Raw genomic sequence first — 72,089 nt, 5'->3', positions numbered from 1 at the left:
CCCCCAAGTATAAATCCCCAAACAAAAATCATCAAAAACTCCCCCAAATATAAATCCCAAAACACTCCCCCAAATATAAATATCCAAATATTACCCCAAATATAAATCCCCAAACATTCCCCCAAATGTAATTCCCTAAACACTCCCCCAAATATAAATCCCCAAACTATCCCCCAAATATAAATTCTCAAACACACACCAAAATATAAATCCCCAAACACAACCGCAAATATAAATCCCCAAACACTCCCCCAAATATAAATCCCCAAACTATCCCCCAAATATAAATTCTCAAACACACACCAAAATATAAATCCCCAAACACACCCCCAAATATATATACCCAAACACTCCCCCAAATATAAATCCTCAAATATTACCCCTGATATAAATCCCTAAACACTCAACCAAATATAAATCCCCAAACACGCCACCAAATATTAATCCCCAAACATTACCCCAAATATAAATCCCCAAACACTCCCGCAAATATAATTGCCCAAACACTCCCCCAAATATAAATCCCTAAATATAAACCCCAAGCATTCCCCAAAATGTAAATCACTAAACACTCCCCAAATATAAATCCCCAAACACTCCCCCAAATATAAATCCCCAAAAGTTACCCTAAATATAAAACCTCAAAGCTTACCACAAATTTAAATCCCCAAACCTTACCCCAAATATAAATCCCAAATACTCCCCCAATATAAATCCCCAAACACTCCCCCAAATATAAATCCCCAAACACTCCCCCAAATATAAATCCCCAAAAGTTACCCTAAATATAAAACCTCAAAGATTACCACAAATTTAAATCCCCAAACCTTACCCCAAATATAAATCCCAAATACTTCCCCAATATAAATCCCCAAACATAACCCCAAATATAAATCCCCAAACACTCACCCAAATATAAATCCCCAAACAATCCCCAAATATAAATCCCCAAACACTCCCCCAAATATAAATCCCCAAACACTCACCCAAATATAAATCCCCAAACAATCCCCAAATATAAATCCCCAAACACTCCCCCAAATATAAATCCCCAAACAATCCCCCAAGTATAAATCTCCAAACAGTCCCCCAAATATAAAAGCCCAAACACTCACACAAAAATAAATCCCCAGACATTACCCACAAATATAAAACCCCAAACACTCCCCTAAATATAAATCCCCGAACAGTCCCGCCAATATAAATCCCCAAACAATCCCCAAATATAAATCACCAAACAGTCCCCCAAATATAAATCACCTAACACTCCCCGAAATATGAATCACAAACATTACCCCAAATATAAATCCCCAAATACTCCCCAAATATAAATCCCCAATCACTCGCCCAAATATAAATCCCCAAACACTCCCCCAAATATAAATCCTCAAACACACACCCAAATATAAATCCCCAAACACGCCCCCAAATATAAATCCTCAAACACACCTCCAAATATATATCCCCAATCCTTGACCAAATATAAATCCCCAAACACTCCCCCAATTATCAATCCCCAAACATTCTCCAAATATAAATCCCCAAACACATCCGCAAATATAAATCTCCAAACACTCCCCCAAATATAAATCCCCAATCACTCGCCCAAATATAAATCCCCAAACACTCCCCCAAATATAAATCCTCAAACACACACCCAAATATAAATCCCCAAACATTGCCCCAAATATAAATCCCCAGCACTCCCCCAATTATAAATCCCCCATCATTACCCCATTTATAAATCCTGAAACACTCCCGCAAATATAAACACCAAAACACTCCCCCAAATATAAACCCCAAAACACTCCCCCAAATATAAATCCCGAAACACGCCATCAAATATTAATCCCCAAATATTACACCAAATATAAATCACAAAACACTGCCCCAAATATAAACACCGAACCACTACCCCAAATATAAATCCACAGACACTGCTCTAAATATAAATCCCCAAACATACACTCAAATATAAATTCCCCAACACTCCCACAAGTATAAATCCCTAACATTCCCCCAAATATTAATCAGCAAAAAAACCCCAAATATAAATCCCCAAACACTCCCGCAAATATAATTCCCCAAACACTCCCCCAAATATAAATCCCCAAATATAAACCCCAAGCATTCCCCAAAATGTAAATCACCAAACACTCCCCAAATATAAATCCCCAAACACTCTCCCAAATATAAATCGCCAAAAGTTTACCTAAATATAAATCCTCAAAGCTTACCACAAATTTAAATCCCCAAACCTTACCCCAAATATAAATCCCAAATACTCCCCCAATATAAATCCCCAAACACTCCCCCAAATATAAATCCCCAAACACTCACCCAAATATAAATCCCCAAACAATCCCCAAATATAAATCCCCAAACACTCCCCCAAATATAAATCCCCAAAACAATCCACCAAGTATAAATCTCCAAACACTCCCCCAAATATAATTGCCCAAACACTCACAAAAAAATAAATGCCCAGACATTACCCCCAAACATAAAACCCCAAACACTCCCCAAATATAAATCCCCAAACACTCCCCTAAATATAAATCCCCAAACAGTCCCACCAATATAAATCCCCAAACAATCCCCAAATGTATATCACCAAACAATCCCCCAAATATAAATTCCCAAACAGTCCCCCAAGTATAAATACCCAAACATTCCCCCAAATATTAATCAGCACAAACTCCCCCAATTATAAATCCCCAAACACTCAACCAAACATAGATCCCCAAACACGCCATCAAATATTAATCCCCAAATATTACCCCAAATATAAATCACAAAACACTCCCTCAAATATAAACACAAAACCACTACCCCAGATATAAATCCACAGACTCTACTCCAAATATAAATCTCCAAACACTCCCCCAAATATAAATCCTCAATCACACTCCCAAATATAAATTCCCAAACACTCCCACAAGTATAAATCCCCAAACATTCCCCCAAATATTAAGCAGCAAAAACACCCCAAATATAAATCCCCAAATATAAACCCCAAACATTCCCCGAAATGTAAATCACCAAACACTCCCCAAATATAAATCCCCAAACATTCCCCCAAAAATAAATCCCCAAAAGTTACCCTAAATATAAATCCTCAAAGCTTACCACAAATTTAAATTTCCAAACCTTACCCCAAATATCAATCCCAAACACTCCCCCAAATAAAAATCCCCAAACACTCCTCCAAATATAAATCCCCAAACAATCCCCAAATATAAATCCCCAAACACTCCCCCAAATATAAATCTCCAAACAATCGACAAATATAAATCCCCAAACACTCCCCCAAATATAAATCCCCAAACATCACCCCAAATATATATCCCCAAACTCTCCCCCTAATATAAATCCCCAAACAATCCCCCAAATATAGATACCCAAACTCTCCCCCAAGTATAAATCCCCAAACAAAAATCATCAAAAACTCCCCCAAATATAAATCCCAAAACACTCCCCCAAATATAAATATCCAAATATTACCCCAAATATAAATCCCCAAACATTCCCCCAAATGTAATTCCCTAAACACTCCCCCAAATATAAATCCCCAAACACTACCCCAAATATAAATACCCAAACAATCCCCAAATATAAATCCCCAAACACTCCCCCAAATATAAATCTCCAAACAATCCCCCAAGTATAAATCTCCAAACACTCCCCCAAATATAAATGCCCAAACACTCACACAAAGATAAATCCCCAGACATTTCCCCCAAATATAAAACCCCAAACAATCCCCTAAATATAAATCCCCAAACAGTCCCGCCAATATAAATCCCCAAACAATCCCCAAATATAAATCACCAAACACTCCCCCAAATATAAATCCCCAAACAATCCCCCAAGTATAAATCTCCAAACACTCACCCAAATATAAATCCCCAAAAGTTACCCTAAATATAAATCCTCAAAGCTTACCACAAATTTAAATCTCCAAACATTTCCCCAAATATAAATCCTCAAGCACTCCTCCTAATATATATACCCAAACATTGCCCAAATATAAATCCCCAAATATAAATCACCAAACACTCCCCCAAATATAAATCCCCAAACAATCCCCCAAATATAAATCTCCAAACACTCACCCAAATATAAATCCCCAAAAGTTACCCTAAATATAAATCCTCAAACCTTACCACAAATTTAAATCTTCAAACATTTCCCCAAATATAAATCCCCAAACACTCCCCCAATATAAATCCCCAAACACTCCCCCAAATATAAATCCCCAAACACACCCGAAAATATAAATCTCCAAACAATCCCCAAATATAAATCCCCAAACAATCCCCCAAATATAAATCTCCAAACTCTCCCCGAAATATAAATGCCCAAACACTCACACAAATATAAATCGCCGGACATTCCCCCAAATATAAAACCCCAAATACTCCACTAAATATAAATCCCCAAACACTCCCGCAAATATAAATCCCCAAACAATCCCCAAATATAAATCCCCAAACAATCCCCCAAATATAAATCCCCAAACACTCCCCCAAATATAAATCACCAAATATTACCCCAAATTTAAATTCACAAACACTCACCCAAATATAAATCCACAAACATTACCCCAAATATAAATCCCCAAACACTCCCCAAATATAAATCCCGAAACACAAACCCAAATATAAATCCACAAACACTCCCCCAGATATAAATCCTCAAACACTCCTCCAAATACATATCCCCAAACATTGCCCAAATATAAATCCCCAAATATAAATCCCCAAACACTCACCCAAATATAAATCCCCAAACATTACCCCAAATATAAATAATCAATCACACACTGAAATATAAATCCCCAAACACTCACCCAAATATAAATTCCCACACATTACCCCAAATATAAATCCCCAAACACTCCCCCACATATAAATCCTCAAACACACCCCCAAATATATATACCCAAAAGCTCCCCCAACTATAAATCCTCAAACACTCCCCCAAATATAAATCCTCAAAGATTACCCCGAATATAAATCCTCAAACACTCACCCAAATATAAACCCCCAAACACTCCTCCAAATATAAATCCACAAACACTCCCACAAATATAAATCCTCATACACACACCCAAATATAAATCCCCAAACACTCCCCCAAGTATAAGTCCCCAAACATTCCCCCAAATATTAATCAGCAAAAACTCCACCAAATGTAAATCCCCAAACACTCCCACAAATATAATTCCCCAAACACTCCCCCAATATAAAGCCCCAGATATTACCCCAAAAATAAATCCCCAAACATTCCCCCAAATGTAAATCACCAAACACTCCCCAAATATAAATCCCCAAACACTCCCCAAATATAAATCACCAAACACTCCCCAAATATAAATCCCCAAACACTCCCCAAATATATATCCCCAAACTCTCCCCCAAATATAAATCCCCAAACACTCCCCCAAATATAGATCCGCAAACACTCCCCCAAATATAAATCCCCAAACACTCCCCCAAATATAAATCCCCAAACATTACCCCAAATATATATCCCCAAACTCTCCCCCTAATATAAATCCCCAAACAATCCCCCAAATATAGATCCCCAAACTCTCCCCCACGTATAAATCCCCAAACAAAAATCATCAAAAACTCCCCCAAACATAAATCCCAAAACACTCCCCCAAATATAAATATCCAAATATTACCCCAAATATAAATCCCCAAACATTCCCCCAAATGTAATTCCCTAAACACTCCCCCAAATATAAATCCCCAAACAATCCCCCAAATTTAATTCCCCAAACACTCCCCCAAATATAAAGCCCCAAATATTACCCCAAAAATAAATCCCCAAACATTCCCCCAAATGTAAATCACCAAACACTCCCCAAATATAAATCCCCAAACACTCATCCAAATATAAATCCCCAAACATTAACCCAAATATAAATAATCAAACACACACTGAAATATAAATCCCCAAACACTCACCCAAGTATAAATCCCCATACATTACCCCAAATATAAATCCCCAAACACTCCCCCAAATATAAATCCTCAAACACACCCCCAAATATATATACCCAAAAGCTCCCCCAACTATAAATCCTCAAACACTCCCACAAATATAATTCCCCAAACACTCCCCCAAATATAAAGCCCCAGATATTACCCGAAAAATAAATCCCCAAACATTCCCCCAAATGTAAATCACCAAACACTCCCCAAATATAAATCCCCAAACACTCCCCAAATATAAATCCCCAAACACTCCCCCAAATATAAATCCCCAAACATTACCCCAAATATATATCCCCAAACTCTCCCCCAAATATTAATCAGCAAAAACTCCCCCAAATGTAAATCCCCAAATACTCCCCCAACTATAAATCCTCAAACACTCCCCCAAATATAAATCCTCAAATATTACCCCAAATATAAATCCACAAACACTCCCCCAAATATAAATCCACAAACACTCCCCCAAATATAAATCCCCAAATATTACCCCAAATATAAATCCCCAAACATTCCCCCAAATGTAAATCACCAAACACTCCCCCAAAAATAAACTCTGAACCACTACCCCAAATATAAATCCACAAACTCTCCTCCAAATATAAATCCCCAAACACTCACCCAAATATAAATCCCCAATCATTACCCCAAATATATATCCCCAAACTCTCCCCCTAATATAAATCCCCAAACACTCTCCCAAATATAGATCCCCAAATACTCCCCCAAGTATAAATCCCCAAACATTCCCCCAAACAAATATCATCAAAAAATCCCCCAAATATAAATCCCAAAAACACTCCCCCAAATATAAATATCCAAATATTACCCCAAATATAAATCCCCAAACATTCCCCCAAATGTAATTCCCTAAACACTCCCCCAAATATATATCCCCGAACACTCCCACCTCCCCCCCGTCTCTTTCCCCCACTGTCTCTTCTCCCCCCCAGTCTCTTCCCCCCAAGTCTCTTTCCCCCCCTCGCAATATTCCCCCTCCCCCAGTCTCTTTCCTCCCCCCAGTCTTTCTCCTCCCCGTCTCTTTCCTCCCCCGTCTCTTTCCTTCTCCCAGCCTCTTCCGACCCCCCCCCCCGCCAGTATCTTTCCCCCTTCCCAATCTCTTCCCCCTGCAGTCTCTTCCGCCCCCCGCTGCAATATACCACCGCCCCCCCCGGCAATATTCTCCCCCCCGTAATTTTTCCACGCTTCATGAAAATTTGGCACCATGCAAATTCCCCACCTCAAATTTTACCCCTTCAATTCTCCCAGCCCCCACCAACCCCCCACTCAATTTAGCCCCCCCACCCCACTCTCAATTTCCTCTGCCAAACATTTTACCCCCCACCAAAATTGTTCTTCCTGGCAAATTTGTCCTCTCCCCAAATATTTCCTCTGCAACCACCCCCTCTAGCAAATTCCCCAAAATATTACCCACCTGTAAATGTTGACCCCTAGCAAAATTCCTCCCCTCCCCCAACAAATTTCTCTATCTCTCTGTATCCCTCCCATCTCTCATGTGACCCTACTGCCCCTCTCTGCCTATCTCTCACTCTCTCCCTGTCTAACTCCTCCAACTCTCTCCTCCTCTGACTGCCTCGTCTCTCTCCCCCACCCTCTGTCTATCTGCCCCCTCTCTATCTGCCTGACTCTTACTCCCTCTCTATAATCCCCTCACCATGATTCCCCCTCTCACTTTCTAATTCCTCCCTCTCTCTGTCTACTTTCCCCTCTTCTCTCTGTCTAATTCCCTCCCTCTGTTTAAATTCCCCTCCTCTCTCTGTCTAATTTCCCCTCCTCTCACTGTCTAATTTCCCCTCCTCTCTGTCTAATTCCCCTCCTCTCTGTCTAAATCCCTCCCTCTGTTTAATTTCCCCTTCTCTCTCTCTGTTTAATTTTCCCCTCCTCTCTCTGTCTAATTCCCCTCCTCTCTGTCTAATTCCCCTCCTCTCTCTGTCTAATTCCCCTCCTCTCTCTATCTAATTCCCTCCCTCTGTCTTATTTCCCCTCATCTCTCTGTCTAATTTCCCCTCCTCTCTTTGTCTAATTTCCCCTCCCCTCACTGTCTAATTTCCCCTCCTCTCTCTGTCTAATTTCCCCACCTTTCTCTGTCTCATTTCCATTCCTCTCTTGTCTAATTCATCCATCTCTACTCTCGCTCTCTCTTCCAGTCCTTCTCCCCCTCCTCTCTGTCTAATTCCCGCACTCTAATTTCCAATGTCTAATTTCCTCTTTAATTACTCTTCACTCTTTCTAATTTCAACCCTCTCTAATTACCCCTCTCTCTCTAATCCCCCTCTCTCTAATTTCCCCCTCTGTCCAATTAACCTGACTCTCTAATTCCGCCTCTCTCTAATAGCTGCTTTGTCTCTGTCATTTCCCCCTCTCTGTCTAATTCCCCCCTCTCTTTAATTCCCCCTTTCTAATCTCCTCTCTCTCTCTCTCTCTAATTCCCCCTCTCTCCAATTCCCACTCTGTAATTCCCTCTGTCTGTCTAATAGCCACCCTCCCCTTCCCCAGAGCAGTACCCTGTATTTTAATGGCCTCTCTATCAAAACCCCACCCTCCAGTGAGGGAGAGATGGTGCTGGGCTGGAATTAGACTCAGTGTCATGGTGCAAACTGGGTGCTTGGCCATGGCTGCTCCCTTTACACATCCCTCCACACAGAGAGAGAGAGAGAGAGAGAGACGTGCCGAGACAGAAAGAGGCTGAGAGACAAAGTGAGATGTGGCGAGCAATAGAGGAGCTGACAGTGAGGGTGGGGGGCGCGGGTGCGGAGTTTGGAAAGAACAGAGTGACAAAGTTTTAGAGAGAAAGATACAGAGAGAGTTGTAGGAAGAGATAAAAAGGGAAACTTGTCACTATTCAGAGAGGCTGAGATACAAAGGACACGGAGAGATGGGGATGGAAAGAAAGATGTGGGGAATCAGTGAGGAACATGGAGGGAGGATCTGAGATAAGAGTCGCAGGAAGAGGTGGAGGGATTGAACTCGATGGGATTATATTGGACTCTCTGCAGCACCGTGTCTCAACCTGGATCCCCTGAGTAACACCCCCATTCCCCAACCCCCAGCCCCCACTGACCCCAATCGTCAGTGTGAAAATTCCACACGCTCTTCCTCTGGGTGTGAGAATGAGTGACAAAGACACAGATACATTTATTATTGTTTTTCTCTCTGGTTATAGCTCCTGTCCGAGGATTCCTGGCAGCAAATTGATTCTCTCTCTGCATCGTCAATGCTGCAGCTTCCAAATCCATTCTCCTTGGGAGAGAGAGAGAGATACAGAAATGGAAATTGATTAAAAATAAAGCACAGAATTTTGAAACACAAGACACAGCAAGATCCCAGGACTCTTCTCACTCACTCACAACCACAATCTCAATCAAAAGGGGGAGGTGGGCATGTGGGGCCTTTACTCTGAGGCTGGGCTGTGACTGAACACTGGAGACCACCCCAGTGCCTCCCCTGTCCCCCAACTCCCAAAGGCTGCTTCTCTCCCTCTGTGTTTAACCTGCCAGCTCCAGCTGTTTTACTGCCTAATTGTGAAAAGCCACACAAACACTGATCATTCCCCCCTCACCGTTCCTCTCCCATTCACTGCCCCCACCCCCCCCCACTACCTGCTCACTCCAGGGCTGCACAAGATATTCACATTGCGCTTTCCACTTCTAACACTGTCACCTCTCTCCCTCTCTCTCCCCCTCTCCCTGTACCTATCTAAACCCCCCTCTATCTCTGTTCATCTTTCCCTCTCTCTACCGCTCGATAATCTGTCGCTATCTCTGTTCCTTCTCTTTACCTCAGGATCAATCTTGATCGAAAGGCTCTCTGAAAAGTTCCTGCCTTCCCTGTTTAAATAATGATTCACTGTGGCCATGTTTTATATTTATCCATGATTTGCTGAGAGAAATGTTGGTGGGGGGTGGGGGGGAGGGCGGGGGGGGGCGGGTGGGGGTGGGGTGGGGGGGGGTGGTGAAATGGGAGAAATCCTCAACCAGCCCGTCAGTGAACTGAATCCAGGGGGAGGACAGCCACAGGGTTGCAGTGCAGACAGGCTTCAGGTTGGATACGCACAGCAAGATCCCACAAGCAAGGTGATGTTAGCCAGGTATCCTTCCCCCCACCCCCCCCCACCCCCCATTCCCAGAAAAAGCTAATCTCCCTCTTCAAAACTGGGCCCAGGTGGGGTGCTGGTTGGGATCTGATTGTTTTGCAAAATATATGAACACTTCAGAGAAACCAGTGATTGGAAGTCAACACCCCTCCCTCCCCCAGTCCAATTCGTCATCTGACCTTCAACACAGGAAATAGAACAATAAATAAACAACATGAAAATAGCCTTATATTTAGAAATTCAATTCCAGGACTTCAGAAACATTGGAAAGTCAACACATCAATGCTTACAATTGCAGCGCACAGCAGGATCCCACAAACAGCCCAACGAGGGAAGTGAACTGGACAAACCCCAGATCCTGTCTGTCTGTCTCTCTCTCTCTCTCTCTCTCATAACCATCCCCTCCCACCATCTGTTGACCTCCCCACTCAATAGTTCCCTCAATCTCTCCTCTTTCCCACCTCTCTCTCTCCCTCCCTCTGTCTCTCTCTCTTTCTCTCTCTGTTTCTCCCATGCCAGCATATAGAGGCAAAGAGAGAGGGAGAGAGAGAGAAAACCACAGTCAGGACCTCAATAAACTCAATTCAGAATGGTTTCTGCACATTTCATTGAAGCCTCAATTCATCGCAGTGCCTAAAACAGCAGCGTTATTCGGGGAGACAGCCTCATGTGAACAAGTTTCACTTCAGGCCCTCCCACCTGCTTCACCAGTTGCTGAATTAATTTGCAAAGTGTGCTCACTGCTGGTCACTTAGGAAACCCTGTTTGGTATTTGCGCACGGAAAGATCCCACACACTGCAACATGCTCACAGTCAGATCAAATTGGGGTTTAGACTGAGAAGGCTGGAAGGAGTGAGAGGGAAATAGGAACCACTCTCCTGCTCCCCCGACACCACAATTCAAGTAATGACAAATCACACTATGACTTTCCTATTAGTTTACTACTAGATGAAGTAAGAGAAAGAAATGTCTGGAAAGAGAGAGGGAGAGAGAAAGCTGGAGTGACAGAGACAGGGAAATTCCACCCCCTTCCCCCAAACCCAGAACCGATGAAACTCCCACAAAGACAATCCTGGAATTTAGGACAAGCCTTTACCCAGGGTCAGGGGCTTTTAATTTGAATGACAGTCAATGAACTGGTTTCTTTTTAACATCGTATGGTCTCTGTTGCAGTTCAGGAAAAGCTGCAGGCCATTTCTGCACAGGGGGATCCCATAGGCAGCGATGTGATGCTATCTGGATGGGGACAGGGAGACACGTTCCTTCCCCAGCCTCATGCCTGAAGTAATCCTCCCTCTTCCCCCCTCTCACCCCCTGGGCACCATGTGTGCACTGAGTCTGGACACATCCCCAGAAAGGCTTAAACTCCCTCTTTAAACCTCGAACAAGCTGCCGCTTCCTGGGTGAGACTTTTTGAAATTTCCATCCCAGCCTCGATTTTTACAAACCAGGCGTCCCCAGGATGGTGTGAGTGAAGCTTTTCTGCAGAGACTGGGAGCTGGTCACTGACTCCACACTGGAGGCACCCCCCAAGAATCTGTGTCTCTTCCTCACCCACAACCCCCTGCCTCTGTTTCACTGTCTTTTCCTGTTTCTCTCACTCTCCCCCCTCTCTCTGTTGTAATGTAGGGACACATCCTAGAGATAGAGACCAAAATCAAATGGTTGCTCCACCTTTGCCTTTGCCTAAAATCCCTCCATCCCTTTGCCTAAAATACCAGCATTATTGAGAAATTAGCACAATCTTTTACAGACTCTCACAGTTTGGACATGGTGAAGGGCTCCTGAAGGACGGGAAATTAGTCCAATGAGCACATTTTAATAAATTAACACATTGTGGCACAGTATGAAACACTACAGGCATTTAGTGCAGAGCAAGATCCCACATGGGCATTCAGCTTTGCTTTGCACTTTTTAAATTGGGGAAATATTTACAGAGACAGCGGGAGCATGATGTAGAGAGACTGAGACAGTGAAGAGCCCCCTTTGGAACCTCACAAAAACTGAGTGCTTTTCAGTGAATGAATGAATTTTTAAAATACACTCATTGTTAGTTAGTCACTTGCTTCACTGTCCCTGGATTAATTTTTTGCAATTTGGCCTTTCTAGAAGATGTGACTGGGAGCTGGGCAGAGTCTGCACATCAGAGACCCCCAGATCCTGTGTTTATACACCCCACCCCCTCATCTGTTTTACTATCTCTGCCCCACTGTTTCCCCTCACTCTCTCCCCCCTTTCTCTCTCTCTCTCTCTATCTCTTCACCCATCTCCCTTTTAAAGGGAGAAAGATGGAGAGATTGGGGAAGAGAGAGGAAAGATGAGAATTTTACAATCAGAGATCAGTAAAGTGAATTAAATTGGCTGCCGGGCCTTTACCTTTAACGCTTACATCGCTTGTTCTCAGACACAGGCCCTGTGTTCTTGGTGAATTAGACCTAGGTCCAATTTCCGTCCTTTTTAATTGTGGTCTGAAAAGTTCCTGCCTTCCCATTTTAAATAATGATTCACTGTGGCCATGTTTTATATTTATCAATGATTTACTGAGAGAAATGGGGGCTGTGACGGGTGGGGGGGGGTGGGAATGGGAGCAATCCTCACTCAGCCCATCAGTAAACTGAATTCAGGGAGTGTAGCCACGGCTGCTGTGCAGGGCAGGCTGCAGGCCAGATAGGCACAGCAAGATCCCATGAGCAAGGTGGTGTGATCCAGGTATCCTTCCCCCAGACCCAAGAAAATGGTAATCTCCCTCTTTAAAACTTGGGAGGTGGTGGGGATCTGATTGTTTTACAAAACTTTGGAAGGCTTCAGAGAAATGAGTGAGTGTAATTCACCCCCCTCCCCCTCGTCCTGCTCCTATCCAATTGATCATTTGACCTTCAACACTGTAAAGATAACAATAAATAAACAATATAAAAAATACAAACATTTACACAGCGTCACATTTAGAAATTCAATTCCAGGACCTCAGATACATTGGTAAGTCAATACCTAAATGTTTACAATTGCAGTGCACAGCAGGATCCCACAAACATCCCCACCATGGCCTCACCGGAGAAACCCCAAATCCTGTCTCCCTCCTTTCTGAACCACCACTCCCCCCATCACCAATATTTCCCTCAATATATCCTCTTTCCCAACTCTCTCTCTCTCTCTCTCTCTATGTTTCTCACATGCCAGAATATGGAGAGGGAAAGAGCGAGAGAGAAAGAGAAAACCACAGTCAGGACCTCAATAAACTCAATTGAAAATGGTTCCTGCACATTTCATTAAAGTCTCAATTCATCGCAGTGTCTAAAACAGCAGCGTTATTCGGGGAAACAGCCTCATGCGAACAAGTTTCACTTCAGGCCCTCCCAACTGCTTCTCCAGTCGCTGAGTTAATTTTCAAAGTGTGCTCAGTGCTGGTCATTTAGGAAACCCTGTTTGGTATTTGCGCACAGAAAGATCCCACACACTGCAACGTGCTCACAGTCAGATAAAAGTATTTTAGGGTTGAGAATTGATGAAAAAGGCAAGGCAGGGAAACATCTTGAAACAAAATGGCACAGATTGGCCCTCAGTGACACAATTTCTATTCACTAATCAAACATTCTGGTAGTCTGGGGGTGAGGGTCTTTTCTCCAGAGGCTGGGAGCTGGCAGTCACTGTACGCCGTAACCCCCAGATCCTCGGGTCTTCCCTCCCTGCCCCTCTCTCTCCCTGTTTCCCTCGCTCTCCCATTTCTCTCTCCCTCCCTCCCTGATAACTCACAATTGAAAGAGAAAGATGGGAGAGAGAGAGAGACAGCAAGAATCACAGCCTCAAATCAAATGAATTCAAGTGGCTGCTGCACATTTGTTTCACCATCACATTCATCACCTAAAACATATTGGGGAGTTCAGACAATGCACAGACCCTCCTGAGGGGCCTGAAATTAGGCCTTGAATTGGGCCTAGTCATAGAGGCTGCATTAAAGCTCAGGGACTGGAACAGGCCCCAGTCTAACAGAACATTCCTCTCTCTCCACAGCTCAGCCCAAACCTCACAGACAGGGCTGGAAGGAGTGAGAGGGAAATGGGACCCAGTACCCCCCCCACCACCCCCAACCCAACCCCCGCCACCCTCCCCTCTCTCCCAATCTAAATAATCACAAATCACATTGGGACTTTCCTATCAGTTTATTACAAGATGAAGTGAGAGAAAGAAATCTCTGGAAAGAGAGAGAGAGAGAGATAGAGAGAAAGCTGGAGTGACAGAGACAGGGAAATTCCATCCCCCCCAAACCCGAACCCAGAATCCCCTCAAACTCCCATCGCCCTGTCTCAAACACAAAGATGATTCTGGAGTTTAGAACCAACCTTTACCCAGGGTCAGGGGATTTAATATGAATGACAGTCTATGAACTGGATTCTCTTTAACATCGTGTGGTCCCTGTTGCAGTTCAGGAAAAGCTGCAGGCCATTTCTGCACAGGAGGATCCCACAGCAGCAATGTGATGCTATCTGGATGGGGACAGGGAGACACATTCCTTCCCCAGCCTCATGCCTACTGTAATCCTCCCTCTTCCCTCCTCTCTCTCCCCTGGGCACCATGTGTACACTCAGTCTGGTCACATCCCCAGAATGGCCTAATCACCCCCCCCTTTAAACCGGGAACAAGCTGTTTCTTCCTGTGTGAGACTTTTTGAAATCTCTGTCCCAGCCTCGATTTTTACAAACCAGACATCCCCAGGATGGTGTGAGTGAGGCATTTCTGCAGAGACTGGGAGCTGGGTTCTGACTCCACACTGGAGACCCCCCAGAATCTGTGTCTCTTCCTCGCCCACAACCCCCTGTCTCTGTTTCAATGTCTTTCCTGTTTCCCTCACTCTCCCCCCTCTCTCTGTAGTAATGTAGGGACACATCCTAGAGATACAGACTCAATTCAATTGGCTGCTCCACCTTCCAATTCATCCCCCTGTCTAAAATACCAGCATTGTTCCGGGGTTAGCACAATCTTTTACACATACTCATAGTTTGGACTTGGTGAAGGGCTCCTGATGGACCTGAAATTAGGCCAATGAGCACATTTTAATGAATTAACACAATGTGGCACAGTATGAAATACTGCAGGCATTTTGTGCAGAGCAAGATCCCATAGGGGACAGTCAGCTTTGCTTAGCACTTTTTAAATTGGGGAAATATTTACAGAGAGAGGGGGAGTCTGGTGGAGAGAGACTGAGACAGAGAAGAGCCCCCTTCGGAACCTCACAAAAACAGAGTGCTTTCCAATGAATGAATTAATTTTCAAAGTCCACTCATTGTTAGTTACTCACTTGCCTCAACGTCCCTGGATTAATTTTTGCCAATCGGCCTTTCTAGAAGGATGTGACTGGGAGCTGGGCAGACTCTGCACATCGGAGACCCCCAGATCCTGTGTCTATTTCACCCCCATCCCCTCACCATTCGGTCCATTGGGTTTACTCCGCCATTCAATAGTGGCTGATAAGTTTCTCAACCCCATTCTCCTGCCTTCTCCCCTTAACCTTTGATCCCCTTACCAATCAAGAACCTATCTATCTCGCTTTTAAATACACTCAATGACCTGGCCTCCACAGCTTTCTATGGCAATGAATTCCATAGATCCTCCACTCTCTGGCTAAAGAAGTTTCTCCTCATCTCTGTTCTAAAAAGTCTTCCTTTACTCTGAGGCTGTGCCCTTGGGTCCTAGTCTCTCCTACTAATGGAAACATCTTCCCCACGTCCACTCTATCCAGGCCTTTCAGTATTCTGTAAGTTTCAATCAGATCCTCCCTCATCCTTGTAAACTCCATCGAGTATAGACCCAGAGTCCTCAAACGTTCCTCATATATTAAGCCTTTCATTCCTGGGATCGTTCTTGTGAACCTCCTCTGGACCATCTCCAGGGCCAGAACTTCCTTCCTGAGATACGGGCCACAAAATTGCTCACAATATTCTAAATGTGGTCTGACCAGAGCCTTATAAAGCCTCAGCAGCACATCCCTGCTTTTATATTCTCCTCCTCTCGAAATAAATGTCAACATCGCATTTGCCTTCCTAACTACCGATTAAACCTGCAAGTTAACCTTAAGAGAATCCTAGACTAGGACTCCCAAGTCCCTTTGCACTCCAGATTTCTGAATTCTCTCCCCATTTAGAAAATAGTCTATGCCTCTATTCTTCCCACCAAAGAGCATGACCTCACACTTTCCCACATTGTATTCCATCTGCCACTTCTTTGCCCATTCTCCTAACCTGTCCAAATCCTTCTGCAGCCTCCCCGCCTCCTCAATATTACCTAGTCCCTCCACCTTTGTATCATCTGCAAACTTAGCCAGGATGCCCTCAGTTCATTCATCTAGATCATTAATGTATAAAGTGAAAAGTTGTGGTCCCAACATTGACCCCTGCGGAACTCCACTAGTCACCGGCCGCCATCCCTTATCCCCACTCTCTGACTCCTGCCAGACAGCCAATCTTCTATCCATGCTAGTACCTTGCCTCTAACACCATGGGCTCTTATCTTACTGAGCAGCCTCCTGTGCGGCACCTTGTCAAAGGCCTTCTGGAAGTCCAAGTAGATAACATCCATTGGCTCTCCTTTGTCTAACCCAATCATTACCTCCTCAAAGAATTCTAACAGATTTGTCAGCCATGAACTCCACTTGATGAAACCATGCTGACTTTGCCCTACTTTACCATGCACTTCCAAGTATTCTGAAATCTCATCCTTAATAATGGACTCTAAAATCTTACCAATGACCGAGGTCAGGCTAACTGGCCTGTAATTTCCCATCTTTTGCCTCTCTCCCTTCTTAAACAGGGGGCTTACATTCACGATTTTCCAGTCCTCTGGGACCTTCCCTGACTCCAGTGATTCCTGAAAGATCACCACTAACGCTTCCACTATCTCTTCAGCTATCTCCTTCAGAACTCTGGAGTGTAATCCATCTGGTCCAGGTGGTTTATCCACCTTCCGATCTTTCAGTTTCCCTAGCACCTTCTCCATGGTAATGGCCATCATACTCACCTCTGCCCCCCGACTCTCTTGAACTTCACTGTGAAGACTGATGCAAAGTACCTATTCAATTCCTCCGCCATTTCTTTGTTCCCCATTAGTTCTTCTCCAGTGTCATTTTCCAGTGGCCCAATGCCCACTTTTGCCTCTCTCTTACCCTTTACATATCTAAAAAAAACCTCTTGCAATCTTCTTTTATATTACGGGCTAGTTTACTCTTATTTTGGAATTATAACAAGCTTTTAAAATGCTTCAGATTTCAGATGTTTTATTCCCCTTTGTCACACACCAAAGGGTTAATGTGCTTGTGACCAATTGCAAAGCCAGGATATTTTAACCCCAGGCTTTCAAAATCCAGCACCCCCTCATCTAACAGAAACCGCTTCATCGATGAACCAAAAACCAGGGTCCATCAGATTAAAGTTAAACCTCGGGGTGATAAAGAGACACAACTCATGTGGGTGAAGCCTGTGGAGCAGGCCTCAATCCATCCATTCCCCTCTGGGGAAAAGCTCCTGTCGAAGGATTCCTCGTCACATTGCAGTCTTCAAACCCCAAATTCCTGGGGAAAAAAGAGAGAGAAAAGAATTAACTGAAACACAAAGAAAAGACATTTCTAAACAGAATAGCACAGCAAGAGGCCAGGATTCCAACACCTCACCCCCCTTCTCAGCTACACAATCTCTCAGCAACATCCAAATACAGGAATAAGCCAGTTATAAACCAGAGGCTAAAACAGATTGAGAGACTATTGAGAGAAAATTAAACCTTGATTGGGGTAATAAACAGACACAACTCATGTGGGTGAAGCCTGTGGACCAGGCCTCAGACTATCCCCCTCTGGAAGAAGCTCCTGTCCTTGTCCTTGTCCCAAACTTTCCCTCTTTGGATCCTCACCTTCCAGTTTTCAGAAAACACAAATTTCTCAGTGGAAAAAGATAAAATTGGTTGTAAAGACAAAAGCAAAGACATTTTTTAAATGACAAAATAGCACAGCAAGATCCCAGCTCTCAAGTCAATCTCTCGGCAACATCCCAACACAACCAAATCACAGTTTGAAAGCAGACTGAGACACACAGAAACACACACACACATTGAACCAGAGTGGGGAGCATGTTCACTCTCTCCAGAGAGAGACTGTGTACAGGCAGTTTGTTAGTTTGGGACTGGTTTGGGAATATCCTGAACCACATTTATCCTGAGTGAGCTGTATACAGACTCCACCCCCTGATTCTCGGACATGTTTGGAATGTCTCTCAGTCTCTCCCCTAGGAGCCCTGTCCACTGAGACGTTAATCCCAGGACAGGACACCTCACCGATCCTGTCCATTGAGATGTTAATCCCAGGACAGGACACCTTGCTGATCCTGTCCATTGAGATGTTAATCCCAGGATAGGACACCTTGCTGATCCTGTCCATTGAGATTTTAATCCATGACAGGCATGGTTTCAACAAGGACTTGCCTTTATTTCTGGGTTAATATTGAACCTCAATTTCTTTACCCTGTTGGTTGTGTTACTCCAGTTTCACACCCTGATCACATACAAACCCCTAAAACACTCAGAGTAACCCCCACCCCACCCCCTACACAGGGACTGGACAGAGAATGGAGTTATTTTACTGAGGTTGTTTCTGTGGATGTTTTACTGATCTCATTGTGGTGTGTGTGTGTGTGTGTGTCTCTGAATGTGTCTGTGTGTGTGTCTGTCTGTGTCTGTCTGTGTGTCTGTCTCTCTGTGAGTGTGTCTGGGCCTCTGTGTATGTGTGTCTGTCTGTCTCTCTGTGAGTGTGTTTCTGTGAGAGTTTATGTCCCTGTGAGTTTCTCTCTGTGAGTGTGTGTGTGTGTGAAATCCTGAGATTGTAATTTATAACTGATTAATTTAGTTCAATTAAAACTGACCAGTATCTTCTCCCCAGCTGCTTTCCTCTAACTCACATGATTGCAGTTGTTTGGGATCTTCCTGTGCTGTCTCTTCCTTGATTCCTCCTCTGTTTGATTTCACTTCCGAGAATCCAACCATCTCTCCCCCTCTCTCCCTCTTGCCCATTTCTTTCTCCCTCTTGCTCGCCTCTCTCTGCATCCCAGCCATTTATCTCTCTCTCTCTCTCTCTCCCTCTCACCCTCACCTCATTCCCTCTCACCCCAATTCTCTCTCCCTCTCACCCGAACTCTATCTCTCTTCCTTCATGTTGCCCCATCTTTCTCCCCATCTCTCTCTCTCTCTCCCTTTCACCCCATCTCTCTGTCTCTCACCCCATCTCTCTCTCCCTCTCACCCTGTTGCCTCATCTCTCTCTCTCTTTCTCTCTCTCACACACACACACACACACACACACACAGGAACACTCACACATTTATATTCTCTCCCACACACTCACACATTCTCTCTCTCACACGCAACACAGTCACAGTGATATATTCTTCCTCATACACCGACAGATACATAGACACACAGACACACACACACACCCAGTCACACACACACATATATATTCCCTCTCACATAAACATACACACACATTATCTCTCTCTCACACACACACACACATGTACAAACAAGCACCCACACACCTTCACAGTCACACCCAAATATATATTTTTCCTCATACACACCTATTCACACAATTTATCTCTCACTCACACTCACATAACTCGCCACAGTTTGGAGATACTTTCCTGAGATGAAAGTGATCCAATGCCACCATCTGCTGGCAGAGCACGGCTACTGCAGGCGCTGCTCTTTGCCAGTCTCAGAGAGGTTCAGTCACTAGGTGGCTGGGTGCGGTTAAAGGCTGATGGGGTGTGAACGCTGCAAAGGGGATTCAAATTTGCAGCGGATGCTCGGCTGGTGCATTCGGCCCTTTAGCAGCGGACACTGCCCAAGAGATCTGCTCCTCTTTCCCCGTTGGATATATTGTCTGGAGATGGTGTTTGGGGGATTGTTCCAGGCTGCAATGTGGACGTTTGGTACAGATTTCAGACACTGCTCCCAGTGTCAGCATCACTTTGCTGTGCTCTGTAAACCCTCTGCAAGACATTGTCAATGTTTAACCCCCACCCCGCACCAGCCACCAACACACTTACTGCATTTTGCTAAAGGCTTCAAATGAATTCGTTCCCAGCATAATTTTCTCCATTTCTCATACCGACTGGTAATGAGTAGCGCCTGCAGTCGCCGTGTGCTGCCAGCAGATGGTAGCATTGCATCACTTTCATCTCAGGCGAGTCTCTCCAACATGTCGAGACTGATATCGCCCCCATTATCATTTTCTGGGGATGGGGGAGGGTGGTTGGCGGTGAATGGGTGGAGATTATATTTTTGATTTTACTATAACATTTACTGGGGGACAGTGAATATGGGGATTACATTTGCGGCTTTAACAGAACATTCACTGAAGGTGGGTGGGGGCGGGGGGGGGGTCGCGAATGTGTGGAAATTATATGTGGGGCTTTAATACAGCATTTATTGGGGGGATGGTGAATGTGTGGAGATTATATTTGGGGCTTTAACAGATCCAAAGATAATGGAGGCATCATTGAGACTCTGTGTGTTTATTGTGCGGTGGGGAAGATTCACCTGTTTCACGAGAGTCGATGCCAGTACTTGAAAGGGAGACTCTCGCTGACAATTCTGTTAGAGACTTTGGGTGAGGTTTAGAACTGGCAGATATCGGGAACCCTGGCACCGGGCAGGAAACACAGCCGCTTGGTCTCCCGCTCTTTGCTGCAGAGAACAGTGTCAATCCCCCCTCTCTGTACTGTCACTAACTACCACCACATTTCTGTTTGCTCCCCCCAATTGAATGGCTTCCTGTATCACTGTGCAATGGCCAGTCTGCTCACCCACCCGACAGCCCCTGCTCTCATCCAAACAGAGCCACAAGCCGATTGGACAATTGCACAGGTTCACACCCCTGCACTGCTGCTCTCTGGGTCCCCTCGCCTACCTCAGTCACGCCTGCCCCAGACCACTGACTAAATCAGAAACCGAGAAGAATCCGGCGGATTCCAAACGTTAAATCCCTTTCTCCATCCACTTACTGTTTTAAGTGTCCCCCCCTTTTCTCCAGGTGCGGGTTTTGATCTTATTGTTCACACATAGGTCACTATTGGATTCTGAATCGACCTTTAATACTTCTTCCTTTCCAATTCCAGCTCTGCCCAAACCAGATATTTCAGTGGATTCTGGCGTGACTGAAAAGGGTGGAGATGTCACCTTTTATTGTACAAGTCCCCGGGGAAATCCGGGCATCAAATTTTACTGATACAGACAAGGAGCGGTCACTCACTCCCATGTCCAGTCTGATGCTGCAGGGATCCATTCGGTGTCCTTCACCATCACGGATATAGATGACTCGGAGACTGGGAATTATTCCTGCCAGTATGAAGCGGATCTGGAAGTACGGACGCTTCCCTCGGCTCTGGGTGGTCCTGTCCATATAACGGTGAGAGGTGAGTGAGATTCGCAGTCATTGTCTCCATCCGAACTTACTTAATGGAGCCAGAGTTTCAACTTCAGCCTCCAACAATTCGCAGTTCATCACCTTTCATAATTCTTTCATGCGATGCCAGCGCCTCTGGCTAGGCCAGCATCTTGTTGCCTACCCCTGGTTCTGCTCGGCCAATCTCAAAGGGGAGTTAAGGGCCATCACACTGCTGTGGTTCTCAAATCACAAGTAGGCCTGAAGAGGTGGGAACGGCAGCTTCGAGTCCCCACAGCCATAAGTGAACCAGTTGGATTTTGAGGGTAATATGGTCACCATCATTGATGCAAAAAATGTCTTACTTGTTTTTATTTATTTGTTTTAATCTTGATTGAAGTGAAAATGCACATATGCTCCGGTGGGATTTTATTTTAGAATTGACAGCTGCGTGTCATCAGTTTAGGCCCCTGTATATGTCTCCACTTTATAAAGGGAGGGGAACAGAGAGAAACAGAGGGCGAATGCAGTCACCACCAGCCGAGTCTCTCCCTGAGAGTTGATGCGCTTTGACAATATCACAGTCTCCCCCAGGGTGAGAGGGAGGGATGAAACAGGATTGGAGGCGGCCTCTGCACTCTCTAGCCGCTGGTAAGGAAAGAGGTGAACGAAGTTGAAACCTTCTCCAATTTCTCTAATCTCATAGCTTCTCGTTTAACGGACAATTGGCTCTCAATTCGTTTTGGTCTCGCCGTTTTGATAGTGTTTGGGATGGTGATGATCCTGGGAATAGAGGGCAGCCAGATCAGGAGAATGAACGGTTGCAAAGGTAGGTTTGATAAATTGATGGCTGCAAGAACTATTTCATTTCAGAATAGGTTCCAAAAGGAATACTACAATATTGTTCACATCGCGCTATTAACTTTAAATTCACAACAATAATTATTATGATTATATGTCAACAATTTGAATGATGATTTCCCGGATAATAAAACTCAAAGTTAACATCTCCTCGATCATTGTCAGTGCAATAGAGTCGGTGATAAATACGCTGAAGAGGTGACAGATGGAAAGAAGCTGTCAAAACGAAATGGAGTTGCAAATAACGATCTCATTAAATTCATTGAGATTGGGCGTTTCAAAATCTCTTTAAGTGAAAAAACCGATCATGTTATCACACTAATACACCCACGGCACTGTAAGGGAGGGAGTTCCAGGAATTTGTCCGTGTGGTGTAGGTACATCCACAGCGCTGTTAGGGAGGGAGTTCCAGGATTTTGTCCATGTGGTGTAAGTACACCCACGGCTCTGTTAGGGAGGGAGTTCCAGGATTTTGTCCCTGTGGTGTAGGTACACCCACGGTGTTGTTAGGGAGGGAGTTCCAGGATTTTGTCCGTGTGGTGTGTGTACACCCACGGCGCTGTTAGGGAGGGAGTTCCAGGATTTTGTCCCTGTGGTGTAGGTACACCCACGGCGCTGTTAGGGAGGGAGTTCCAGGATTTTGACCCAGCCACACTGAAGGAACTGATGACACAAACCTATCAGCCCCTTTTCCGCCATATAAACACGCCCTTTATCCTCCCTTCTGCGAACAAGCATAAATCTGGAACTACACTGAATCAAAACCCGCTGGTTACATTGGGACAGTCACTGTGACCCAGCAGCGGTAGTTTGCAGACGTTCAGCTTTGTAGCGGACACAGCGATAAGCAGCGAGGAGGTTGCAAGGAATCCACAAAGTGCACATAGGCAGTTTAAGTGATTTGGATAAGTTTGCAGATGGTGTGAAATGTGGGGAAGTGAGATTGTCTCCATTAACCGGCAGTGTTGATAGGCTGGAGCATCACTAACCTGGAGAGAGGCAGCCGGATGCTGCGGGACAAAGGGACCTGCACTTCCTTGTACCCGAGTCACTGGGTCACAGTGACTGTCCCAATGTAAACAGCGGGTTTTGATTCAATGTAGTTCCAGATTTATGCTTATTTGCAGGAGGGAGGATAAAGGGCATGCTTATATGGCCGAAAACCGGCTGATAGGTTTGTGTCATCAGTTCCTTCAGTGTGGCTGGGTCAAAATCCTGGAACTCCCTCCCTAACAGCGCCGTGGGTGTACCTAAAGCACACGGACAAAATCCTGGAACTCCCTCCTTAACAGCATTTCGGTGCAGCAATTAATCAGGGAGGGAGATGGGCTGAGGCGGCCTCTCTTGCAAGGGGTCGGCTCAGGACAATGGTGAGGTTTCGCTACAAATGCACAGACCGTTAGTGAGGCCGGACAGTGCGCACAGTTCTGGTTTCATTACTTTGGGAGGGATTTCAGAATCACTTCAGAGGAGGCTCTCTAGGCTGAACCCTGGGATGAAGGGCTTGCCTTGACAGGAAAGGCTGAACAGTTTGGAATTTAGAAGGCGAGAGCTGATCTTACTGAAACCGATAACATTCCCGGGAGGTTTGACAGGGGGAGGCACTGAGAGGGTGTTTCTGCTCCTGGGGAGGGGATGGGGGAGATTAGAAGGAGCCATCGCCCTTTAAAATAGAGACCAGGAACAAGAGAAGGTTGTTCGTCCCTTCGAGACTGCTCCGCCATTCAATATGATCCTGGCTGATCCTCTTTCTCAACGCCACGTTCCGATGAGGGATCGGACATTTATGGTGGAGATTGTTTAAGCAATAAAGGCGCCTTTCATTTAAGGTGAAGGTGAGAAAGAATTCCTTCTCTCAGGGAGGAGTGGGCCTTTGGAATCCTCTTGCACATCCACCAGCGGAGACTGGGCTACTGTAGATATGCAGGGCTGCATTGGACTGGATCTGTATGTGCAGCATGACGAGGGGCAGTCCAGATATTGGCATTAACGTCACAGACAGGTGAGCCATGTTCTTATTGAAGGATGGGCCGAAAGGCCTCCTCCTGCTCCGATTTTTATTTTATATAAATGGTGATGACAATGGGGCTCATCCACGAATGTCTATGGAATTCCCAATTGACTCAGACAGCGGGAGCAAAAACCTAGAGAGAGCGGCTGAGGCTGCCAGAAATGTACAGACAGAAATGGAATTCAGAGGCGTTTCTCATACCCCCAAATTGCAGAGATCCACAGAAGATCACCTGGTGTGTACCTTAACTTTACTTATTCTAAGGTATAAAAGTTTTGAATGATAGATTTTCCCTTCCCACTCCCCGGCGCTAACATAAACCTCGTGCCTGCAGCACAGGGATTGACCCCCAGTTATTTTGTGGGCTAAATTCTGCCACAATAGGGTGGACTAAAACCCTAGCAAACCAATAGTTACACATGAATCCACACACAAACAAACAATTTAATAATGGTAGACGTGTGTGATCTGACGCTTAATCAGTTAATGAATCATAGTTGCTTGGAGCTGTTAAGAAAGATGATACCATCGGAGGAGACATGATAGAATATTTTATTTTACTGCCTCCCCTCGTGACCAGAACAGAGAAGTCTGTCATTATATTAGCATTGCTGAATTAAACGACTAGTGATGATTTAACAATTTGCCGGAGCCAATTTTCAGACAGAAATGCAGGAAATCTGTCAATATGTTTTGTTAACGGGAATATTGTATCTCAGGAAGATGCTAGACAGCAGAGACCTGTGTAGTCTATTATGACAGGAGTGTATCAGTGACAGCACATGATTCACTTGACCAGCCTTGTTCATAAGCGTTTATTTTCTATTTTCACAGGCCTTGATACTGATGGAATATATCCAGGGGTCAGTTGCAAGGAAGAGTCTGCAGTGTGAAATCTTTCATTTAAGATGTTATATAAGACAGAGATTTTTCACGTAGTCGAGTTTATTGTTACAAAAAAACCCTTAAATCCCTGTTCCTTAATGCCAAATATTTCCATTCCTTCTGTCAACATGTTTCCGGTGTGTGAGTGTCTCTCTGTGTGTCTGTGTGTGTATGTGTGTGTCTGCGTTTGTGGGTGCCCATGTGTTTGTATGTGTCTGTGTGTGTCAATGTGTGTGGGCGTCCTTGTGTGTGTATGTTTATGTCTGTGTATAGTTTGTATATGCATGTCTCTGTGTATGCCTATGTGTGAGTATGTGTGTGTCTGTGTGTGTGGGTGCCCATGTGTTTGTGACTGCGTGTGTCAATATGTGTGGGTGTCCATGTGTGTATGTCTGTGTCTGTGTCTGTGCGTGTGGGTGTCTGTGTGTGCCTGTGCCTTCGTGGCTGTATGTGAGTGTGTGTACTTGTGCTTCTTTGGTGTTTGTGTGTGTGCCTGTTTGTATGCGTGTGCAGCTTGTTATGTGTGCCTGCCTGTGCCTGTGAATGTGTGTGTATGTTTGTGTCTGTGTTTGTGCTTGTGCCTGTGTGCGAGTGTGTGCACCTTGGTTTGTGTGTGTGTCATATGCCTGTTTGTTTTCGTGTGTCTCTAGATGCCTGCCTGTGTGTGTGTGTGTGTGTGTGTTTCTGTGTGCCTGTCTGTGTGTTTGTATGTATGTATGTGTGTCTGTTTCTATGTGGTTGTGTCTGTGTTCCTGTCTCTGTGTGTGTCTGTGTGCATGTGTGCTTGCATGTGTGTGCGTGCCTGTGTGTGTGTGATCGTGCTCGCTCGCGTGTGATTCTGCGTGTTTCTTTAGGAAGAGATCCATACCTATACTTCCTGATTGCAATTGTTTGTTAGTTAGAAATTGTGAGTTGTTAAAATAAGTTTTGTTTTAAGGTTAAATAATCATTCTGTGTTTTTGAAAGGAGCCTTGTCATAGTCTCTTTTCTTCGGGATGATAATGATACTGAACCTCAAATGCCAATTTGGGGTAAAGTTAAGCATTGAATAAAATAATGGTGCGGCCCCAGGAGTAATGGGGCTTGATAATTCGGGCACCCCACCCATCCCATTCGTTACAGAATTTCGTTCACAGGAGAGATGGGGCAAGTTGGACGGTTGGTGAAAAAATGTGCACACAAGAAAGAAGAGGGTTGAATGCCGTTATGCAAAGAAGGTTGTATTATTTCAGGCTGAGGTTAGCACTGTCAGGGATTACCTGAGGCGGAAATCTGTAGCTGCAACTCAGAGGAACTTCCTCTCGGCCAAGGACAAAGGAGACCTGAGCCCCTGGCAGGATGAACGGGGCATCAGAACAAAGTCTGGAGCAAAACATGTTAGGCCTAATCTCAATGCTGTGTTCACGTTATGTCTATTATGCCTTGTAGTTAATGGATCATTTGTACATCATCACTGCTGCAACCATAAATGAAAACCCCCAACCGAGTTAAGCACCCCAATTCTTCCCCTCTTGTATGTTTATCTGAGCTACAACAGCCGCAAAAACCTCGAATGCAAGTACCTTTGAAAGTGAAACTAAAACTCAATTTGACCTCTTCTTTACACGCAGGTACATAAATGAAAATCAAAATTAACCATAAAAGCAGAAACTCATTCCTAACACCGACAAATACAGATATAACTTACTTAACCTGCCTCCATTTCCTAACACGACCCTCTCCTTCAAAACTGTTTCTATCAATCCACTTCTTAAAAATAAAATCTCGCCAAACCTCCGCTCCTACAAACTGCTACCCACATCTCCAATCTCTATTTCTTCTCCAATTTACCATAAACGTGCTGTCTGCTCGCAAATCGTTGTCCATCAGTGCTGAATCTTCATGTTTCAATCTATCCAACTGGGATACTGCCCGTGTCACTGTGTGAAAAGAGAGCACATCAGGATCGTGCATGGCATGAATGTGACAAAGTTACAAAATGGGACATGGGCAGGTGGATGAAGTAATGGGAATGGGAAATTTAACGGTAGAGCGGCCTGGAAGGTGAAAATGCATCCTACCCACCTTGTTCACTTAGCTAATTGTGGTTAAAGGGAATACAGCTGAGTGGTTATACGCTTCCGTCCCATGTATGCGGTCCTATGTTCGATCCCCGGCATCTCCCCGTTGCAAGTGTTAAATTCCACCCCAGTAAATGTGGGTGATTCCAATGTTTTTTACTGGGATAAAGACTCAGATGCACCAGCCGAACGCCCGCTGCAAATTTCAATCCCCTTTGCAGCGTTTACACCCCATCAGCCTGTGCCCAGATCCAGCCACCCAGTGACTGAACCTCTGTGAGACTGGCAAAGAGCGTCCCCTGCAGTAGCCGTGAGCCGCCAGCAGATGGTGGCATTGGATTGTTTTCATCTCAGGAAAGTATCTCCAACCTGCGGAGAGTTAAACTTTCATTTTCCATCTCCCCCATTATCAGTTTATTCATTTATTGTTTTTTTTTTGGGGGGGGGGAAATTGGTGATAGTGTGGGGATTATATTTGAAGCATTAATAAAGCGGTTTCTGGGGGTGGGGTGGGGCTGATTGCGTGGAGAATATATTTGGGGCTTTAATGCAACATTTTTTTTGATGGGGGGGTGAATTTGTGGGGATTATAGTTGAGGCCTTAATAAAACATTTACTGGGGGGGTGGGGGGGTGGGGGGGAGGTGGAGGAGTGAGGGGTGAAGTTGTTTTGGGCTTTAACCTTTCCAAAGATAATGGAGGCATCATTGAGTCTCTGTGTGTTTATTGTGCGCTGGGAAGGATTCACCTGTTTCACCAGAGTCGACGCCAGTTTTCGAAAGGGAGACTCTCGCTGAAAATTCTGTTAGAGACTTTGGGTGAGGTTTAGAACTGGTGGGCTAACTGGACGGGCGGGAGGGGTGTTCAAGAGTGGAGGTCGGTCATTTGTACTTCGACCCTGCCCGTCTGGCTGTATCACTGTAACCCACAGGATCACAGGACAAGAGCTGCAAAATGGGAAAGGTCTGTATAAATTGTCTCTCCCGGTCCGGCACAGACACGGGGTGAATAAAGAGGTAAAGATGTAAAAATCAAATCCCGGCCTCTGAAATGTGTGTGTTTCCAATGATTGTTTCTGGGAAAAAGAGTCGGTGTGACAAATGGGAAGATATTAATTAGAAACCTTTATCAAGATGCAGTGTGTGTTGGTGGCGGGGGGGGGGGGTGGGTCGCTGGTGAGGGGGGTAGAGGGGAGTGTGATGGGTGGGGGCGGGGGGTGCTGGGGGGCGGGGGCGGTGTTGAGGGGGTGGATTTAACCATTGACAATGTCTTGCGCTGGATTTACAGAGCACAGCAAAGTTATCCTGACATGAGAGCGGTGTCTGAAATCTGTACCAAGTGCCCACTTTGCAGCCTGGAATAATCCCACAAACACCATCTCCAGACAATATCTCCAACGGTGAAAGAGGAGCAGAGCTCATGGGCAGTGTCTGCTGCTAAAGGGGCGAATTCACCAGCCGAGAGCCAGCTGCAAATTTCAATCCCCTTTGCAGTGTTTACACCCCATCAGCCTTTGCCCAGATCCAGCCACCCAGTGAATGAACCTCTCTGAGACTGACAAACAGCCGCGCCTGCAGTAGCCAGAAGCCGCCAGCAGATGGTAGCATTGGATCACTTTCATCGCAGGAAAGTTTCCCCAACCTGTGGAGAGTTAAACTTTCACATTCCATCTCCCCCATTATCAATTTGGGGTGAATGTGTGGAGATTATATCTGGGGCTTTATCACAGTCGCTTAGCAAGTTTTAAAATGGGAAGACTGAGTACTTAGTTTATTGGATAATCAGGTATGCAAATCCACTCTCAGGTTCCCTTTCTGACACAGATATTGTTTCACACACTCCCAGTGTCTTGTTGTTCACCTTTTTGATACAACTCTTCATTATCCTCTCCTGATAAAAAATTCTGCATCCTGTGTGAGAAAATAATATCCACACCACAGCCCAACAACCTGATAAATGCCAAGGGTTTGCCACCAGCCCTGTTCCTGATGCTCAAACCTGGATGGAGGGATTTGTAGTCAAACGTAATCAGTGGCAGAGCCGCGACTGGTGCGGTAAATAAAACAGGGAATGTGAGAGAGGCCAGGATAGGAGACACAGAGAGCCTGGGTGTTTGTGGGGCTGGTGCAGTTTATAGATATAGGTATAGCAGGAGCCACGTTAAAGCATCTGTCCACACGATGCATTGATACACATTTATCATCATCATCAAGGATGGACACCCATGAGCTGTGGTTCTACTTTCTACAGAATTAATATCCTGCAGCTCCCAGTGAAATGCATTGACACAGTTAGCGATAGAATTGAAGCTGAATGTGTGCATTGCAGGACATTTGAATGAAGATGTGTTGGAGAAGCCCGAAATCGCTATTCCGTATTCTCATTGGCCCCGTCACAGACACGCCCATTCACGTCAGCCATTGGCTGGGAATTCAGACATTCCGCAGAGAGTAAGGGGAGCGGGATTTAACAAATTCAGTTCCAACCTTCACTCACATCCAAGATGGATTTAATTAAGAGGCCAAATTTAAGAATTTCACAGCGCATGAACATTTATTAATGATTCCGAGTAATAGCTTAACTCACTTCCTGAAAGGAAATAGTAACTCACCTCCTGACCCTCCGAGGATTGTCCACCTTCTACATGGCACAAATCCGGAGTGTGAAGGGATCTTCGCCCCTCTCCTGGATGAGGGCAGCTCCAACAAAAGCTCGATAACGTCCAGGCCAAAGCAGCGCCGCTTGATTGGCACCAGATCCACAACATTCACACCCTCTACCACCGACGCACATTAGCAACAGCGAGTATCATCTACACGAGGTACTGGAGAACTCACCAGGGCTCTTAGACACTGCCATCAAAACACAGGACACCTACCACTAAGATCAACTGGTACATGGGATCCTACGTCTGGAAGCTCCCCTCCAAACCACAGACCATCTTCATGTAGAACTTAGTTTGCGCAGACATGAGCGTCTGAATGGAAGAGAGAATGTTCCAGCGGCAGAGAGGCTCAGGGGGTGAATTCTGTTGTTCACAGTCCTAGGGTAGCGGTGGCACCGCTCACAATGGTGTGATTATTAACCCTGGTGATACGAAAGAGACCACATTTAGTTGAACACAGATATCGTAGAGTGATATAGGGTTTGAGGAGGTTATATATTCACGTATAGCAGGAGCCAGGTCATTTAGGTATTATTATGCAGGAAGGAGAATTCTGCGGTGCAGTTCACAGCTTTTGTGAACGAATATTCACCCTTTCCTGCTGCAGCCAGCAATATGTTTAAATCGGGACTTTGTGAGCGGATCCCTGTCCTCGGAAGTCGCTTTGCAAAGTGTCAACATCGCCGATCGTCACTGGGCTGCCGCCCTGTATCTCCTTTGGGATGGGAAACACGTGTTCACTTGTGGGAAATTCTTCAGTATCTACACAAACACAGCAACCTGATGTGTAAGAGTTTTCTGTTATTGAAGGGATGCTCATTAATTTCAGGCAGAGTCGAGCTAATCGGCGAATAGAAATTCATCTGGCTTGTAGTTCTAGAAAAAAAAGGCTTTGCATAAACGATAGTGCACACTGAGAGTGTTTTGCAGCGGGCTTTGTATATTGTACTTGCTTAGCACTGACATGAATGATTGTTGGTTATTATTTACTTAATGCTAGGGATCGATGTCTGAGTTACATACATGCGGGGTAAGTGTCCAACCACTGAGCTGCTCTCCACCTATCCGCAATTAGCTTAGTGGACAAGGGGGATGTGGAAGCAAGTTTGACGTTTGTTCCTTCCTTTATTGTTAAATCGCTTAGTTATAATCTTACTCCATTTACCTGCTTATCTCCCATTTTGTCCTATTGTCACAGTCAAGTCAGGCGCGATTCAGATCCGCTCCCTTTCCATTCAGAGGCAGAATCCCATTTGGATAGTTTTAAACAAGGATGTTCAGCAATTGTTGGAAACCGATTTGCGAGCTGGCTTCGCGCCCATGGCCCAGGGAGATGAAATGGGGATTGGAGATGTGGGCAGCGGTTTGCAAGAACGATGGTTTGATGAGATTTTACCTTTAGGATTTGGGTTTATAGAAGCAGTTTTGAAGGAGGGGACCGTATTAGGAAGGAGAGATAGTTTAAGTAAATTATATTTTTATTTGTAGGTGTTAGGAATTAGTTTTAGTTTAGAAACTGGTGTCACCTCTGCTTATCTCCGAGATGTATAAAATATATAACTCCTCCCTTCCATTAGCCCACCACGCTTCACACTCAAAGACAGAAAGAAGCAGCTCCCATTGGCCGATCAAGATCCAGAGATCATAGACTTTTTTCTTTTGGTCACGATCCTTGAGTTACTGACATTCGGCCAAAGTCTTCAAAGTGGCCACATCGCAGCCGGAAATGACCTCCCACATGATGGAGATAAAGGTTTATCTTGTTTATCTGGCAAAATGAGACAATGACTGTTAAATAGAAAACGATTCAAAATCACTCGAGCTAATTTGAAGAGGAAATAGGGCTGAAATAAGAAAGGTGGGGTTATTTCTCCATACTACAACTTGTTTAACAGGGATTCGCTTGTGGGGATGTAGCTCAGTGGTAGAGCGCACGCTTCGCATGTGTGAGGCGCCGGGTTCGGTACTCGGCATCTCCACTTCACGTGTTATGCATTTAGGGGATGTGGATGGCGCATTTATTGCCCATCTCTAATTACCCCCTGAGAATGTGGTGGTGAACTGCCACCTTCAACCGCTGCAGTCTCTGCGGTGTAGGTTCGACGGGGAGAAATCGGGGTTTTGACCAAGGGACAGTGAACGGCCGATATATTTGGAAGCTAGGATGGTGAGTGACTTGGAGTGACCATCCAGGTGGTGGTCTTCCCAAGTGTCTGCAGCCCTTGTTCTTCTCGGAGAAATCAGTCGTAGATTTGGAAGGTGCTTTTAAGGATGCATAGCGAATTCATCTTGTAGATGAACTCTGTTGCCACTGTGCGTCGTTGGTGGAGGGAGGGGATGTTCGCCGGTAAAGGGGGCTTCCTTGGCTCGGATGGTGTCAATATTCTTGAGTGTTCTTGCAACTGCGCTCATTCCGGCAAGTGGAGAGTTTTCCATCACACATCTACCCGAGTGCAACCCGAGTTTGTGCAATCTCACTTTGTACTTAAATCCTTGGAATCCAGGTCTCATTCTGGCAAAGCTGCGTTGCACTCTCCCTCTCACATTCTCTCTCTCACATACACACACACTCTCTCCCTCGCACACACACACACACTCCCACAAACACACACACTCTCTCCCACACACACACACACACACACTCTCCCACACACACACACTCTCTTCCACACACACACAAACTCCCTCCCACACACACACACACTCTCTCCCACACACACACACTGTCTCCCACACACACGCACACTCTCTCCCACACGAACACACTCTCTTCCACACACCCTCTCGCTCACACACACTCTCTTCCACACATCCTCTCGCACACACACCCTCTCTCCCACACAAACACACTCTGTTCCACACACTCTCTCACACACACAGTCTCACACAAACGCACACACATGCACACAATCTCTGAAACACACTCTCTCACATAAACTCTCTCCCATGCATACTCTCTCCCACACAAACGCTCTCTCCACGCACACACTCTCCCTCTCATGCACAATCTCCGTCTCTCTCACACACACTCTTTCTCACACATACTCTCTCTTTCACACACTCTCCCCCACACACACTGTCTCTCTTCCACACACGTTCTCTCACACTCTCTCTCGCTCCCACACACACTCTATTGTTCCCACACACAGGCTCTCACATGCAGACTCTCACTCACGCACTCTCTTGCTCTCACACACACTCTCTATCACACATACACACTATCTCCCACACACTCTCTCTCCCACACACGCTGTCTCTCTTTCACACATGCTCTCTCTTCCACACACGCTCTCTCACACGCTCTCTCGCTCCCACAAACATGCTGACACTCCCACACACAGGCTCTCAGATACAGACTCTCTCTCACACACTCTTGCTCCCACACACTCTCTCTCACACACATGCTCCGTCTCTCTCCCACATACACATCTTTCTTCCACTCTCACTCTCTCACACGTTCTCTCTCTCTCACGTACACACTCTCGACTCTGGTGAAACAGGTGAATCTTCTCTACCGCACAATAAACACACTGAGTCTCAATGATACCTCCATTATCTTTGGAGCTGTTGAAGCCCCAAATGAAATCCCCACACATTCAACCCCACCCAGTAAATGTATTAAAGCCCCAAATATAATCTCCGTAATGATCCCCCAGCCCAGTAAATGTTGTATTAAAGCCTCAAATATAATCTCCACACATTTGCCTTCTCCCCAGAAAATGAATAAATTGATAATGGGGAAGATGCAAAGTGAAAGTTTAACTCGCCACAGTTTAGAGATACTTTCCTGAGATGAAAGTAATCCAATGCCACCATCTGCTGGCGGATCACGGCTACTGCAGGCGCTGCTCTTTGCCAGTCTCAGAGAGGTTCAGTCACTGAGTGTCTGGTCTGGTCAGAGGCTGATGGGATGTGAACGTTATAACGGGATAGAAATTTGCAGCTGGGGCTCGGCTAGTGCATTTTCCCCTTTAGTAGCGATCTAACACTGGTTTGACCTCAGCTGGAATATTGTTTACAGTTCTGGGTTCCACGCAATAGGAAGGATGTGAACACCTTGGGGAGAGTACAGAAGAGGTTTACAAGAATGGTTCTGATAGGACCTTTTCAGAATCTAGCGAAGTTTGGAAAAATAACTCCAGCGCATAGACCAGCTCATTAGCCACATCTTTTAAGGGTCGAGGATGGATCCCATCAGGACCTGGAGACTTGTCAGCCCACAGCTCCATCAGTTTACTCAGTACCGCTTCCCTAGAGTTTTCCCCATTGATTCCAATGTTTGTTCCTTGGATAAAGAGTTGAATACACCAGCCGAGCGCCCGCTGAAAATTTCAATCCCCTTTGCAGCGTTCACACCCCATCAGCCTGTGCCCAGATCCAGCCACCCAGTGACTTAATTTCTCTGAGACTGGCATAGAGCAGTGCCTGCAGTAGCCGTGCCACGCCAACAGCAACAGAGGGTGGCATTGGATCACTTTCATCTCAAGCGTGTCTCTCCAGCATGTAGAGGCTTCCGTCACTCCATTATCAATTATTTCATTTGCTGGGGGTTGCAGGGTGGTGGGGGGGGGGGGGGGGGGGGGGGTGTGTTGCTGGTTGGCGGGTGTTTCTCGGCGAAGTTGTTTGCGGCGAAAACGTGGAGGTTAAATTTGGGGCTTTAATAAAACATTTTCTGGTGTGTTTGAATATGTGCAGATTATATCTGGGGCCCCAATAAATCATTTACTTGGGGGAAGGGGTTGAGTGTGTAGAGATTATATTTTGGTCTTTAATACACCATAGGCACCCCTAGTCCCTACTCCATCATTCCCTATTCAGGCTTCAGTTTCCCTCCCGGCGACACATCACCTCAGGATTCACACAACACACACAGCGATGTCTATTATATGATGGGAAGCACCAAACACTGTTACACTCAGTACACACGGTTCCTTAATTCTGCATCGTTTTAATGTCTAGTAGGGAGACTGTCATCGCACAAGGGGCAACATTAAACTGGGACAACATTCTCACCCAGCACGAAAGCATCCCACAAAACAGCAGCACGAGCTATGTTACCTGCAGCTCCTCACTTCCCATGTACTTCAGTTGAAGTAGCTTGGCCAATTTGAAGATGGGAAGCTGTGTGTTTGGTTTATTAGGTAAACAGTGGTGCAAATCTACTTCCAGGGACCCTGACTGACACAGATATTGTTTCACACGACCAGTGTCTTGCTCATAGCTTTTCTGACTCCTCCTTATCCTCTCCTGATAAAACTTTCTGAATCCTGTGTGAGAAAATGTCTTCCAAAGATATCCATACTAAATTCCAACAACCTGAGGAAAGCCAAGGGTTTGCCACTAGCCCTGTTCCTAATGCTCAAACCTGGATGGAGGAATTTGTAATCAAACATAATCAGGAAGCCGCGACTGGTGGGTAAATAAAACAGGGAATGTGAGAGAGGCCAGGATAGGAGAAGCACAGAGACACTGGGGGATTGTGGGGCTGGTGCAGTTTATAGATATAGGTATAAGGACACCGATGAGCTGTGATTCTACTTTCTACAGATTTAATATCCTGCAGCTCCCACTGAAATGCATTGACGGAGTCAGCGGTGGGATTGAAGTTGATCATGTGAACTTCGGGACATTTGAATGAAGATGACGTGAAGAAGCTGGAAATCGCTGTTCCGAATTCTCATTGGCCCCGTCACAGACACGCCCATGCACGTCAGCCATTGGCTGGGAACTCAGACATTCCGTAGAGAGTAAGGAGAGCGGGATTTAACAAATTCAGTTCCAACCTTCACTCAAATGCAAAATAGATTTAATGAAGAGGCCAAAGCTCCCTGGTGATTTAATAATTCCACCGGACATGAACGGTAAATATAGCCTGTTCACACTGCAGTCTCCTCATTGCCTCTTGAGCCAGTAAATATTCAATCAGTAACGCGGCCTGTGGAAAGAGACAGTCAATTGTTTACAACAAAGCTGCACTAACCGGCCATGCGCTGTGCCAGATATCCCCATGACACTGACAGACTATCTAGATGTTTTATTAAACACCACGCACACGGCGCTTACTCTCCATTTGAAATATCTTAAATTCCTCCAATTTTCCTGATTTCCCTGCGCAGATTTGCTGCTCCAAAGGTAAAACGTCCTCATTTCCCACTCGACGTTACAACGTGAATGTCCTGAGGTGGTTGCACAGACCTGGCGGCGGGCGGGGGGCGCGCTCTGAAATAAATCTCGGCTGTCACTCTCAGGAGATTATCGCTGTTATGTGTTAGGGGGCAGAGTGTAAAGGAACATTTGTGATAAGGGAGAATTTCTTATAAGGGAACGAATTACTTAAATCAGAATCTAGAGGTAGGGCAGTAAATCAACAATTAAACAGTTAAACTAGATGAACATTATACACTCTCAAACTTTGTACACCCTCAGGGTTTGCAATAACCAGCAAGGCCCTGGGTGTGAGAATGTAGTTAGAGGATGGCAATAACATAGATTAAGTGTGGTCTTCAACAGATAGGGGAAGGACAGATGGCCCCAGTTTAGATAGGAAGGCAGGTCTCTGCCTGGGTGAAAGAAGGGTTACCTTTGTACCAGAATCCCGTCTGTTTAATGGAAACCCATACGTTGACGAGATTGAAATCTGGAAACTGTTCTTGTACATGGGCAATAATGTATAAATATGATGAACATTTGTAGTTTAGCAGAGTTCTGTCTCAAGCTGTGTTGAGATGGTGCCCTCCTTGGAACTGCTCGAATAAACGATTGTAAACCTGTACCTGAGTCTCCTGTGGTCCGTTCATCAAGTCATCACAACATTATGTTTTCCTCCCTATACAGCCCATATCCATCAACTCTTCGCGTGATTTACCACTGGGCACCTCAGCTCTTCATAAAACTCTTCTTTCCGCGCACATTTCCTGTACAACGTTGGATTTTCCGCATTTGAGGGAATTGCTTTGTGGCCGCTCTTAATACAGTCACGGATTATGAAAATAGTTACTTGTAACCATCCAGCAGTGGACTCTGGCCCGTCAGTCGTGGAAGGGGCGCGCACATTCTCTGCTTCAACCCTGATTTAGTTAATCAAATGGCCAAAAATAATCATTAACTGCTCCTGCTCGGGTATTAGGCAGTTCGTTAGGTGCGTCGATGACATGTTACGTGTGTTTTACGGTGTTTATCGGGCGGTCTCCGACTCACTGCCTGTGTCTTTCTGATCCACTGCAATCTGATAGAACTGTTTATTAGATATCAATGACTAACCGCATCCTCAGGAGATCTTCGTTGAATTTTCGTTAAGTATTTCTGCTGATAGGAACGCATGGTCCACGTGAACTCTGTTAATATGGCTGTGCTGAGATTTTTTGGTGTGGGGATGGGATTGTGGTGTGAAGTGGGTGTCAGAATTTAAACAATGTGTGTTGAATAATTTACATTCCAGGTTTAGCACAGCGTGGGGGTGATTTTCACATGGCCTCGCAGATAAATGCAAAAGGGAATAGAGACGTATAAACTCTCAGAGACTAGCAAATAGTGACTAAATAATACACGTATTTTGACTGGAAGAGGCTTTCTGCGCGGCCTCTGATTTGTAACATCCCTATTTACAGTTCTGAGGTTAAAGAACGATAAATTAATTATTTATGGCATTGATTGAAAAGCAGCTTTCCTTCCTTTCTGGCTTAATTATAATATGAACTATTGCATGAAATGGAGCAAATCTTCAAACGTACCATCGGAATCTTTTTTTCTCTTCATGTGGCTGCATTCTATTCCCAGGAGAATCACCGTCCCAAAGAGGATAACAGCCGCGAGACACCAATGAATTAGGAATAAGTTCGAACCTAGGAGATGACAGAAAGGGGAGAATTTTGCGGGATGGTCTCCCATTTTCCGCAAACACGAGTACAGTCACTCCATAAGTCCATCCACCTTAAACCCACAAGCACAGGAACACTGGGATAATGTGATTGGACATTAAATGTTCGGGACAGACTCACTCTATAATCGCCTATGTTTCGCTCGATTACTCGAAATTCAAAAACTGGACGAATAATCCAGAGCCTGGGTCAATGATTTGGAGATTTCAATTCCTAACTCCGCCAAGGCAGCTTTGTTTTATTTCGTGTTTCGGATCTGGAAGTCCATGGCTAGCACACAATTTATTGCCCATCTCTAATTGCCCCTTGACAAGCTAGTGGGCAGCCGCCATCTTGAAACGCTGCAGTTAAGGCGTTGTAGTAACACACAACTGCGGGAGCTGGAAATATAATCAGGATGAACAACGAAATGTTGAATCAGTGGTGGTGACCATGGAACTCCTGTGTTGCCAATAAAATTCATCTGATTCAATCATGTTCTTTGGGGAATGGAATCTCAGCTCCTGATTTGGACTGGCCATCACGTGCCTACAGAAGCACTGTAATGTGATTGACTCTGAGCTGCCTCTATTTGGCCAAGTTCTTTTGTCAGTGTTGGTCAATAAATGCTGGGCTTGTCGGTGAAGTTCACGATACCTCGTCAATGGGGGTAAAGATGCACTAGTGAGAAGGACAAATCTCACAAAATCTGCATTTTCACTGGTGCGAAATGAATGTGTTAAAATATTAAAAGTTGGGATGTTCATTGGCTCGCAGGTACATTGTTCGTTCAAAATTGTACCCGGTTGATTTATAACAACAGGTCTGATATTAAGTACAAAAAATGTTTTCCAAAGCCTCGGGAGTCATTTCCTTATTGCAGAGTGTGTCTGACTGAGTGTGTTACACATACATTCAGTCACACGGTACAACCTACCTGTGGACTGCATTAGGGTGAAGTGTCCAATATACACTGTAGAGTGATAATGGGAGAATCTGAGAACAGGATGAAATAGCTTCTTTCATTCAGGTAACTCACTCAATATTGGATGCGGCTGAGAGGTTGTCACCATAGTGATGTGTTCCAGATTCATTAATTCATAGATCGATTCGAGATCGATTCATAGACCAAAATCCTTTCAACGCTTCCCCAAATTCATTGAATGATTTAGTCACTGACTCCTTCATTCATTCATTGCCTCATTTCTATCTTCATTTAGACGTTCATGCATTTCTTCCTTGTTTCAGTCCATCATTGCTGCTGCCATTAATGTTAAATAAAATCACCGAGCTTGGCATTTGAGTCAGAGTACGTGACAAGGAACTAAGCACAAATTCCATCATTTCACCCATGAAACACTTACCAAACAGGAGCAGGAATAGACCATTCTCCCCCTCGAGACTGCACCGCTATTTTATAATTGCATGGTTGACCCGACTGTGGGCTCCATTCTACTTTCCTCCAGTCTATCCCATATAACTCTTTGACCCCACTGTTAGAAAGTAAGCTAACCAACTCAGGCTTAAATGTATTCAGTAGCACAGCCCTCTCCACTGCTCTCTGTGGAAGGGAACTTCAAAGACTAACAACCCACTGAGATAATAAATTATATCAAATAGCCGCTGACTTAAGTATAACATGGTTTTTGTTTAAACAATTAAGCAACACACCTGTGGAGGCGGCTCCACAAATATCCCCATCATCAATAATGGAGGACACCAGCATGTCGGTGCAAAAAATAAGGCTGAAGCACTGCTACGATCTTCAACCAGAAGTGCTGAGTGAATGAACCATCTCGCCCTCCTCTGGAGCTCCCCAGATGCCAGTATTTAGCTAATTCGATTCAATCCACGTGATGTGAAGAAATGGCTGAAGGTACTGGATACTGCAAAAGCTATGGGCCTTGACAATAAGCCGGCAATAGAAACATAGAGGCATAGAAACTAGGAGCAGGAGTAGGCCACTCAGCTCTTCGAGCCCGCTCTACCATTCATTATGATCATGGCTGATCGTCCAACTCAATAGCCTGCTCCCGCTTCTCTCCATATCCTTTGATCCCTTTCACCCCAAGAGCTATATCTAACTCCTTCTTGAATGCATACAATGTTTTGGTCTCAACTACTTTCTGTGGTAGCGAATTCCACTGGCACACCACTCCATTTGTGAAGAAATTTCTCCTCATCTCAGTCCTAAATGGTACAACCCGTATCATCAGACCGTGACTCCTGGTTCTCCACTCCCCCAGGATCGGGAACATCCTTCCTGCATCTACCCTGTTAGAATTTTATAGGTTTCTATGAGATCCCCTCACATTCTTCTGAACTCTAGCGAATATAACACTAACCAACTTATTCTCTCTTCATATGTCAGCCCAGCCATCCCAGGAATCAGTCTGGTAAACCTTCGCTGGACTCGCACATTGCAAGAGCACCCTTCCTCAGATATGGAGACCAAGGTTAGACGCAATATTCCAAGTGTGATCTCACCAATGCCCTGTATCATTGTTGCAAGCCATCCTTGCTCCTGTACACAAATGCTTTCGCTATGAAGGCCAAAGGACTTGTCCAGGAATAGCACTGAAGACTTGTGCTCCAGAACTTGCCAGGCACCTAGCCAAGCAGCGCCAGTACAGCTACAACTCTGGCATTTGCCCGGCTATATGGAAATTGCCCAGGTATGTCCTGTGCACAAAAAGCAGGACAAATCAAACCCAGCCAATTACCGTTCCATCAGTCTACTCTCCATCATGAGGAGAGAGCTGGAAGGAGTCACCAATAGTGCTATCAAGCGAAAGTTGCTTAGTAATAGCTCATTTAGTTCACTGACGCCCAGTTTGGGTTCCGCCAATGCCACTCAGCTGGGGACCTCAGTACAGCATTGGCACAAGCATGGACAAAAAGCTTCACCCCAGAAGTGAGTTGAGAATGACAGCCCTTGTCATCAAGGCCGCATTTGACCCGCATGTGACATCAAGGAGTCCCTGCAAAACTGGACTCAATGGGAATCAGAGAGAAACCTCACCCCAGTTGGAGTCAGAACTAGCACAAAGGACGATGGTTGTGATTTTTGGAGGTCAGTTATCTGAGCTCCAGGACATCAATGCAGGAGTTCCTCAGGGTAGTGTCCTAGGCCCAATCATCTTCAGCTGCTTCATCAATGATCTTCCTTCCATCATAAGGTCAGATGTTGAGATGTTCACTAATGATTGCACAATATTCAGTACCATTCGCAACTCTTATACTGAACCAGTCCATGTCCAAATGCAGTAAGACCTGGAGAATATCCAGGCTTGGGCTAACAAATGATGAGTAACATTATACCGAACAAGTGGCAGGCAATGGCCACCGACAACTAGAGAGAATCTAACCATTGCCCCTTGACATTCAAAGCCATTACCATCACGGAATCTCCCACTATCAACATCCTGGGGCTTACCATTGACAAGAAACAGAACTGGACCAGCTATGTAAATATTATACCTACAAGAGCAGGTCAGCGGCTCGGAATCCTGCGACAAGTATCTCTCCTCCTGACTTCCCAAAAACCTGTCCACCAGCCACAAGCACGCGTCACGGGAGTGATGGAATACTCTCCAGTTCCCTGGATGAGTGTAGTTCCATAAACACTCAAGAAGCTCGACACCATCCATGTAACAGCAGCCCATTCGATTGGCACCCCTTCCACAAACCTTCGCTCCCTACACCACCGATGCACAGTAACAGCAGTGCATGCCATCTCCAACATGCACTGCATCAACCCAACAGGACTCCTTCTGCAGCACCTTCCAAACCCACGACCCCGACTCCCTAGAAGGTCAAGGGCAGGAAAGGCTTAGGAGCACCACCACCTGGAAGTTCCCCTCCAAATTCCGCACCATCCTGACTTGGAAAAATACCACATTCCTTCACTGCCGCTTGGTCATAATCCTTGGTCTGAAAAAAGACTCATACAGACTCAAAACTTTAACTCTGCTTCTCTCTCCTCAGATGCTGTCAGACATACTGAGCTCTTCCATCACTTTCTGCTCTTATTTCAGGTTTCCAGCATCTGCAGTGCTTTGCTTTGACCCTGGAACTCCCAACCTAAGAGCCCTGTGGGTGTTCACAGCACATGGCCTGTAGTGGTTCAAGAAGGCAGCTCATCACCACCTTATCAAGGGGAAATTAGGGGTAGGGAATAAATGCTGGCCCAGCTAGGGAAGCCCACATCCCATGAATGAATAAAAACCACCCCGCACTGGAATCAACTGATATATTTTGTATGGGAAAAAAAAAAATACCAGATATTTTCAATTGATTCAAAACACAACCTGGAGTGTTATTTTTGAAAAATAACGTGTGGTAATGGCCTTGACTTTGGAAAAAAATGTGTCTTTGGTAAAACAATGTGTGATACTGAAACTACCAGAAAACACAGTAACCTGGGTAACATGGTGAGCATTAAGGAGAGTATTGAACAAACAACAGGAGAAGATCGACAGACAGATGAAATGGAGACGAATCACAACAGATTAAATTGAAGGGAATTAATTATGAATCGAATCATTTTGGTTGAAAACATGTCGAGACAAACATTCAGGCGCAACGGTAACATTATTATTGGAGAGCAAGAAGGGAGGAGCTTGTGATTCCGTGTACACAAATCATTGAAGCTGACAGAAGAACATGAGAGGCCTGTTGAAGGGATTTTTTCTAAATAGGGCAGATCTGCTGCTCTCAGGGATTCATACCCAGGATTTAACCAGGAAAATGCGCTGCAGGAACTCTCTGAAGTCCCACCTCAAACCCCCAAGTGCGAGGAACCATCCAATACCACACATTATATCGAGGACTTGGAATGTTCCCGACTCTCTTAGCAGAATATTTACTCAGGAAAAGTTAGAAGGATTAAAACCACTTCCAGCTCACGCATAGCTCTGGTACTGACTACCCAACCATCCACCGGACCCCGCACAAACTCCCACCCCCTGACCACAAGACTGCCTCCTGAATACCAGACTACCCCAGCCCCGATTAATGCCTCCTGACCATTCAACTACTACCCAGCCCAAGAATACACAGCCCACCCCGCAAAGACCCCAACTGTTCACGACACATCACGTCCCCAAATTTCTCCTGACCACGTAAATGGCTTTGCCACCCGGGACTAACACCCATCATCTCTCCTCAAACCCACACCCTCTTCTCCCCAACCCGTGATCCCCAGACTCACTCCGAACCCTCCCATCTCACAAACTTATGTTACCCGATTAGCTCCTATTCTGCCGAATTTGGCTGGGACTATTATATTCACCGGTTCACGGTAGCGAGTGCTGTCATATGCAAGTCTGGCTTCATTTCTGCCGACGTCCTTACACTGCACTGGCGGCCGACCTCCTGGAACAATGACTCTGTAGCCCCAATCACTGCACTCTGCCAGAAATGTGCAGTTCCTTTCCAAAGTAAGTGAAATGAGTGAACTGGCAATCGCACTGTGATTGTCAGTCAGGAGAAACTTCACCGGAGCTTAAGGTAAAAACCTTCTCATAGCAGGGCTTGCATTGGGAACTCAATACAGCACAGACACTATACACTGCACAAGTATTAGAAACCAGCTTTAGGCTCCCGTTGCCAGCCTTGTTCTCGTTGGGAACGCGCTAATTCTGCATAAGAATCCTCTACCTTCCCACTGCTGAGAACGTTCTCACCCATTCATCGAATATGGTCGTTGCTGGCAAAGCCACCATTTATTGCACGGTCCTGACTAACATTGAGAAGGTGGTGGTGAGTTGAAAATTCGACTCTCGTGAAGTAAATGCAAATATTTCTTTCAATGTGGCTACACTTACGTTTTACAGTTACCTGCACCGCAGCACTTCTGGGTGAGTGATAAAATGTCCCCTTCACTTTTCTGGAATAAAGACAGTTGTAATTCCACATCCCATCTGTGTCAGTGTCAGTGATGGTGAAAGTGGCCGACTGCTGAGGGCAAGACATGTCCAGTTCCCCCTTCTGTTCACTGTCTCTGTATAAGCGAAAGCAGCCACCAGAGTTCAGAATGGATCCTGTGCAGGTAATTCGAATGATCGACCCTCTGCTGACCACACCAGAGGGTGGATGGACAGAAATGTTGGCCTTGGGGAGTGTAGCTGAAATTGAACAGATACAGAGAGGAATAGTTTACAGCATTGCTGGATGAACCTCTGAGTCTGATATTGATGGTCTAGGAAAAAATATCCTACAGCTTCAATATGGTATTTAAGCATTGGCAGTGCGGCAGTGTGTTTACATGTGGGAGAGATTGATGTCAGGACAGCCTGCTCATTTTGAGCTCCATAATCTAGACCGACACGTTGCCACTGTCAGTAATGAGGGAGTGCTGTAATGTCAGAGGTTGATGTGTGGAATCTCGGACTTGAGCTCTATAATCCATGCTGAGACTCCCCCAATGCCAATGCTGAGGGAGTGCTGTACTATCAGAGGTGCCATCTTTGGATAACACGTTCAATTGAGGCCGATATCTGCCCTCTTCAATGCACATTGAAAATCCCACAGCCACTACTGGGTAGAAGAGCTGGGTATTTTTTGATAGTGTTCAGAGAAAATGTTTATCCCTCAACTTGAATCATGTGAAACATCCATTATCTGGGCATTATCTCATTGCTGATTGTGGGATCTTGAAGTGCACAAACGGTCTTTCGTTTGTCGCCACATTGCAACAGTGACTACGCTTGAAAAGATCTTCATTGGCTATAGAGCGCTTCAGGACATGCTGGCGGATGTGAAAGGCGCCATTGAAGTGCAACCATTTCTTTGTTTTTACAGCATGTGAATGGGGCAAGAGTCGTTAACAAAAGATAAAGGTTGTTTTGCTGTGACATTAACCTGTTAAGAGATAGAGGCAGCATTCCGGGGTTAATGGTAACCAGCAGAAACTGGTTTATTAGAAACCAGTTTTACATCCCAACAGACATAACCTCACATGAGGTTCGCACGATTTGTGTCTGTTACAAACTGGGCTTCCAGAACACAGCAGAAGAACTAGGAGCAGCAGTATACCATTCGGCCCATTGGGGGAGTGCAGAGCTGTCTTAAGTACCATCCATCGGAAACAAGGTTGAACGCAATGATTACAAGCAGGAAAAGGCCATTCGGCCCCTCCAGCCCGCTCCACCTCCCAATTTGTACATGGCTGATCCAACTGTGGCCTCAGCTCCACTTTCCTGTCAGCTCCCACCATCCCCCATCCACCCAACTCCCCATACACCTCGACTCCCTTGTCGATAAAATAAACCTGTCTAACTCCGGCTTGAGTGTATTCAGTGAGCCAGCCTCCACTGCTCTCTGGGGGAGAGGATTCCACAGAATCAGGACCACCTGAGAGAAGAGATTCCTCCTCATCTCCGGATTGAATGTGAGCCCCCCACCTTAGAGTGAAGCTGTGGCCCTTCAGTCCAGATTCCCCCACGAGATGAAACATTCTATTAACATCGAACCCATCAAGTAACCTCAGAATCGTATATGTTTAAATAAGCTCACGTCTCATTCTCCTAAATTCTAATGGTTACAGGCCCGGCCTGCTCAACCTTTCCTCAAAAAACAAACCCCTCCATCCCATGTATCAGTCAAATGAACCTTCTTTGAACTGCTTCTGACGCAATTGTATCCTTGCTTAAGTTAATAGAGCAAAATTGTACACAGCGCTCCAATGTGGTCTCATTAAATCCTCTATAATGCTTCCAGAGTGTAAAAGACTATTAGTAAACCCGACTGTTTCAATGTCCTATGTGAACGTTTTAGAACATAAAGTATAAGAGCAGGATTAGGCCATTCGGCCCAAGTGAGCCTGCTTGTCCATACAATAAGACCTTGGATGATCTGCTGCCTGAACTCCTCATTCCTAGTTTATTCCCAACATATATCCCGTGATTTCCTTAGTGTCATAAATATTTAGCTAACTCAGTCTTGAATATGCTCATGACTGAGAATGCACAGTCTCTGGGTTAGAAATTTCCAAAGATTCATAACCCTCTGAGTGAAGATGCCATTCCGCATCCCCATCCAAAATGGCCAAACACATATTGTAAACATGACGCCCACACCGCACATCTTCTAGTCCTAGGCTCGCCCTCCGGGGGAAGGGTCGTTTGGGGAACAGTTTCTCAGTGTCTAATCTTCAAATCCTATTGAAATTAATGTCAAAATACTGCAAATCCTGGATAATATCCAGGCTTGGGCTGACAATTGGCAAATAGCATTCGCACCACACAAGAGCTAGGCAATGACCATCTCTAACAAGAGAAAATCTAATCATTAATCCTTGATATTCAATGGCATTACCACCACTGAGTTCCCCACTATCACCATCCTGGGGGTTACCATTGAACAGCAGCTGAATTAGTCCAGCCATATAAATACTGTGGCTACAAAAGAGGCTAGAGTCTCGGAATTCTGCAGCGTGTAATTCTACTCTTGACTCCTCAAAACCTGTCCACCATCTACAAGGCATATTTCAGGAGTGCGATGGAATATTCCCCACTTGTCTGGATGAGTGCAGCTCGAAAAACGCTCAAGAAGCTCAACGCCATGCAGGTCAAAGCAACCCGTTTGATTGGCACCCCTTCCACATGCAAGCATTCCTTCCACCATTGACGCACAGTGGTAGCAATGTGTACCATCGACAAGATGCACTGTCGGAATTCATCAAGGTCCCTTAGATAGCACCTCTAAAACTACCATCTTGAAGGACACGAGCAGCAGACACATGGGAACACAACCATCTGGAAGTTCCTCTCCAAGCCACTCTCCATCCTGACTTGTAACTATATCGGCTAATCCTTCATCGTCGCTGGGTCAAAATACTGGAAATCTTCCCTAACATCACCATACGGACTGCAGCGGTTCAAGAATGCAGCTCATCACCACCTTCTCAAGGGCAATTCAGGATGGGCAAAAATTGATGGCTTAGCCATTGACGCCCATGAATAATAATAATGATGATAATAATAATAATAAACACTTAAGAATGTTATATGCGTAGATGGGACAACTCGATGGAATATAAACTCTTTCTACACAAACATTTTTCCAATCCTTCTCATCCCAGGAATAGCCCAGTGAACTTTACAATTACATTGCTTCCAAGTATGTCCTTCCTTTGGCAAGGAGGCTAATGATCTCAAACAATCCTCGCCAACGTTTGTGTTTCTTGTAACCTTCAAATGTATCATTACACAACGTTTAACAGATGTGTGAGTACTCCAAAATATACTTTAAACCTAACTGGAATAGACAAGTACCTCAGCTCGTGTTGTGCCAGGCTACGTTTGGTCGAGGTGAATGAGGATGGAGGGAATCCGTGCCCCTCTGCGGGTGAACAGAGACAAATTGGAATCTAATGAGAGTGAATTGTTAGGTGACAGAATGAACCACAGAAGTCCCTTGATCACCCTTGGCTGGGGAATGGAACTGCTTTCCAGGAAACCTATCGGCCTTCACCCCCAAAAACTGCTTGAGAAGTGAAATTTCTGGCACCGTACAAGGCCTTAAATGAAGCGTTGCTCAGGTAACGGGGCCCTGTCCACTCCTGAGAGAGACAAACCGTTTCCTTAACTGAGATGGCAGATCGAGGGAGTCACCACAGGTCATTCTGCTCATAGTATTGTGTTAAAACACTGTCATGGTGGGAGTGGGTGATCACCGAATAGTGGGAAAGAGCAGAGATGTTAACGTGCAGCCCACAGTGGCCGAATAGTTTTACGGCATGTTTCCTCTAAATCGTGGAATTTTCAGATGAGTTGGAAGGGCACTATCAGGCAGTGTGTGAGTGCAAGTGAACACTTATCTCCTCAATCCCAGGAAAAAAATCCTACTGCCGGCTTGTTTTTTTAATATAGTAACGGTTGTGTTAGATATCTCCCACTCTGTCTCCTTCTCTGATCTCTCTTTCCATATCTGTCTCTCTGCGTCTCTACATGGCTCCCCCCCACCTCTCTCTCTCTCTGTTCCCTCAGTCTGCCTGTTTCCCTCTCTGTCTGTTTCGCTCTGCCTTTATTTCTGCCTCTGTCCACCTCTCTCTCTCTTTCTCTCATTTTCCCTCTGTCAGTTTCTCTCACTCTGCCTCTCTCTCTGCCTACGTCCCTGTCTCCCTCTCTCCCTCTGTCCGATTCTCTCTGTCTCACTGTCAGTCTCTCTCTCTTTCTGTCTTTTCCTCTCTCTGAATGTCTGCTGTAACTCTTTCTTTCAGTTCGTCTCTCTCCCTCCCTGCCTGACCCTCTCTGTCTGTCAGCTTCTCACTGTCTTCTGTCTGTCTTCTCTCTCTCTGTCTGTTTTTCTCTGTCTGCCTCTGCCTCCGTCCCCCTCTCTCTCTCTGTCTCTCTCTTTCTTTGCATTTTCTGTCCCTCTGTCTTCCTCTCTGTCTCTTTCTTTGTTGTCCTCTCTCTACGTCTCTCTCCGTCTCTGTCCCTGTCCCTGTCCCTATCTGTCTCTCTGTCTCTCTGTCTCTATCTGTCATCCTCTCTGCCTATCGCCCTGTCTGTCCCACTAGCTTCTTACTAACTAATCATTCAAGCATTCTTCAATCGGAAGTCATTATTGAAGGTATAACAAAATTAGGTTGCCAAAATAAAGATCCAGAGATCCAGTAACTAACAGATCACTCATCGGTAACATTGACTTCCACGAAGTAACTACGTTCTGACTCATACACTTTCCCTTTTACCGTTTTCTCAAAACTGCAGCAGTATGCCCCACTATCATCTGGTTCGAGATCTTTCATGGCCAAGATGACTGACCGTTCGGAATCTGAAACAATCCGTGTTTCTACAGGTTTTGTGCCATATTTCTTGTACAAGTGGGAGATGGGGCTTGGGTAGCTGCTGGAGCAATTAATCTGAACTCGTTCCCCCACTGTGACGACACCAGAGACCGGCTCTATGGAGGCTGTGGGCTTTGGAAGTTTATCTGCAATAAATACAACACGCAAAGCAAATAAAAACATTTATGAATATGTGGAAATGAGTGGGAAAAATCATATTGTCCTTGGTGAGAAACAACGTGTTTGGGTGAGGAAGCATGGAGGGATTTCAACAGTAGGATGAGAATTTTAGAGGCTGGTAGAAGTTATAGAGATAAGGAGGGAAGGGGTGAGGGGCCATGGAGGGATTTCAACAGGAGGACGGGAATTGTTGAGACTGGAGGAAGTTATAGACATAGTGAGCGAGGGGACACGTGGCCATGGAGGGAATTGAATAGGAGGATGATGCAAAACTTGGTTAGAATGTAGGTTGTGAAGAGCATTAAATGAGTTTCAAGGGGACTTTTACAGTATGAGTGAGTGGAAAAGATGATGGTAAATGTGAATAAGTGTGACGTTACCCAGTTTGGTGGAAAAAAACAGAAAGGCTTAATATTTCATAATTGATGAGAGTTTGGAAAGTGTTGATGTCTAAAGGGGCTTTGGCTGTCCTTGTACATGAGTCACTGACAGGTGCTATCCCGGGGCAGCAAGCAATTCGGAAGGAGAATCGTATATTTTCCTTCATTGCGAGATAATTCGAGAACAGGAGTGAAGATATCTTGCTGCAATTAACAATGAAACCTGGAGCTGAAAGCTACTCTCAGTAATGGTGGCTATGAATTTATCATCGACTGTTGTAAAAACCCATCTGGTTCACTAATGTCCTTTCGGGAAGGAAATATGTTGCCCTTATCCGGTTTGTCCTACATGTGAGTTCGGACCCACACAACAATGTGGACGAATCTTAAATGCCCTCTGAAAAGGGCTAGCAAGCCGCTCAGTTCAAGGGCAATTAGGGGTGGACAACAAATGCTGGCCGTTTCAGCAATACACACATCCCGTGAAAGAATATTTAAAAAATAACTACAGCCTTGGCGAGACTACTTTTGGAGTATTGCAAATAGCTTTGGCCCCCTTATAAAAGGAACGATATACTTGCCATTGAGGGAGTGCAGTGAAGGTTCACCAGACTGATTCCTGGCATGGCTGGATTGTCTTATGAGGAGAGATTGACGAAACTGGTCTCGCATTCTCAAGAGTTTCGACGAATAAGATGTGACCTCATTAAAATTTCTAAACTTCTTACAGGGCGTAAATGTTAGATGCGGGTAGGGTGTTTCCCTTGGTGGGGGAACCTAGACACCATCTCAGGATAACGGAAAAGCAGTTTAGGACTGAGCTGAGGAGGAATGTCTTCACTGAGAGGCTGGCGAATCCTTGGGGTTCTCTAACCCAGAGGTATGTGGGAGCGCAAAAATTGAACAGATATAAATTGGAAGATTTCTGGAGACTGATGACATTAGGGTAAGTGGTGTTGAGGTAGATGGTCAGTCATGATCGACTTGAATGGCCGAACAGGCTCGACGGGCTGAATGGCCTCTTCCTGTTCCTACGCCCTTAAGTGAATTATAGGAGCTAAAAGAGGTTAAAGAAACAGAGAGGGTGGGGTTTGAACAGGAGGATGAAAATTGTAGGAGTTGGATGAGATTACAGAGATAGTGAAGGGGAGGGTAATGATCAATGGAGGGATTCGAACAGGGGGATGAGATTTCTAGGGGCTAGAGGAGGTTACAGATATAAGGAGGGAGGAGGTGAGATGCAATTGGTGGTGGGGGGAGGTTCGAACAGGAGGATAAGAATTATAGGGGCTGGAGGAGGTTACCGAGATAGGGAAAGAATGACCAAGGATGAATTTGAAAACAGACTAACATATTTACGTTTGAGGATATTATGCACCGTTCACAAATATCTCCACAAAATCACTGCTGTGTGATTTTAACTTCTTCCTTTCACCATTTTCTCAATGCCACAGGAGTAATTCGTGGTATCATTTTAATGGTGAAGATGACTGACCAGTCAGACACTGAGGCATTCCGGCTATCAATGGGTTTGTTGTCAGGTCCTCTATACAAGTGGGAGATGTGGTTTGGGTAGTTGGTTTTGTAGTTAATGTGAACTTGTTCCCCCACTGTGAGCACACGAGAGGCAGGGTCCAAGGAGGCTGTTGGCTTTGGAAGAACTTCTCAATAATAGACCACATAAAGCGAAACACTACTGCAATTATTTGCGAGAAGCCAGATGGAAATTAAAGAGAGTGAGCTTGGAGCGGTTACAGCGCAGATATAGCCACAATGTTAACACAGATTAGAGATTTCAGTTAGATGGTGAGATGAGAGAAAGGGAACTATTTCTGCTGGGAGACGGGAAGGTTAAGGGGACATTGAAAGCAGTTGTTCAAAATCAAGGAGGATTTCGAGAGAGCACTTCAGGGGTTTCTATTGCCAGCTGAATGAATGCTGCTCCTACAAAACAAAAGATTCTCAACACCATCCAGGACAAAGCAGGCCCCTTGACTGGCACCCCATCCACAAACATTCACTCCCTCCACCACCGGCGCACAGTAGCAGCAGTGTGTACATCTACAATATGCACTGCAGCAACTCACCAAGGCTCCTTCTACAGCATCTTAAAACCCACGAAGACTAACATCTAGAATGACAAGGGCAACAGAACCAAAGTGAACACCACCACCTGGAAGTTCCCCTCCAAGCCATTCACCATTCTGACTTGGAAATATATGTCGCTGGGTCCAACTCTTGGATCTCCCCCCCTAAAAGCATTCTGGGTGTACCTACACGACATGGACTGCAGCGGTTCAAGAAGGGAGCTCACCACCACCTCCACAAGGGGCAATAAGGGGCGGGCAATAAACGCTGCCCTAGCCAGTGATGCTCACATCCCATGAATAAACAAAAATAAACATGCAGAAGCAACAGTGAAGCAGGACAGATATTAGATGGGGAGGGTGGCGTGGCTAATGCCCCAGAACTTTTGTGAAGGGCCCCCTCCCACAGTGCGATACACTGATACAGTCTCTGTGTGAAGGGAGTCCTCTCTGTCTCTCTCTCTGTTGTCCTCTCTCTACGACTCTCTCTGTCTCTGTCCCTGTCCCTGTCCCTATCTGTCTCTCTGGCTCTCTGTCTCTATCTGTCGTCCTCTCTGCCTGTCGCCCTGTCTGTCCCACTAGCTTCTTACTAACTAATCACTCAAGCTTTCTTCAATCAGAAGTCATTATTGAAGGTATAACAAAATTAGGTTGCCAAAATAAAGATACAGCGATCCAATAACTAACAGATCACTCACCGGTAACATTGACCTCCACGAAGTAACTACGTTCTGACTCATACACTTTCCCTTTTTCCGTTTTCTCAAAACTGCAGCAGTATGCCCCACTATCCTCTGGTTCGAGATCTTTCATGGCCAAGATGACTGACCGTTCGGAATCTGAAACAATCCGTGTTTCTACAGGTTTTGTGCCATATTTCTTGTACAAGTGGGAGATGGGGCTTGGGTAGCTGCTGGAGCAATTAATCTGAACTCGTTCCCCCACTGTGACGACACCAGAGACCGGCTCTATGGAGGCTGTGGGCTTTGGAAGTTTATCTGCAATAAATACAACACGCAAAGCAAATAAAAACATTTATGAATATATGGAAATGAGTGGGGAAAAGATCACATTGTCCTTGGTAAGAAACATCGTGTTTGGGTGAGGAAGATGGAGGGATTTCAACAGTAGGATGAGAATTCTAGAGGCTGGAGGAGGTTATAGAGATAGAGAGGGAAGGGTTGAGGGGCCATGGAGAGAGTTAACCAGGAGGATGAGTATTGTAGGGGCTGGAGGTGGTTGTATATATAGAGAGGGAGGGGATGGGGGCCATGGAGGGAGTTAAACAGAAGGATGAGAATTGCGGTGTTTGGAGGAGGCTACAGAGATAGGGAGGGTAGGGTTGAGGGACCATGGAGGGATTTCAAGGTAAGTGCTCTTCTGTGAGATTCACTGATACTGTCTGTGTCTGATTGGAGCGCCCTGTCAGTGAGATTCACTGATGTGGACTCTCTGTGAAAGGACACCTCTCCTTGTGAGATACACTAATACAGTCTCTGTGTGAAGGGAATCCTCTCTCAGTGTGAATGACAGATAGAGATTTCGTGCAAATACCTATTGTGCTATCTCATCTTTTGCACTTCCTGTTGTTCACTCTAAGTCTCTTGGTCATATCAGCTCTCACACAATAGAATAATCAACCTAATTAATGTGAGACGCAATGCAGTTCTTCAGATTGAACATTAGAAGATTAAATCGAAGAGAGGTGTTCTAGTCTATCAGGGGTTCTTCTTCAATAATTTACTGCACTAATATCATTGACAGGATTGTGGATAATTAAATGACAGAACATGAAGATGGTTGGCGTCAATGAAATGAAAAACTGGAGATTGCTGGGAGTTTGTTTTTTACACAGCAGAGTTGTGATCTGGTTGACCTGCGTTAGCAAAAGTTTCAACAAGAGGAATTAAATTTGGAGTTTTAAATGCTGAATGGATGATGGTTGAGGTCTTCCTGCTATTGCTGCTGGAGGCGGCGGTGGCACTATCAGGAACAGTGAGGAAATAAATTGGAGATCTCTTTCAAAGAGATAGCGCAGTCACGAGGGGCCAAAGGTCCTATTGCTTCGCTGCGCTCTTCTGTGATTCTGAGTGTTATTTGGTGATTGGGAATGCCAGTGTGTCTCTCTTACCTGTTACAATTAGCTCCACCGGATCACTGTGTGGGGAACATGCCCAGGTCCTGTTGTTCTCGAAGTATCTTAGATATTTACAGGTGTAGGCGTTATTACCTTTCCACTTCATATCTGCCTCAAGCTTCACTTTGGCGATGTAACTTGCGTCATTAAAATAGACTAATTGCTCTTTGTGATTTCTGTAAAAATCCACATTGCAGAGGGTGAGAGGGAAATGACAGACGAGTGAAATACTTTCTCCCGGTAGAATAACACTCGATGGTGGATCCAGAGACAGGATGGGTCGGGGTAAGGGATCTGAAAGAGCAATAATATATCAGACACGGCAGGTTTCATATAAGCATTCTTGCTCAACTTTCATAACAAAAACACCTCTGCTGGCTCCACATTCACGCCCGTCTGACAATGTTACCGAACCAGCAAGCTACAAATAGACCAGATGGGGTAGAATGTCAGATTTAAATCCCGTACTATTTTACTCAGTGCTGACTTCAATAAAGGTGACATCGGGCGGGATGTAAAACCAGGGGCGTAATTTTACCGGGCGGGTTTTTACGATCCCGACGAAGCCAATTGTCTTTTGAACGCCTTGCACTCGCCATGATGTGACCGTAAAATTCCAAGTCAACTCGATCCCAAGAGTTTAACCAACTACTTCCCCCTCCCCAGGCCAGCTACATCAGTCCCATGACAGGGCTTCGCGAATATCTTTTATAGGGTGGGCTGAGTTGAATCTGGCTGGCCGGTCGGAAAACCCATGTCCAATATTGCCCAATACTTTCAACGGCTGTGAGAAACCAAAGTTGCTCCAGTTCCAAAGGGGTTCTGTCGGACATGTCTGTCAACATTAGTCCCATCCGCTGCTGATTCCGTGCTTGCAAATCAGCAACATTGCAGCCTGGACATTGCGCGTGGATCCAACTCTTTCTAGGCAGCCTCCCAACCAACAGCTGCAGATGCGGAGACTGGGGTGTGACAGAATTAGACACCCTGCACAGTTACACCCGCAATATGTAAAATTTCATTGCAATATATATCACGGAACATTTTGCATTCATGCTTTCATGTATATAACTCAATCTTTGAAAAATAAAATACAATTTTGGAAAATATTTTCCTTTAAAATAGAGGTTGAACCTGTGGGTTTGTCTTAATTGGATTAAGCCAGGTAATCTGGATGCTTCGATATATATTAGTTTTGATATGTGAGAGAGAAAGCGTGCATTTGCATTTTTTTAACTGAGCATTCAGGAAGTGCGGTGAAAATTGATGCCTTTCTAGCAGCTACCAAGCAATATTTTTTCATTACTACTAAAATTGATATTACGAAAGGGGTTTCATTGTTAAAATGTGAAGTTCAGAGAGGTTTTTGATACAATGTGAATTAACGTTCGGCGGGTTTGAAAGGTATAAATTCAACAGCTTTCGGGTGTGCAGAGCAGAGGTAATGTCTGGTCAAAAGGCAAATGTAAGCCTCCAACTGTCTCCACAGTGAAAAGAACCTCATTCTGATTTCATAAGGTGACAATGCTTTGCCTGTTGTTTGGTTAAGTTTATGTTGCTGTTGCCTTAATGGAGATCAGTTTGGGAATTTGTAAAAAGTTCAGATAGTAGTAATTTGTAGCTATGTGTACATACATTTTGACCTATGTAAATTAATAAAATGTTTCATTTAGGTTAATGTAAAGATTCGAGAACTGGTGGCCTGATTCCTGAGCTTGGAGTCGCATCTCAGTCATAACAGTTAAAATGATAGGTTATGACAGTTCTTTAAAGTTTCCCTCTGGGATTTTAAAATAACTCAGCTTTACCAACTGAATCAATCATAACAGACCCACAGCATTGTGGCTGACGCTGGAGTGAAATGTCTGAACAGGCCATTCATTCGAATGTGGCTCAGCACCACATTATCAGGGGCAATGAGGGATGGGCAATAACTGCTGTCTTGCCCACATTATAAGAAAGATTAATATATACACAAACAAAAAAAGGCCACGATTTCATGGAATAATGAAGGAATTCGTTCAAAACATGCTGCTTGACCCTTCTCTCTATAAGCGCCATTCAGTTTTCTCAAAATTATTTTTTTTACATCACCGTTCAGAAAAAATGAATAATTTTGTCTGTAAATGCTGATGATTGATCTTTAAGATTGTATATCGCTGAGTCAAAACTACAAATTAGGGAGTATATAACCTGCTGTACCATTACAGAACATAGGAATGTAGAAACACAAAATAACATTTATCCCTAAGGGACAAATCGTTTATGATAAGTATGTATATAAACTCTGGCACTACCTTAACTCGGGTATTCTGTCCAATTATGGGCACCACAATTTAGGAAGAATGTGAAGAATTCACAGAAGGCTCAGAAAATATTAACGAGGATATTTCCAAGGATGAGGAGCTTTGGTTATGTGGAGAGATTGAAGAAGCAGGGGTTGATCTCGTGAGAGACTAGAAGGTTAAGAGAAGACCCGATAGGCATATTCAAAGTAATTTGTGATGCAGAGGGTATAGAGCGAGATAAATTGCTCTTTTCGTGGAATGATCGAGAGCCAAAATGCATGGGTTTAATGTAATTTGCCAAAGAAGCAATGACGCCATGAGGAGAAAGTTTTGTTTCAGGAAGAGAGTGGTTGGGATCAGCAACGCACTGTCTGAGTGTGTGATGGAGGGAGGCTCTATAGTACTTCTTGGATAAGCAGAGCTTAAGAGCGAAATATTCCGTGTTATGTTAAAGCGTGGAGGAGGCAACTTGCTCAGTTACACCTTCAAAGAGGTGACACGGAAAGACAGGGACAAATGGCCTCCTTCTGTGCTGAAACCACTCTATGATTCAAGCCTGTTCTACCTTTCACTGAGATCACAGCTGATCTATGACCCAATTCTTCATTTTACTTTTGTCCCATAGATCATCAGATATCAATAGATATACCATCGTCAAATTAATAATTAACAAATAATTCAGCATCAGTTCTGATTTTTGGGAGAGATGTCTAAACTTTAGCATCACTTTGTGTTTAGAAGTTTCTCATCCCTTTGCTTATGAAATATCTTGCCCTAAACTCTGGTATAATGCACCCCCTACTCTTAGCCTCCCCAAATGAGGAAAAGAGTTTTCCCTCTATCTACCAATATGATTCCTTGATTTAAAAAAAAAAAATCATTCATGGGATTTGAGCATCGCTGGCTAGGGCAGCATTTATTGCCCATCGCTATTTGACCTTGAGAAGGTGGTTTTGAGCTGTCCTCTTGAATCGCTGCAGTCTGTGTGGTGTAGGGACACCCACAGCGCAATTAGGCAGGGAGTTCCAGAGTTATGAACCAGCGGCTGTGAACGAATGGTCGATATATTTACAAGTCAGGATGGTGATTGGTTCGGAAGGGAAATTCCAGGTGGTGGTGTTACCATGTGTCTGTTGCCCTTGTTCATCTAGATTATAGCGGTCGTGGGTTTGTAAGGTGATGTCGAAAGTGCATTTATGAATTCCAGTAGTGCACATTGTAGCTGTTACACACTGCTGCCACTGTGCGTCAGTGGTGGACGGAGTTGATTTTTGTGGATGGGTTGCCAGTCTAGGGCTGCTTTGTCTTGGATGGTATCCAGCTTCTTGAGTATTGTTGGAGCTGCATTCATCCAGGCAAGTGGGGAGTATTCCATCACACCTCTGACTTGTGCCTTGTAGATAGTGGACAGGCCCTCGGGAGTCTGGTTGTGAGTTATTCGTCACAAGATTCCCAGCCTCTGACCTGCTCTTGCAGTCACAATATTTATATGGCTGGCCCAGTTCAGTTCCTGGTCAACAAATATCTTGATAACAAATCGATCAGATAAACTTTTGATCTTCAAATATCAAGGGAATGTGACCCTAGTTTATATTTCCTCTTAACTTAATGCATATGACCTGGGTACCATCCTATAAAATGTACCCTGCATGACATCCTCAGGTGCCCTTAATGTTCACTGCTCTAATCCGCTGTGTCCCCACTGCCTACAATTATCCAGCATAATCAGATTAGATGCTATGTCCTATGTAGTTTTCATTTTGCACTTCATCAATATTGATCATTTCTCTCATTTCTGAGTGAGTTTGTACATTGTCAGAGGAGTTGTGTTGAATTGGTGCTACTTACTGTTTTTATCACAGTCCACATCAGCGGAAGAGGCTGGAATGGAACACATTGTAAGGGAACAAAACGTGAAGAATCGCGTTAGAATATTGCAGCATTAGAATATTGCTTCAAAAAACGTTGCAGAGAAGCAGGTTTAAAGTAATTCACAAAATCAAACAGTAATGACAAGTGAAAACATTTTTTTTAAAGAATTTTCTGATCTGGAACCCACTGTAATAACAGTTAAAGGGAAGAGCTTCAATGGAATCTTTCAAAAGGAAATTACATAAACATTTAAAGGGAACATTTGCAGCGCTTTATGAAAGAGCAGTTGAGTGGGATGATTCAGACAACTCTTTAAAAATACTGACACAGCTCTGATCGGATTAGGGCTGAAAAAAAATACAAAACAATTTTGTAATACTCAGCAGAGCTGGCAGCATCTGAGGAGTGAGAAACACAGTTAATATTCGACTCCGTATGACTCTTCTTCTGAACTTAAGACAAGCAGGAATGTGATGGATATAATACTGTTTAAGAGGGGATGGAGCAGGTGGAGCAAGATAGAAGGTCAGGGATAGGTGAGAGCTCTGGAGAGATTGGCAATGTTGTCATGGACCCAAGGCAAATGGAGTGTTAATGATTATGTTAAACACTAAAGGAGGAGCTGATAGTTGCAGAAACGTAATACTTCGGGATGTGTTAATAGCAGAACAACTGACCGTGCTGTGTGAAAACATAACATTGAAACACGTGACAGATGGCCCTGTGGGTGGGGTGTGTGATGTCAGGGAAAAAGTATAAAAATTGAACAAATAAATGACAGAATAAATGCATTTAAAAATGAGTAAATAAACAAAAACCGATTATAAAGGGGATTAGGGTTGTTGTGTCTCGAGGATAAACACGAAAAGTAATAGTTAGGCCAGAGAACATAATACAGCGTTTTAATTCCTATATACCTGTCTGACCTACGGTTCTGTAACTGAGTGTATAAAGTTAAGGTCAATAAATAAGCAGTAGAGAGGCAGGAGACCTGAAATATATCAAATGGTGGTTAGGTTATGCAATGTCCTGCCGGAGTCAGTGTCGGAGGCAACATCCGTGAGAAAGCTGTTGAAAAAGAGGAAGTGCTTTAAACGTTCCACGCAGAGAGAAAAAAAAAAGTCAATTTGTAAAGAGGAATTAGGAGAGAGAATCAGAGGGGGAGAGAGAGAGATGGAGAGACACACAGAGAAACAGAGAGAGGTAGAGAGAGGCGGAAAGAAAGATTGAGGGAAAAAGACAGACAGATAGACAGGCAGAAAGAGAGAGGGAGGCAGGCAGATAGAGGGCAGAGAGAGAGAGATGGGGGAGAGCTCGAAAGACACAATGAGAAACAGGAAGAGTGAGAGAAACACAGACAGAGGGACTAAGGGAGAAAGTCAGACAGAGAGACAGGCAGATAGAGGAAGGTAGAGAGAAGAGAGAGAAATAAAGAGGGAGAGAGAGAGAGAAAGGCAGAGAGACAGGCGATAATACATCATCAAGAGAGAGAGAATGAGAGAAATGCAGAAAAAGATAGGCACATAGCGGGAGAACAGAGATAGAAGGAGACAGGGAGCCAGTGAGAGGAAGATAGAGACAGAAAGACCGAGAGAGAGAGAGAGGGAGAAACAGGAACAGCGGCAGAATGAGTGAGAGGAAGAGAGAGACAGAGAGAGGCCCAGAGAAAGTTAAGAGAGGGAGAGAGAGAGAGAGAGAGAGAGAGAGAAAGGAGAGAGAAGGAGGGAGAGAGAGAGAGAGAGAGAGAGACAGAGGGAGAGAGAGAGTGATAGAAAGAGAGACAGAGAGAGATAGATAGAGAGAGAGAGAGAGATAAACGCCACAGAACCAAGGGCCTGATTGTGGAAAGGGCAGGGCAAATGGAGGGAGCAAGTGGAGGAGGACAGAGGAGTGTGGAGTTAGGGGGAATATAGCAAACTCAGTTATAAATGGTTAGAAATGAGGAAACCTAACTAGAAGTTACGAAAAGTTACTCAGCATTACCAGAAATACACAGATGTGATCACTACATTTCAGTGTTGCACCGACTTCTGCTAACAGTGAATATCTATAGTTAGGGGCAGTTATGAACACATTTCAAAAATGACACAAATGTTGATGGGGGATGGGGGATGGCCATTAATTCTGAACGTTATAGGAAACTGCAATTGGATATTAATGGGAATAATGAATTATTAATTACTAATTAATGGTAAGTATGGGAATGAATGGCAGTTGGAATTTAAAGTCTGGAATGTGAGATTTTAGAGTTTTTAATTGGTACATTTTAACTGTTAAACGTTGTCTTGCATGCATTTTTCCTTTCATATATAAGGTGTGAACTTTCTCCCAATCTCTCTGATATAATTCCATCTGCACATTCTCCAACATTTTCTCCCTCTTGTGTTCATCCAGCTTCCGATAAGTGTACCCATGGTGTTCAACTCGGCCAGTCTGTGTGTTAACCAGTTCTACATTGCCCCTACTCTCTGGCGAAAGAGGTTTTCCCTAGCTTCCCTTATTGGACATTAGTATTTGTCTCATACTCATGGCCCCCTTGTTTTCTACATCTCCCCTTATTCACACTTCCACAATCTTAAAAACCTCAATCAGCTCACCCCTCAGTCTTCTCTCTTACAGGGGGAGGAGTTTCAGCCTGTTTACTCAACGCTGATAGCTTCACATTATGAGAGCTGCTTGGGTAAAAAAATGGGGCGAGAGCTGACAGATGTTATGGAGCGGGAACATTCTGGATGTTCAGATTCACAAGATATTGCAAATCAACACGTCAAGTTGAGAGAAAATTCAACACGAATGAAAAACTGATTGCGGGACAGGATATAGAGAGGTGAACTCTCGAGATGAAATGGTGAATCCATATATATCATGAGTAATAGCTCAAATAGAGAGTTATTGACAGTTTCAGTAGACACTCTATGGAAAACATGCCTTGGCAATAGAATTCCTAGTTTCGAGGATAGTGTAGGAGAGGTTGTATAAGAGATGAACTCTCAACATGCGATGGTGAACCAATATAAATGATTAATAGAAGATCCAATAGAGTTATCTGTGCAGTTTAGTTGGAATAAGGTTGTTGGAACAGAGAGATATAGTAGGTCTTGGATAGCTTAGAATATGCTCGCAATGAGGAAACAGCAGTATGAATGTAGATGTGGACAAAATGAAAGCGTTTTATTTTGAATGGTCATTTGTTAAGGCCATTTCAATTCATTGAGGGACCGGGCTGAGTAGGAAAAACAAATAGATTATTTCGATTGAAAACAAAAACAAAAACAGAATTACCTGGAAAAACTCAGCAGGTCTGGCAGCATCGGCGGAGAAGAAAAGAGTTGACGTTTCGAGTCTGCATGACCCTTCGACAGAACTTGAGTTCGAGTCCAAGAAAAAGTTGAAATATAAGCTGGTTTAAGGTGTGTGGGTGGGGGGCGGAGAGAGAGAGAGAGAGAGGTGGAGTGGGGGTGTGGTTTTAGGAACAAACAAACTGTGATAGAAGCAGATCATCAAAAGATGTCAACAACAATAGTACAAAAGAACACATAGGTGTTAAAGTTAAAGTTGGTGATATTATCTAAACGAATGTGCTAATTAAGAATGGATGGTAGGGCACTCACGGCATAGCTCCAGTGGGGGTGGGGAGAGCATAAAGGATGTAAAAAAATAAATAAATAAATAAATAAAAATTTTAGTAATGGAAATAGGTGGGAAAAGGAAAATCTATATAATTTATTGGAAAAAAAAGAAAAGGAAGGGGGAAACAGAAAGGGGGTGGGGATGAGGGAGGGAGCTCACGACCTAAAGTTGTTGAATTCAATATTCAGTCTGGATGGCTGTAAAGTGCCTAGTCGGCAGATGAGGTGTTGTTCCTCCAGTTTGTGTTGGGCTTCACTGGAACAATGCAGCAAGCCAAGGACAGACATGTGGGCAAGAGAGCAGGGTGGAGTGTTAAAATGGCAAGCGACAGGGAGGTTTGGGTCATTCTTGCGGACAGACCGCAGGTGTTCTGCAAAGCGGTCGCCCAGTTTACGTTTGGTCTCTCCAATGTAGAGGAGACCACATTGGGAGCAACAAATGCAGTAGACTAAGTTGGGGGAAATGCAAGTGAAATGTTGCTTCACTTGAAAGGAGTGTTTGGGTCCTTGGACGGTGAGGAGAGAGGAAGTGAAGGGGCAAGTGTTGCATCTTTTGCGTGGGCATGGGGTGGTGCCGTAGGAGGGGGTTGAGGAGTAGGGGGTGATGGAGGAGTGGACCAGGGTGTCCCGGAGGGAGCAATCCCTACGGAATGCCGATAGTGGGCGTGAAGGGAAGATGTGTTTGGTGGTGGCATCATGCTGGAGTTGGCGGAAATGGCGAAGGATGATCCTTTGATTGCGGAGGCTGGTGGGGTGATAAGTGAGGACAAGGGGGACCCTATCATGTTTCTGGGAGGGAGGAGAAGGCATGAGGGCGGATGCGCGGGAGATGGGCCGGACACGGTTGAGGGCCCTGTCAACGACCGTGGGTGGAAAAGCTCGGTTAAGGAAGAGGGAGGACATGTCCTCCCCCTTCCTTAACCGAGGTTTTCCACACATGGTCGTTGACAGAACCCTCAACCGTGTCCGGCCCATCTCCCGCGCATCCGCCCTCAAGCCTTCTCCTCCCTCCCAGAAACATGATAGGGTCCCCCTTGTCCTCACTTATCACCCCACCAGCCTCCGCAATCAAAGGATCATCCTTCGCCATTTCCGCCAACTCCAGCATGATGCCAACACCAAACACATCTTCCATTCACGCCCACTATCGGCATTCTGTAGGGATTGCTCCCTCCGGGACACCCTGGTCCACTCCTCCATCACCCCCTACTCCTCAACCCCCTCCTACGGCACCACCCCATGCCCACGCAAAAGATGCAACACCTGCCCCTTCACTTCCTCTCTCCTCACCGTCCAAGGACCCAAACACTCCTTTCAAGTGAAGCAGCTTTTCACTTGCATTTCCCTCAACTTAGTCTATTGCATTTGTTGCTCCCAATGTGGTCGCCTCTACATTGGAGAGACCAAACGTAAACTGGGCGACCGCTTTGCAGAACACCTGCGGTCTGTCCGCAAGAATGACCCAAACCTCCCTGTCGCTTGCCATTTTAACACTCCACCCTGCTCTCTTGCCCACATTTCTGTCCTTGGTTGCTGCATTGTTCCAGTGAAGCCCAACGCAAACTGGAGGAACAACACCTCATCTTCCGACTAGGCACTTTACAGCCATCCGGACTGAATATTGAATTCAACAACTTTAGGTCGTGAGCTCCCTCCCCCATCCCCACCCCCTTTCTGTTTCCCCCTTCCTTTTCTTTTTTTGCAATAAATTATATAGATTTTCCTTTTCCCACCTATTTCCATTATAAAAAAAATATATATATTTTTTTTACATCTTTTATGCTCTCCCCACCCCCACTAGAGCTATACCTTGAGTGCCCTACCATCCATTCTTAATTAGCATATTCGTTTAGATAATATCACCAACTTTAACTTTAACACCTATGTGTTCTTTTGTACTATTGTTGTTGACATCTTTTGATGATCTGCTTCTATCACAGTTTGTTTGTTCCTAAAACCACACCCCCACTCCACCTCTCTCTCTCTCTCTCTCCGCCCCCCACACACACACCTTAAACCAGCTTATATTTCAACTCTTTCTTGGAATCGAACTCAAGTTCTGTCGAAGGGTCATGCGGACTCGAAACGTCAACTCTTTTCTTCTCCGCCGATGCTGCCAGACCTGCTGAGTTTTTCCAGGTAATTCTGTTTTTGTTTTTGTTTTGGATTTCCAGCATCCGCAGTTTTTTTGTTTTTATTTCAATTGAAGTTCTTTCCAGGGGATACTTGCCATGATTAGGTGAGATATAAGATTTTAGATCAGGGAGGCTATACTGGAAATGGATGAAACACTCGTAAGGACACAACCGGAATACTGCAAGCAGTTACTGTCACCAACACTACAGGGAAGTTGTGATTGTGCTGTCGAGGGTATGTAGGAAATTTAATGTTGCCTGGAATGGAGGTTATTATTTATTGCAGAATATTCCATAGGGTCTGCTTGTAGTCCTTTGGACAGAGGAGTCTGAATGGGAACCTTGTTAGCAGTGTACACAAAAGATGAGGGGCCCAAACAGAGTGCCTGGATCGGAAACCCCTGCACTCCCCTTGGATGTGGGAACTGAGTGGGTGTTGATGGGGGGTGGGGTGGGGTGGGGGAGGGGTGTTTGGGGAGGGGAGGGTGGTGGCGAGGCATAGATACAAGGTATTGGGGAGAAGGCTTAGAGGAAATTCAAGGGGATTTTTTAAGATAGTTGGAATCTGGAACCCTCAGCCTGCAAAGTGGTAGAAGCACAAACCCTTACTACATTCGAAACAAATACATGTATTTGAGCTTCTTCTGTCATTAGATGCAAGGATAGAGGGAGGAGCTGGACAGTGGGATTATTTTGTCTGGGCCAATCCAAGCTGCAAAACTCCACCAGTATATGATCCAATGAAGTGACGGAGGACCTGAAACAAGGAGACACGCAAGGATGTCCACTATTCCATTTTTTTTTAAAAGCCAGGTGACATGCTAAATTTTACAGTGAGTGTTACAAGGTTGTGGATTACACCAGAGGAATTATTCACTGAAGAATGGACAACGTACTTAAAAACAAATCCTTAATCATTCATGGGATGTGGGCATAGCTAGCTGGCTCACCATTTATTGCCTATCCCTAACTGCCCTTGTTCAGATGGCTTTTAAGAGTCAATCACATTGTTGTGGGACTGGAGTCATATGTCGGCCAGAGCAGGCAAGGGCGGCAGATTGTCTTCCCTAAAGGGTATTAGTGAACCAGATAGGTTGATGATTTCGTGGTCATCATCAGACATTCAATCCCCCTCAGTACACGGACCAGATAAGTGACTGTAAAGCTCCTGGGAGCTGAGTGAAGGAATTTGGGATTAGCACAGGCTTTCGAGATTGTTCCTCTGCCTGATTGAAGGGTGAATGCCCACACGAATTCGTTAGCACCCAACCGTCTGTTTTCCTGTTGTCATCCCTGTAAATTGCTGATTCACTGAGTAACGAGTTACACATAAATTACAACCGAGTCAAGCCTTTCGGCAAAACACGTCATTGTTCATGTTTTTTTTAATCTCTCTACATACTTAGACTCCCCTTAACGATGTTACTTAACAGTCCAATGCCAGCATTTTAAAACAATGATCAGGCAATGGAATTGGTTTGGATGGGGCTTTGGGGGGGGGTGTTATGAGCGAGGGGATTTTTAGAATTAGACAGCTGGTTAGTAGCACAATGACTGTCTTCAAAATGAGAAAGCCGATAACTTCCTGCAGTGAGCAGTGATTAACCGAGCGTGTGGAACTGGCCAGTGACCTGGTGAGTGGTAGTGTGGGGTGGTTGGGGGGGGGGGGGGGGGGGGGGGGAGGGAGGGGGGGGCGGGGGGAAGAGGGGGCTGGGGGTAGACCTCCCCAAAAAAGGGTAGAGGAGGGCCAGGCCGAATGGAAAAAGAGAAGGAGGTTATGAGTGAAGGGAGAGCTCTTTCACATATAGGGCCCAGGGGCGTTAGGTCGGATTGGGAAAGGTGATGGGACAGGAACTAAGGAGAAAATCCTTCCGAGAGCGGACACAGGGGCCAAGGGGCTGCCTGGTCAATGGGACCAAGGGAAAGACCTCGAACAAAGGGGGCAAAGGGCTGGCGAGTCTAATTTGGGAGAATGCACCATGCAAGAAGAGTTTGGGAAAAAAATCGTTCAGGGAAGTGACCTAATGAATAGGAGCAGTAGGAGGCCATTCGGTCCATCGAGACTGCTGATCTGAATGTGGCCTTAACCCCACTTCTCAGCCCGTTCCTTGGAACTCTCGACATCCTTTTCAATGAAAATATCTTCACAACTCAGCATTCAAATATTCACTGACCCTACCACCACTGCTCTAGGGGGAGAGAATTCTACACAATCTGACTACCCCCTAAGAGAAGAAATTCCTCCTCATTGCCATTTTAAATGAAAACCCCTCCTTGCCTGAAATTGTCCTCCCTAGTTTTAGATTCGTGTTGAGGGGGCGGTTTGGATTCGGCTTCACAGGGTAAATGATCTGGGGGAGTCTAGAAAACTGTGGGACACAATTGTAAATTAGCACCCCCCCCCCCCCCCCCGCCATGTAAGACGGAAATGAGGGGCACTTTTTCTCTCAGGTGGTCGTCAGTCTGTGGAATTCTCCACTCCCCACCTTTCCCTCCCTCCCACCCACCAGCACCAACTCTCCCACCAAAAAAGCAGTGGAGGCTGGGGCATATAATAAACTCATGGCTGAGTTAGACAGGTTTCTGATCGACCAGGAAGTCTTGCATGACGGGGTGGTGTTTTATCTGAATTTTCACATTACCAGTAGTCCTGGTTTTGTATGTAATGACTGAAGGGGCAATGATTTTAAATATAGATCAATGGTAATGATCGGGTATTACTTTTAACAGGCAGGGTGCTATGAACACAATAACTTTTTTTAACTGAATCAGCCAACGCTCAGAAGCTGGGATTAGATGAACTTTTGAAGGAAGGAACAATACAGAACTTGTAAACGGCGAGTGAGGGGCTGAGCAAGGAGAAAACACTCTTAATGATGGGGAACAGAGTGGGTGGGCCGAATGGTCAACAGGACAGGAGGGTAGGATTCAAGGGTGAGTTTCCTTCAGGAGAGATCAAAGGTGGGCGTTGACTGGAAAGGGAAGGGGCAAGGTCAGTGGGATGAAGGGAAAAGGGTTTTTCTTTTGCCCCCATAGTGCGAGCACAGGGGAGATGGCCCGAATGGGGAATTGGAATGAGGCCAATTGGGGAACTGTTTTAGAGACGGGGCACTCCCTGGCTCATTCAGTCCTCCACAGCAAAACTCAATGAATGTTAGTTAAAGAGCTTTCTTGGATGTTGTAGTCGGCGACACAATAAACAACTGAGCAAAGATTGGCTTTATGAAATCTTTCTACGTTTAAAAAAAAACAAGTGTACACCCGTAGAAGTATAGCTCAGTGCCCTATGGATGTGTTGGTTGGGGACACCTAAGGGACAAAGGAGGAAAACTCCCATTAAACTACCAATGTCGCTGCATATAGCATTGAAATACAGTTGAGATCTCGGGGCAAGGACAGACAACATCATCTTGAATTTGTACAGCGCCTATCCCTTTGATGAATGTCGTTATGTCAGTCACAGGTACATAATTAGACCAATAACAACAGAACTCTGAAGTCAGGGTCTCTAACTGATCAAAAGGGAGGACTTTTAAGGCGCCATTTCAAGCAGGTGAAGAAATATCTGAGGCTTAGCGAGCGGATTCCAGAGCGTGAGCACAAGGGGATGAACTAATCGACACTAGTATGGAGGAAAGGCAAGAAAAACACCGTTCTGTGAGGGTTGTGCAGCTGGAACGCTGCACAGCGAACAAGAGGGTGAGAAGTGTCGGGGCTGCAGGAGGTTTATAGAAATAGGGAAGGAGGGGGCCGAGGCGCCATGGAAGGATTTGGAACAGGAGGGCGAGAATTGAAGGGGCTGGAGGGGGTTACAGATATACGGAGGGAGGGTGCATTGGGCCACGGAGTGATTTGGAACAGGAGGGGGAGAATTGTACGGGCTTGAGGGCATTACAGAATTTGGGAAGAAGGGGGCGAATAACCATTGATGGATTTAGAAGGGCGGTGGTTGAGAATTGTCTGGGCTGGAGGAGGTTAGAGAGATAGGGAGGCGGGTGCGAAGGCCCATGGAGGGATTCGAGCAGGATCATGAGAATTGTAAGAGCTGCAGCAAGTTACAGAGACAGAGAGGTTGCCAGCAGCCTTGAAGTTTAAACAGAGGAATGAGAATTATAAAATCGAGTTGCAGGACAGAGGCAGCATAGATGAATCTTTGGAGGCTTTAATTTCAGAAACCGACCAGCAGAAAGCTGGGACACCTGAGATAGAAAAAGCAAAGTAGACATGTCTGAGGTCAGCATTTAAACTTCAAAGAAATAGGGTATTGGAGTTTGCATTATCTTAGAAACAATGGTTCGAATTTAGCTGCAGCTTTCTCATTCTAGCCATTTCCACGGAATTTAAGAATAAATTAACTATTTTCAACACCTCATTCATTACCAACTACAGAAATGAATGGAGACTTACTATTCGTCAGCAGAATTGATAAGGCCACCATCTGGAGAATCGATTTGAAGCGGCAGGCAGGCATTTTGTAGCAATGCTCTGATTGACTGTTCCTCTGACCGAGACCTGAGGCAAGATATAGAAGGGCCAAGATCGTGTCAGAACGGATATTCGTGGATTGATCATGACGTGATGGATTAGAATACTTTTTTTTAGAGAAGAAGTGAGTTTCATGGTAGTGCTGAGGAAGTAAAGTTGTGAAATAAAAAATGGTTTCCTTGTGTGCACTCTTGCAGAGTGAGTGCTGGAAGTAACAGCCCTTTTCTGGGCCCCATTTGCAGAGTGATTGCTTTTTTTAAGTGATCTGGAGAGAGTGCAGCCTCTGGAAGCAGCCAGTCGCATAGAGGAACGCCTCCCCACGCTGGCTGTCCCTGCTGCTGCTGTCCCTGATGCTGTTGCTGTCGGTGATTGTCCGCATTCAAACTATCAAAATAATGAATCCCCCCACCTTCCACACCAAGATCAAGCACAACCGGGGCGAAAATCCCAGCTGGACTGTAGGTGCTACGCATTTCCTGGGCGCCATTTCTGACCTGAACCCTGGTGCTAATTTTCATTGCCCCGGTAATCATTTAAATCACAACTGACTTCACGAACACAGATTATCTGCTCATCATCCCATTGCTACTTCTTTTCTCATTTAAAGTCATGGAGGTAGGGGTGGCTTGCTTTGAAAATGGACACTCTAATATTAAAAAGAGTTGCATTGGTCACGCTCAGTTTGAAATCTCATTTGAGGGCTTGCAGCCAATGAAGGGCTTTTGCAATGCAATCTCTGTTCTAATGTAGGAAATGAGGAATCCACTGTATGCACAGCATGCTCCCAGAAACAGCAACCAGATCATCTCTGGGAGACAGTCGTGTAGTCTTTATGTCACTCGTCTGATGAGCCAGAAATCCAGATTTAGGCCCTCGGGAAGAGTGTTAGAATCCCACCACGACCTCAGTAAATAAATGTGGAATGGAAAGTTACCCACAGTAAGGGTGACCATGGCAACTGGCACCGATTTATTTTTAAAAAATGATTCATTCTGACCTCCCTTCCATCATCAGTTCAGAAGTGGGGAAGTTCGCTGCTGATTGCACAATGTTCATCACCATTCGCTGAAGCAGCCCATGTCCAAATGCAGCAATATATCGACAATATCCAGGCCTGGGCTGACAAGTGGAAAATAACCCTCACATAAGCGCCAGACAATGACCATCTCCTGCAAAAGAGAAACTAACCATTGTCCTTTGACGTTCAATAGCATTGCCATCACTGAATCGCCCACTACCAATATTCTGCGGGCTACCATTGAACAGAAACTGAACTGGACTAGCTAAAAAATACGTTGGCTACAAGAAAATATCACACACTATGAGTTATGTAACGAGCAACTTGGCTCCTTATTCCTCAAAGCCTGTCCACCATCTACAAGTCAAAAGTCAGGTGTGTGATGGAATAGTCTCCGGTTGCCTGGATGAGGGCAGCTCCAACAACACTGAAGAAACTTGAAACCATCCAGGACAAAGTAGCCCGTTTGATTGACTGCCCTTCCATAACCATTAACTCCCTCCAGCCCTGACGCACAGTAGCAGCAGAGTTTACCATCTACAAGCTGCATTGCAGGAATTCACCAAGGCTCCTTCGACAGCACTTTCCAAGCCCTCGAACTCTAACATCTTGAAAGACAAGGACAGTAGATATTTTGGAACACCACCACTTTGAAGCTTCCCTCCAAGCCGCTCACCATCCTGATTTGGAAATATATCGCCATTCCTTCACTGCCGCTGGGTCAAAATGATGAAACTCAATCCCTTATAGCAGTCTGGTGTACCTACACCTCATGGACTTCAGCTGTTCAAGAAGGCAAGTCAACACCAGCTTCTCAAGGGGCAATTGGGCTTGGTCAATAAATGTTGCCATGGCCAGCGACGGTCTCATCCCTCGATTGGATAAAATAAAATAAATAAGTTCTAAAAAGAAGATAATCTACCTTTAGGAAGGGAAATCTACTCTCGTCAGCTGGTTCGGCTGACTTGCGGCTTTCGACCCATATGGATGTGAATGATTCTTAACTTCCCTCTGAAAGGGACTAGCAAGCTACTCAGTTCAAGGGCAATTAGGGATAATCTCCTGCCCTATCCCATGAAAGAATGAAAATAACGACCAGATAACCAGCTGTTGTGTGATCTTTTTTGAGGGATATTTATTTTGCAGGAACTGGATATAACTCCCCGGCTCTCCTTCGTCATAGTGCTTTGGGATCTTTTAAAATGAGACAATCAGACAGCTGGGGCCTCTGAATAAACGTGCCATCCATAAGACAGCATCGCCAACAGTGCAGCACTCCCTCAGTAAGGCTGAGAACGCTTCCCCTCATCTCAACTTCAAATCTGCTTAAACATCGCTGCACCTCTTTAAGGCCTCGAGTTTCTTTTTTTTAATGCACGGTGCTGAACTTGAAAACAACAGCACACAGAATTTTAACCCTTCTTCGCGGAAACGGCCAACCCCGCTCTTCTCTCGGGTTTGTACATGCGCAGTCAGGCAGCGGAAGACAGAAGTTGCTGTCAGTGACTCTCCAGGGAGGGCGCTGTTGAGCTGCTCCGAGAACCGGGGAACTCTTCCTGTCAAAGGGCCCAGACTCCTGTTCCCTGGCTCCTGTTCCCACTAAATTGCTGAGCACCCAACTTCCCATCCTGGCTCCCAGGTCAGTCATTATTGTTCATGGTTCTCTCCTCAGGCGCCATCTTCCGTTTCAAACTTGTTTAGTCATGTCACTTCTCAACAAAAGAGAAGAGATGATGAACTCTCTGCACCTGCAAGACACCGCCCCCATCTCCAACCTCCCTCTCCTCTCCTCTTGGGGTTGCCACCTTCAAAACATTTGTCCATCATTTCTGGAGTTCCATGTTTCAAATTCTCCACGTGGGATGCAGTCCCTGTTGCCAACTCGAAATGGGATAGTAGGGAATTCACAAGCGACCCCATACGTGAATGTGACAAGGGTAAATTATGCATAATTACCTGTGTAACTGGGAAATGGGAGATACGTGGAATTTCTTCACAGAACAGGCACTGAACTGCAGAAATAAAAACTAAAAGTAATGCTGGAAAAATCTCAACAGGACTAGCAGCATCTGGGGAGAGGGAAACAGATTTAACGTTTTACCTTGAATATGACGATTCTTTTGATATGAGGAGTGTTAGAATGTTGAACGCAAGGTGAGGGGAAGGTGGAGCAAAAAGAAAGAAGGTCACGGACTGGTTGGAGGGCTGGGAAAATTAAATTACAGGGATTCCATGAAACAAAAGGCAAAGGGAGATGGAATGGCAGTGTTAAAGGAACAAGGCATTGGCCCAGAGCAGCTGTTAATAGCAGATTAAAGTAAGCGCTGCCAGAAAGCAAAATAGCAGAATGTGTTAACAGGAGAATAAAGGTCAGTGCTGCTTGAAAGCAAAACAAGATAACAAGATACAAACTGGAAATCCGGCAAAATAGTACAAATGGAGAACAGAGTCGATGGTCGGAAGCTGTTGAGTTCAGTTTCGAACCCATAAGGCTGGAAAACACCTATTTGGAAGATGAGGTCCTGTTTCCCGAGTTTGTGTTGTTCTTCACTGGAACATTGCAACCGGCCGAGGGCAGAAATGTGAGCATGAGGGCAAGATGTTGAAGTGGATTACCAGCAGGGTCAGGGCCATGATTGTGGACTGGGCAGACATATTCCACAAAGTGAATCTTCCAAAAGTAGAGGATTGCACAGTACCGGCAGCGAATGCAATGGATTAATTTCATATTTCCTTTGTTCTTTCATGGATTGTGGGTGTTACTGGCAGGATTAGCTTTTGTTACCCATCCCTAATTGCCCTTGGACTGACTGGCTTGCTGGGCCATTTCAGAGGGCAGTTAAGAGTCAACCTCATACATATGGGTGGAAAGACACAAGTAGGCCAGTCCTGATAATGATGAAGGGTTCCATTCCCTGAAGGATGTTAATGAACCAGATGGGATTTTACAGTAATCAGTGGCGGGTTCATGGTCACCATCACTGGGGGACGAGTTTTCAATTCCACATTTTGGTGCCTACATTTCGATTTGAACCCGTGTCTCCATTGGATGAGCCTGGGGCCCAACAATGCTAGTCCAATTACATTACCACTATTACCCTTCGTGAGTAGATGAGGGACAAGTAAATAGTTGTTTCACATGAAAGGAGTGATTTTACTTCATAGAAGATCAGGCTCGAAGAGTTAAACTACAAATAGGAATTTGTGT

At 45.0% G+C, this 72,089-nt stretch overlaps 1 protein-coding gene and 1 non-coding gene across 5 annotated transcripts; one reads left to right on the top strand and one right to left on the bottom strand.

Moving 5' to 3' along the window:
- The first annotated feature begins 31,926 nt into the window (after positions 1-31,926).
- Positions 31,927-31,998, top strand: trnaa-cgc. The gene has a single exon. It is a non-coding gene; the product is annotated as a tRNA-Ala (tRNA).
- Positions 31,999-35,808: 3,810 nt separating this feature from the next.
- Positions 35,809-67,907, bottom strand: LOC121273103 (alpha-1B-glycoprotein-like). Of its 4 annotated transcripts, XM_041180072.1 has the most exons (8): positions 67,786-67,907; positions 57,591-57,623; positions 53,449-53,748; positions 52,016-52,315; positions 48,517-48,816; positions 43,704-44,003; positions 37,750-37,860; positions 35,809-35,954 (listed from the first exon to the last, which is right to left on the bottom strand). In XM_041180072.1, the coding sequence occupies exons 1-8, from the start codon at positions 67,847-67,849 to the stop codon at positions 35,938-35,940; spliced, it is 1,425 nt and encodes a 474-aa protein (XP_041036006.1). In that variant the 5' UTR covers positions 67,850-67,907; the 3' UTR covers positions 35,809-35,937. The 4 variants fall into 4 exon arrangements, 3 of the variants coding, with proteins under 3 accessions (XP_041036006.1, XP_041036007.1, XP_041036008.1); XR_005941946.1 differs by lacking the exon at positions 43,704-44,003 and having other exon boundaries at positions 48,575-48,816; positions 67,786-67,890; XM_041180073.1 differs by lacking the exon at positions 43,704-44,003 and having other exon boundaries at positions 67,786-67,890.
- Positions 67,908-72,089: the final 4,182 nt, after the last annotated feature.

The sequence above is a fragment of the Carcharodon carcharias genome, chromosome 39 (genome assembly GCF_017639515.1).
Source record: "Carcharodon carcharias isolate sCarCar2 chromosome 39, sCarCar2.pri, whole genome shotgun sequence".
In the NCBI taxonomy this organism is placed as follows: Eukaryota; Metazoa; Chordata; class Chondrichthyes; order Lamniformes; family Lamnidae; genus Carcharodon; species Carcharodon carcharias.
The sequence above is the reverse complement of the archived record's forward strand: the minus strand, read 5'-3'. Positions and strand labels throughout refer to the sequence as shown.

Coding starts and splice junctions, on each gene's coding strand:
- LOC121273103 (XM_041180072.1), bottom strand. CDS start 67,849: ATGCCTGCCTGCCGCTTCAAATCGATTCTCCAGATGGTGGCCTTATCA. Junction 48,817..52,015: donor CGTGGAGGTCAATGTTACCG/GTGAGTGATCTG, acceptor TATTTATTGCAG/ATAAACTTCCAAAGCCCACA. Junction 37,861..43,703: donor GGTGCAGGTAACTGTAAAAC/GTAAGTGTAGCC, acceptor GTCATCTCCTAG/GTTCGAACTTATTCCTAATT.